The sequence below is a fragment of the Gossypium hirsutum genome, chromosome D12 (genome assembly GCF_007990345.1).
Source record: "Gossypium hirsutum isolate 1008001.06 chromosome D12, Gossypium_hirsutum_v2.1, whole genome shotgun sequence".
In the NCBI taxonomy this organism is placed as follows: Eukaryota; Viridiplantae; Streptophyta; class Magnoliopsida; order Malvales; family Malvaceae; genus Gossypium; species Gossypium hirsutum.
This window is the reverse complement of record NC_053448.1, coordinates 2,111,068-2,180,574: the sequence shown is the minus strand read 5'-3', so window position 1 is coordinate 2,180,574 and position 69,507 is coordinate 2,111,068. Positions and strand designations below refer to the sequence as shown.

The window sequence follows — 69,507 nt, the reverse complement described above, 5'->3', positions numbered from 1 at the left end:
AATTCGATCAGTTCCCTGGGGCATCGGTATTCTCCAAAATTAATTTTTGTTTTAATTACCATCAACTCAAGGTTAAGGATACTGATGTGTACAAGACTGCTTTCAGGACTCGTTATAGGTATTACGAGTTCCTATTTATACCTTTCGGTTTGACGAACGCTCCGACTGCATTTATGAACTTGATGAATCGGATCTTTCAGTCGTATCTGGAAAAATTTCTTGTAGTTTATTGACGACATTCTAATTTATTCAAAGATTGAGAATGAGCACGAGAAACATCTTCGAATAGTTCTACAGGTACTCTGTAAAAATCAATTGTATGCTAAGTTTAGCAAGTTTAATTTCTGGTTGTTGGAGGTTACTTTTCTGGGGCACGTTGTGACTGCCGAGAAGATCCAGGTTGATTCCAAGAAGATCGAGGCTGTGATTTAGTGGAAACAACTAAAGAATGTGTCTGAGCTTCAAAGTTTCTTGGGTTTGGCAGGTTACTACTGGAGGTTTATCGAGGGGTTTTCTCTGATTGTGTCTCTCCTGACTAAACTGTTGCATAAGAACACCTCATTTGTGTGGTTTGATGAATAGCAGTTGAGCTTCGACAAGCTCAAGCTCGTTTTGACACAAGCTCCTATTTTAGTTCAGTCTGAATCTAGTAAAGAGTTTGTGGTTTACAACGATGCTTTGCATGTCAGTTTGGGGCGTGTTCTGATGCAAGATGGTAAGGTCGTAGCTTATGTGTCTCAACAGCTTAAGTCACACGAGAGTAACTATCTTGCTTACAATCTCGAACTGGTCGTAATTGTCTTTGCATTGAAAATCTAGAGGCACTATCTGTATAGTGAGAGGTGTATCATTTACATCGATCACAAGAGCCTTAAATATCTGTTATCTCAGAAGGAGTTAAACCTTAGGCAGCGTAGATGGGTTGAATTGCTTAAGGATTATGAATACACAATAGAGTATCATCCTAACAAAGCCAATGTGGTGGCTAATGCTCTTAGTCGTAGAGCGATGACCGATTTGAGAATGTTGTCCACCCGTATGAGTTTGTTCGATGATGAGAGCCTGCTAGCTGAACTACAAGTTAAACCAACTTAGGTTGATTAAATTTGAGCTAAACAACTAGGTGATGAGTCTCTAGTTTAGCATTTGCGTTAGATTGAATCGAGTGAAACATCTAATTTTGGTTTAAATAGTGACAAATTTTTATGTTTTAGGGGTCAAATTTGTGTGCCTAACGACGTTGAGTAGAGGTAATCAATGCTATAGGAGGCGCATAGTAGTCCTTATGCTATGCATCCTGGTGGGAATAAAATGTACCGGATCTCTGAGAACTCTACTGGTGGCTTGGTTTGAAATGAGAAGTGACTATCTTTGTGCCTCACTGTCTGACGTGTCAAAAGGTTAAGGCCGAGCATCAGTTACATTCTGGTTTGCTTCAACAGTTAAGATTCCCCTGTGGAAGTGGGAGCATGTAACGGTGGACTTCGTTAGTGGTTTGTCTTTGACACACACTGAGAAGGATTCAGTTTGGGTCATCGTTGATCGATGGACCAAGTCTGCTCATTTCTTACCTCTCAGAACAAATTACTTACTATAAAAGCTAGCTAAGTTGTATGTTTCTGAAATTGTAAGATTGCACGGAGTTCTCATCTTGATCATCTCAGATAGAGATCTGTGTTTTACTTCTCGATTCTAGAAGAAGCTACACGAGTCATTGGGCATCCGATTGGATTTCAGCATTGTATATCATCCTCAGACCGATGGACAGTCTGAGTAACTTATACAGATTCTGGAGGGTATGTTACGGAGCTGCGTGATCAATTTTCGAGGTACCTGGAATGATTATCTGCCACTAGATGAGTTTGCATATAACAAAAACTTTCAGTCTAGTATTCAGATGGCATCTTATGAGGCTTTGTATGATCGTAAGTGTCGTACTCCTCAGTGTTGGACCGAGTTAGGCGAGCGTTAGACTTTAGGTCCCGAGCTAATTTTTAAGACCAAAAATACAATTAAACTGATCCGAGATTGCCTTAAGCTTGTTTCTGACCAACAAAATTGTATGTCGATTTAAAGAGAAAAGATATTGAGTATTCTGTAGGTGATCAGATGTTTCTAAAAGTTTCCCAATGGAAAAAGGTCATCCAGTTCGGATGGAAAGGTAAGTTGAGCCCGAGGTTCATTGGACCTTATTGTGTTCTGAAACGTGTCGGGCCTATTGCTTATCAGCTGGAGTTACCTCCTGAGCTGGATCGGATTCATAATATGTTCCACGTCTCGATGTTAAGACGATATCGGTCTAACCCTTCTCATATTGTTCCTGTTGAGGAGATTGAAGTGAGATATAAATTGACCTTCAAGGAGGAGCTTGTTCAGATTTTGAAGCAAGACGTTAAAGTATTGTGAAGGAAAACTATATGTTTGGTTAAGGTCCTGTGGCAGAATCATGAATTAAGGAAACCACTTGGGAACCTGAGGATTCGATTCGTCAGTAATACCCGCACCTGTTTGAGTGAGGTAAATTTTGATGTTGAAATTTCTTTTAGGGGGAGAGAGTTGTAACGCCCCAAAAATTTGGACTTTTGCTTGTCAAATTATGTCAATAAATAGGTGTCTGCTTTAGTGGTTAAGTGTTGTGTTGAGTATGCGAGGTTTTGGGTTCGAATCCTATTTTTTTAAAATTTTTATTATTCTTTTGTTTGAACTCTAGTTTGTAAGCTCTCGACTTAAGTTTATTTTTTTGTTGATCTATGTCAAGAATAAGTCTGTTGATTCAATTGTTAAGCATCTATCTACTCTATAGGCTTGTGTTCGAGTCTCTACATATGCAATATAGAAATATATATTTTTACACCATTCCGTAAAATTGTTTTGCAATTAGTTAAATGATTCTTTTCCCTCTTCTTTCCTATTCCACGTTATTTCTTCATTTTTTTCTTTTCCCTTATTTTTATTTATTTACTTTTGCTTCCTATCATTTCTTTTATGGTTGCTCATTGATTTATTCTCGTGCTCGTTAATTTCCATTGTTGTTGTTAGTAAGGGTGCGTATTTCGTTATCTTAGATTCGTGATATTTGTTGTTGAACTTTTGTTATGTTTATTGTTGTTGAACTTGTCTATTTTGTGCAAAGGTATTGTTGTTTCGAGTTTGGGTTTTGTACTGAAACTTTTCGACGGAACTCAATTTTGTGTTTGACTTAGTGATTGTTGAAAGTAATTGTGTATTTGATTTATGTTGGCTCAATTTTAGGTTTTGGAGTCTCTGCTGCTGTTTTTACTCCAATCTCGTAATAGGTGGGTACAAGAAACCCTTTTTTCTTCGAGTTTTGACTGTAAAAAAATTAGGCTGTCGACGCTACATAGCCGTGTGCCAGGCCGCGTGGTAGACCGTGTAACTCACTAGTTATGAATTAGAGACACACAAGCTAGGGACACGGGCGTTTCTCCCAACCGTGTTACTCATTCTTTATGAATTAGAGCCACACGGGCTAGGGACACGGACGTGTATCCAAACCATGTAGCTCACCATTTTGGTGTAGGGGTCACATGGACCAGTGACACATGTGTGTGCCAAGCCGTGTGAACCATCATTTGGGGCCACACGAGTGTGTGCTAGGTCGTGTAGACCACATGAGCCAGACACCCAAGCTGTTTGAATCCACACGGGCGTGTGGACTACGTCACTGGGATTTTTCTTAGGACCGTATGTGTCGTTTGAAGTGAACGTGGGCCTTCCGTAGGGTCCGCATGATTTGACTTAAACTGTAGAAATTGTTATTCCGTGATCTGAGACTGGTTAGTTGATTATAAGTGTGTTCATTGAACGCGATGTCTGATAATGTTATTAATCTGTATTGTCTGACTTAAAACTATGTCTGTATAGCTGTATATGCATGCTTGATATCTGTCATTTGTAATCTGCAATTGCATTGGGTGATTATTGTTTAATGAGGACGTGATCTGTACTGATTCAGTGGCTAAACCACAAATTGTATTTGAATTTGGCGTATATCGCAATTTGATTTGGCAGTAAGACTGCAATTAGGGAAACGTGTCATACTGACACTATGTGGTGTGTAGGGTTGGATGGATATTAAATACCCTTTATGGTGGGTAGGGTTGGTTGGAGATGGTGTGTAGCGCATGGGGATAGGAAAACTACATCTGTTTTTGATTTGTTCTGCACCTGAAATTATAATTATCTGTTTTATGTCTGATCTGTTAAAATTGTACGAAATGTTCATTGAATCTGGTTTTGAAATTGAATTTGAGAATTTACTGATATATTCATAATTGTGATTGAATTTATAATTTTTACGTACATTAAATTATCAACTCACTCTGTTTATTGACTGAATTACAGGCAATTGACCAACTTGATCGGGTCGGCGTGTCGGGAGTTCGATCGTTCTTCTTATTGGCTTTTATGTTTTCAGTAATTTCGTATAAATGAATTTCCTAAGATTTTTGTTATCTGGACTAAGTTTCTGGAGTTTTTATGAATGTTTTTTTATATGGTTTCGAACTACTATTAAATTGTGTTTGAAAGATTGGATTTCCGAGAATATTTAATGTAGCTCACCAGACTTGGCTTGTCGCCTAGGCTAGATATAGGGTGTTACAAACTTAAACATAAGAATTTTATTAGTATACTAAAAATAAAAATGTTAATAAATAAAATAAAATAAATATTGAATTACATTTTATATTCATCTTGAAATACACTAACATTGTAATTTAAAATAGGGTAAATATACTTTTTTGATAACTATATATATTTTTAATTTAAATTGGTACCTATTTTAGCTTCCATTTCATCATATCAGAACAAGACATGGGTATCAAAAAAGTATATTTAACCACCACACCCACAATGCGGGGGAAAGAAAATATTTTATGCTAAAAATATTTTAAAATAAAAATAGGTGAAATGGTAATGAATTTGTATTTCAATACTATTGAACACATGTTTTATCCTTGGATTTATAATTTATAATTGTTTTATTTAAAGATGATATAAAAGCATAGAAAGACAAAAGTGATATTATAATGATATTAATTATAATTTAAAAGAGAGATATATCTGTAACTTCATAACTGAGTTGGTGACCACACCAACTCAATAAAGTGCTTAACTACTTATATAGTACTAGATTTTGTCACACTTGTGATGCGGGTGAAAGAAAATATTTTATGCTAAAAGCATTTTCTTTTAAATTTTATTCAATAATGAATATTGGTGGAGTGGTAATAAACTTGTTTGATCCTTAAATTTTCAATTTGTAATTGTTTTACTTAAAGATTATATAAAAGTATAAAAAAAAGTTACATTGTAATAATATTACTTATAATTTAAAAGAAGAAGTATTTTTGTAATTTCATAATTGAGTTGGTGACCTGATTAAGGGTGACACCAACTCAACAAAGTGCTTAAATATAAGAATTAGGTTAGATAAGTATAGATAACCAATCGATGGAGGTAATAAAGTATCCATAAAAAATGCTTGGGTTGAGTGTTTAAGTTAAAGTTTTATTGGAATAAATGGCATAAGTTCTCCCATTAGAGGTGTAATCGAGCCAAGCCAAACCCGAAGACTACCAAGCTAGAGCTCGATCGAACATCTATTTTTAAGCTCGAGCTCGATTAAGCTCGTTTACCAAGTTTTGTACTTAAGATCGAACTCGACTCAATAATTAAACTCATGGTTAAAATATATATTAAGGGAAATGACATAATTTAATAATATAAGAAGATGAAAAGCTCGATAAGGCTCGCAAACCGTTCAAGTCAAGTTTTACTAAGCTCAAATTCGGCTTAGTCGATAACTTGAGCTCAGTTCGATCATTACTAAATTGAATTCGAATTTTTTCGAGTCGAACTCAAATAGCTTGCGAGCACACTTTATATTCATCTTGAAATGCATTTTCATTATAATTTAAACTATTAAAATTTATAAACAACCAATTTCTTATTATACTAATAGTTTAAATATTGAATTACACCTTGCATTAAATCTTAATTTAAAATTTTATATTAATTTATAAATAAATATCTTATTGGTTTAAATTATTTCTTACTTGAACATAAGGAAGTATTATTATATTAAAACTAAATAAAAAAATTAAATAGATAATGTACGATAAAATATGGAATTATACTTTATAAATATACTCCATTTTAATTTAAACTATTGCTTTTATTATTATATTACAACTAAATATAAAACAAAAATAGGTGAAGTTGAATAAATATTGAAGTTTATTTTGAATTGTAATTTATACTATCATTTTTAATATTATATTAAAATTAAAAAAATGGTAGATTAAGTTGGATAAATATTGAATTACACTTTTATTATTATCTATAATTAAAATTTATAAATAAAAAAATATCTTATTAAAACATATATTTTTGATGCAATGCTTAGAACTACCCTTAATCTCCCCTCAACCCTTAAATAGGAGGATAAACACACTTCAGTGTGCTTGAACCTACATCTTCCAATACTAACAGCAATGCCAATGCAAAGCGAATTAAGCGTAGGTTAACCTATTAAAAAACATTTTAATTATTTTATATTACATGAAATAAAAATATATTATTAAAATATAAAAATAAATGATCATGCATCTTTGATTAAATACTGAGGTAAGAAATTAATAACAGTAAGATACATACAAATATAATAAGACATACACAAAGGGCAGAGGATGCATGTGGAAGACACAATCATCGCCCACAAGTTTCTGCCTTTGCACGCCTCTTTCGAGCTTAGTCAAATGGGAAACGTACTGAAAAAACAGTCGTACTAATCAGCCACAAGCTTACAATTTTTACATTTAATTAAATTAAGCACTGGTTGGTTATCAGTTTTTATATATATGCACCCACAATTCTATAAAAACATCAAATTTTATAAAATAATAACTTAATCCCTAGACTGGTATTACGTATACATCTCTCCAAGTTTTTTATTATATAGGATGAAGTGTAAATTGTTTATTAGGATGGTTTGATCAGGCAGACGCATGTGATGAGGATTCTCATGTCCAATAGGGAGATACGATGACATGTTTCTTCGTAGAAACCAAAAACGTCGGAATTTAAGTACAACGCAAAGTACTAAGTTTTCATGCATGCCTTCAAGTATGGGATTTGCCAAAATCTCGATCATATCTATTAATTTCAGCTTTGACTATTCGTAATCCCAACAGTGCAACACGGTTGATCAGATCAAGTTACCATCTTTCGTAGTCTTGATGCAGTATATATATTTGAATTGAATTATTTTATTCTTTTAATTGCGATTTCCTTTTCTATGATATATGCTTTATTAGTCAATGTTAGATCTGTCCAAAAGAGGTATCGGACAAAAGTTTTGCAATTTAATACTAACATTATTTTAAATAATAATATGGGCTATCATGGGCAGAGTAGTCAAGAAAAAGAAACATAGTTTATAGGCGAGGATGTGAAATAATAATAATACGGAAAGCAACAAAATGAATCCTTAATCCCTAGACAGGTATGTATATAAATTATATATATTACATCCATCATGTGGAGTTGGAATAGTTTAAAGGGTGTTCACATTCATCTCACAAAAGAAGAAGAAAATTTATCCCAATTAAATAATGGGAAAGGATAAACGTCGGGCAGCTAACTTGGATTAATTATTGATTTCATAAATATACGAGCATCTTTTATTTTAATCACTTTTGCTAGTTGTAAATGCAAAAAAGCAAAAAAAAAATGCTGATTTTGCTCTAAACTTGGATTATTTTTTTGCTAATGTTAAACTTCATTTATTGTAAATTTAGCATTAATTTAGATGGGATCATTATTCTTGAAATATATAGGAAAATATAAATTTGAGCAAACTCCTTGGATTTAATCTCAAAGATTTCAACAAGGAGAACCTCTTTCTTCAAAATAACTATCATTGACAAGATGGGGAATAAATTGTAATGACAGAGAGCTAGGCTACTGCCCCTTGGAGGCAAGCTAACACTCATCAAGTCCACTTTGACGAGCCTTCCTATATACCACCTGTCATGTTTCAAAGCCACTTAAGGGCTTTGCTCAACAGTTAACCGAATTATAAGGAACTTCTGGTGGAACCAGACTGAAAATAATAATAGCTTGCACTTCGTTAATTGAAATCAAATCTGTCAACCATTCCCAAAAGGTGGTCTAAGGATCAAATCCTGCAAGCTATTCAACCAAGCCCTACTTGCAAAGCAAGCTTGGAGGATCTTGAAAGGTGACAGTTCCCTTCTAAAGAATACACTGGCACCTAAATATGCAAGAATGAATACTTTCTTAGAGCAAAGCAAAAGCCTTCAGACAACTGGGCATGGAAAAGTATTTTGCAATGAAGAGAGTTGTTGTTAAAAGGCTTACACTGGCGACTTCGAGATGGTAATAATCTTTTCTTGTCAGATAGGTGATATTCTTCATAAGAGTTACCGCAGTAAATGAATCAAGTTTGAATAAACGTATTTTTGTTCATGTTCGTTTGTTTATTTTTAAGTTTGTTCGTGTTCAATTTGTTTTCTTTAAGAATTTTAAATTTTTTTTATCATATTCGTTTATTTAAAATTGTGTGTGTTTATATTCATTCGTTTAAGTTAAACAAGCATATTTGTGAACATTATTATTTTTAGATATGAAAAAAACATACAAACCATAATAATTTTATTAATATATACTAATGAAACAATAAACGAGATTTAAACGAACATAAACGAGTTTTTTCATGAACATAAATGAACAGAACAAGCTTTGTTTGTGTTTGGTTCGATTAACAAACAAGCCTTAAAATCTTATTTATTTAGCTTGATAAACGAGTATAAACGGACAAAAATTAAATTGTTCATCGAACCCTTTGTTCACTTATAGCCATATATAATAGCTTCTCTCAAAGCACCTATCAAATTTAGCTAAAACCTTATATGGTGATATTCTTCACAACGCGACGATTGTCTTCACTGAGTTCTAGTGGCTAGAAGTTTTAGTAAAGCATGTCAGGCAATATAAGATGCGGAATATGATTCATTTACTCCACTAGGACAAGTGGGAGAATGTTAGGATCCCCCTCAATGTAGTAATTTCATTATATTAGATAAATTACTAAAATGATCAAATTGATTATTCATAGAAATAAACAAATGTTATTCATTATCTCTATACTATACTGTCCTCAATAATTTTTACAAGTAATGTAATATCCAAACCTGACCTAGACGTTATGACCAAAATTTGAAGGTTACATTAACCACTGAAATGGCTAAGTACAAATGTTCGGTTGTAAAATCACTATTTTGTTAAATTCTCAGAAAACTTAGTGTGGTTGCATAAAGTTAAAAACATCGGTTTGTTAGGTCATCCATTGTTAAGTTCAATTTATTAAAATGTCGTGTCATTTGAAATAAAGCTCAGTTTTATGTCGAAAAATCCCATTTAAAACCTTTGTATTAAAAATATTGCATTTGATTTTTGTAGAAAAAGTCAAATTTTTATTGTTTATTGGGTCGATTTTTAAATTCGTCCAGTTTCCGTCAAAGCTTATACATGCAAAAATCTTCAATAAAAATATCATATACTATAGTCCATACTTAAATAAAAAACTATAGTCCCAAGTTAAAATAATACCAAAAATAAATAGAGTAATTAAAAAACTTTAATGCCTGAAAATCCATAATGAGACCTCCGAATGTCAAATCCGAGCCTAGTCTTGAGGGTTATTTGTAAGGAGTAAACTAGGGTGGGTGTGAGCTTAAAAAGCCCAGTGTGAGTCTAAACAATATAAATATTTAATTAATAAATTAAACATACAATTATTACACAATTCAACCAATTTGTCACGGCATTACTTGTTGGATCTAGTGCCCCAAGTGTAGTATTTTCGTCTAACTACACTTGTAATTTTTTCGAATAGATTGATTAATAAAATTATTCATGAATTAAATTAATATACTTTGTATTTTGCCCTAAAATGGTTTTTGCACGCAAAGTAAAATAGAAACAAATGTTACTCATTAATTGTCTAAATGTTTAACTAATACTAAACGATATTATGTGGTCTGATCGTAGTATGGAAAGACAACTTGTATTAGTAGACGAACTTAAACATGTCTATAGTCTAATCGAAAATGAGCAAACCCTAAACTCTAAAACCATAGATCCTATGATTTCTTGCTTAGCTCTATAAAAACACAAATTGAAACCACACATTAAATGTTTAATTCATAAGAAATCAGAATGTTTACCTTTAATTCGAAGATCTCCATGAAATTTGATCAATTGAGCAAAAATGAGCTAAGTGTTAATAGAAATTTGAAGGAGAAAGAATGAATCTCATTTGAAATTAGAAAAGGAAGAGGTGTTTGGATGCTAAGAAAATCAAAAGGAAGAAGGGAATTTTGAGGTAAAACTCTTGATTTTAGATCTAACAAAGTTTTGAAATGGTTGAAAGTGTGGAGGGAAGGGACTGTGGGTGGTCTTATATAGCCAATCAATTTTTAAAAATTGGGCTTTTGACCCTACCACATATAGTTTCCTCCCTTTTCCAAATTGGTCCTTAGTTTCCAATTGAAGCAAATCTCAAAATTATTTTCAAATTTTCAGATCTAACAGAGTTTTGAAATGGTTGAAAGTGTGGAGGGAAGGGATTGTGGGTGGTCTTATATAGCCAACCAATTTTTAAAATTTGGGCTTTTGACCCTTTGACCACCTATAGTTTCCTCCTTTCTCCAAATTGGTCCTTAGTTTCCAATTGAAGTCAATTTCAAAATTATTTTCAAATCCGATCTCATTTTTAAAATTCATTTTAACCAAATTAATTCTCGATCACCTAATTTCAAATTTTTAACCTAAAATATTCAATTATAATTATTTAATTATCTCGCCTAATTACGGTTTCTGATTTGCTAACCCGATCCTACTTATCCGATTCTAGTAACCCAATTTTTTGGGGTGTTACAACTATTTGTTAATTTGACTTTTTCATGAAGAATGATGTAATGGTTACCATGAGATAAAATAGGATCCTATTGGGTGAATAACTTTAACCTAAAAAGGCTAAGGATATCCTATGAGTATAACACACTTATGAGAAAGTCATTGGACAAGCACTTATTAAATTGCTTTCATAATGGTATATAATAAGGGAGATTTCAATCATGATACTTTAGTGGAATGACTCAATGATTAAATAATGTGTAATTAATAGATAAAATGTAACACCCTATACCTGTCTCGATCACTTGGCCCGAGTAACAGGATGCTACATCAAACATCAAACTCACACATATTCACACAATCTCAAAAACATGCAACCATCGTCATTCTCCAATATTTAAAGGAGTATTGGGTCTTAAACACCTTAGGCAACATTTAAAATGACTTATCAAACGTTTATCGACATTAATAACAAGCTAATCATGCATGGGGACCATCTAACAAAAACTCTCAAAGAAAACACGTAGATATCGATACTCAATCTCAGGTATTGATATTTTTGAAGATAGGTATCGATACTATTAGAAAAATCGATACTTTTTTAGCATTCTTTTTATTCGCAAAATAATGAAACCAAAAAAACTATTGATACAAAGCAAAAAGTATTTATATTTTCACCCCAAGTATTGATACTCGAATAAGGGTATCAATACCAATTTAAGCTACTGACTTCCTGCACATTCGTTTCAACATGGAGGTATCAATACATATTCCCCAAATATCGATACCTCTGTACTAATCAACAAAAATTACAACAAAACAAGGCATTTAACATATTCAATCACATGCCACCTCAACATGCAACCAAAACTTCAGTATTCAACATCAAAATGTCCATATTTGCAGTTCATAGTAATGTCAATAATTCAAGCCAAGACAACCCAATAACATAATATCAAACATCCATCAATTCCTAAGAGTCTAAAATCGTATCAACCATTTAAGACATAATAATAATCAGCCAAAATGTCTACCACATTGCCTTATTTCCACAGTTCAAAGAAAAATATGAGTTTCACCTACTCAAAATCTAAGCCTAACTTGGATCACTTCCTTGGATTTTCACACAGCTCACACCGCAACACTAACTATCTGCAATGTTTAGAAAGAGTGGATGAGCTAAAACAAGCTCAGCGAATAATCAAAAAAATCACAAAATAAACATGATTTCATACATTAAATGAGGACATCTAAAGAACAACTTCATACATATTTAACCAAAGTGACATACTATAATATTCATGCATCAACTGTCAACTCATCTTACTTTGAAATCACATAATTAGACATACATCACATATCATAATATTTCATTCAATGTTAAATTGGCACTTGAGGCTATGAAATATAAAAGTGGGCTCTATCACCACACATTGGATACATGGATCTCCAACACACCAATGACTCAATGGGTCGAACATATCCCAAAAGCGTAGCATTTAGTTAACACTCTTCAACATACCAACATATCCTGGTAAATAGAGTTAAGCTCACTGTAATGTCCCGAATTTTGGGCCTAGGAGAAATGGGCTTTGAGTATCGGAACAATTGGATTTTAGTTGTGAGAGGAAATTTCACTAGCTGCATGTTTAGTCTAGTGGCTAAGTGATTTAGGAAGAGTTGGGAGTGTTGGAGAAGTCTTGGGTTCAAACCAGAGCTCTAGCAAAAATTTTAGTTTTTCCTTAAAAGGGAGTTGGCGTTAGTTGGAAGGCCTTATAAATTTGTTTGGTTAAAATATGACACAAGGAAGTGAGTGGTCTAGTGGTAAGGTGTCATTAAGGTTGCAAGGGAGCATGGGTTCAAGTCTTGGCACTTGTAATTCATTTTGATTTTCTTTAAATGAACTTAGTCTATGGCTCATAGGCTTATATTTAGTTGTACTTGTTTTGTTACATAATGAGTTAGTTGGTAAGGTGGCTAGTGGCGTGGATTAAGTTACAAGGGAGTTTGAGTTCAAAACCTCTTGCATGTGAAATGTGACTATTTTGCTAATTTGGGATGGTTTTGGAGGATTGATGGAAGGATCCCACATCGGGAAGCTAGCATGAGAGTAGGCGAGAAGCTGGCTTTAAATAGAGCGATCTATGAAGAGAGCAAGCATACCTTGGTTGGCGTTTGGGCATAAGAGTGTTTGGAGCACGGATTAACTCCAGATTCCTATCAGGTGTTTATTTCGCACTATTCTAGTTGTAGAGCAAAAAATGCAGAAATACCGATCACATGGCAATGGTAACCACATGAGTGTGCGAGCGCAGGTGTAGGAGCTTCGACGCGATAGTTGAGGTTATGATGAGTGTTCTTGTGGGTTTAGGTTGTTTAGGCCACGATGGGCCGAAAGGGGACAATGGGCCTGTGGGCCCAATCGGATAAGTTGTATGATTATGTAGTAAATATTGAATTGGATTATGTGAAACTTATATCTATGCTAATTTTGGGCTAAATGGGCCATACGAGGGTGTGGGCCCATTTGGGCCGAGAATGGGCCTTAGGCCATTTCGCATCGTTATCTCTGTTTAGAATGTGGGCTCATTTGGGTCGAGAATGGGCCTTAGGCCAATTGGCACCGTTATCTCTGTTTAGAATACTTTAGTTTACAAAATTACTGAAATACCCTCGACTTGTAAAATTATCGAAGTACCCTCGATTTGCAAAATTACTAAAATACCCTCAGTTTGTGAAATTAACAAAGTACCCTGAATTTGCAAAATTACTGAAATACCTTTAGTTTGGAAAATTACCGAAATACCTTTATAAGGTAAAATGATCGTTTTACATACCAGTCATTCGAATTTGACTGACTTGATTATGATCGAATGACTGGTATGTTTTTAATATGTGTGTAAATGACTGTTACTTTGCATGGCCATATTGCATACACGTGTGATGGTTGAGTATGACATTCACAGCATATTGCATGGGGTTGGGATTCTGTTATGGAGGAAGTGCTGTTACTGGTGGCTTTGCGACATATACTGTTCTGGCAGCTTTGCTGCGTTATTATTACTGGCATCTTTGTTGCAATATTGGTGTGTAGGGTTAGGTGGGTCGACTTTGTCCCCACATGGTGTGTAGGGTTGGTATGGGTGGTGTGTTGGGCTGGATTGGGGTGGGTTGCATACTTGCATCACATTGATACTGTTTTGGGCTTAGGCCCACACTGATTTTATATAAGGCTAAGATTGCACTGTACTGATATGGCATTGGGCTAAGGCCCACCTTGTTCTGTATTGGGCTAAAGCCCACATTGTTCTGTTCTGTTACTGATCTGGGCTAGGCCCAGCTATTAATGATGTTGAGAATGGGCTAGGCCCAATTGATTCTGTTATGGGCTGTGACCTAAATGATATTGTAGTGGGTTTTGGCCAACGTATGCTCTGAATTGGATAGTACCGTTACTGATAAAAGGGCATTGGCCCTGACTGTTTCTATTTTTTTTTCTGTTTCTGTATACTGACTGTTTTTTAGTAAGGGGATTACACATTGAGTTTTCATAAACTCATCCCGTTTATTAATTGTGTAGGTAATCCTTAGCATTAGGAGGATCGGTGTTGCGAGGGACTCAGAGATGGCCACACAACTCCTATTGTTTTCGATTTTCTTTTAAGTTACCTACTTATAAGTACTTATATTTTGATTTGGTTTGTAATAAAGCCTCTGTTAATTTCTGGTTTTAAAATTGGGATTGTCAGTTTATTACATTTTCTATCCGTTGAAAGAAGATTGCGGTTTTCCAAAACAATAATTATTTTCGAAACACTACGCTTTCACAACTTAACTTTTAGATATCACGTTTTTGTAAATCATTTGCTTTAAATTAAGCTTCCGCAACAACAAGGTTTTGAAGGTAATAACTTTTCTTTTAAAAGGAATAACTTTTTAAATCACGATAGCTTGTGGTAAAAAGTTTTGAAATTTCAAGAAGGGTTTTTAATGAAAACATGGTTTTCGAAAAACACTTCAATGTAACACGCTAGATTTGGGCCTGACTCCTAGGCCGGGTTTGAGGTGTTGCACTCATATTCCCTTATCGCTCCAAAATTGTCTCGGGCCTCAAAGCCCCAAAAACATAACACAATGGTGAGTACTCACATTATCCTATGGCATACCAACTATATCTAACAGTCTCAAAAGGTCACAGGCCAAAATATCTACAATAAAATATGTATATACTTACCATTTTCTGCACACTTTCACTGCATATTTACATCTTTAACACAACATCATCACTGTCATTTGACATGTTTAACATGCCTACAATTAACACATTCACAATAGTTATCACAAACATATATCTCATATCACACTAACACATTAAAATACATAATCCATATTGCATAATCACATATCTCACAAAATTAACGAAGGGAATAGAAAAGCTTACACTCGGAACTTAGAGTAGTGGCTTAAGCTACTCCTAGGCTCTCATTTAACACTATGAATCGTGTCTACAAGCAACGATTCCAAACACTCACCTTTTGCGCTTTCGCCTAGTCGCCGAAAGCCTAAACTAACGTTTCCTTTTCTTTTGCCTTGCTCGTCGAAGGCTCCAACGGTTCCAAATCTTCACCAAAATTAACCAGACCTAAACAATCAAAACGCAGATCTAGGTTTCTTCCTCTTGGAACTAAAATTTTTGAATTGCAAATTCGAAACCCAAATATCTTATTATTGACTCATTTCATTTGCCTCAAATTGATTCCAATCATCTAATTACTTATCTAAAAATAATTCCCAATCTTTAAACGACTCCAAACTACTCAGAATCACAGTTCCGAAATTTTGACATACAATGACCATCTTTCATGAAAACTCAATAAAACTTTATAATCTTTTAACGAAACTTTAAGAAGAGTTTAGAAACCTTCCAATCACATCAAAACGAGTTGAAAAGCACTTTGAAACATCGATTTCATTCAAAATCCCAAATTTCACCATTAACGACCCAAATTTCAACATTTATTCAAAACTTTTGATTCAATGGATAAAAACTCAATTTAAAAGGCTAGATATCATAAAAAACTAATAGGAAAACGAAACATTACCTTCATTGGGAGAAAATCAGATGTTTGGTGTAAATCTAAGAAAACCCACAAGTTGCACAATGGTAAAATCAATGATGCTTTTTTATGCTTTTCTTGAAATTCTAGGGAGGTTTAACGCTTGGTAGTTAATGGAAACCAAAAGAATTGAAATAAGTGAATGTTGCTTGGGGTTTTCAAGGGATGGAAAAAACAATTGAGGAGAAGAGATTTTCGTGAGTCTCCGGTAGGTGGGGAGAAAAATAGGCAATTTTTAAAAATTTAGGATATTTAGCTTTGTGGTACTCCTAACTTCAACTCAATTTTCAAAACAATCCGCTTTTTAAATCAAAGGTCTTTTCTACATTATTTTCAAAAATTGATTTAATTTTCTAAAATCCATAGTCGAATATATTTTTGGGTTACCATACTTCTAAATTTCCGAACTCACTCGGAGCCAAAATCCCCTAACTACCCTCAAAACTTCTAGGCCCAATTTCGGTGTGTGGCATAAAGAGTCAAAACTCAATTACAAATTATTTGAGCTCTTATTATATATGTCAAAGCGGTCTCTCTACTAGCTTGACATAACCCAAACAGATTGTATATAAAATCGATTATTTGAAATGAATGAAAATGACGATTAAGAGAAATAAGTCGCATCACTATCTGCAGCGAATTCATTTTCTCGCTAAGTAGAAAAAGATGACTTAAAGATTAAATTAATTTTTTTGAATAATTATTTAATTGATTGAAATTAATTTATTAAAATTTGATGTGAGAATTAATAAAATAGTTGTGATAGTTTTATTGAATGGGAAATTAAATGTATTTCTTCATAAATTTTAATGCGATTAGAATTGGGTTGAAAAAGTAATTTAATTGAATAAATAAATAAATAAATTTAAATAAATAATATTTTGGGAAATAGAAAAATAGTTATTAGGTAGGTTAAAATTATATGTATTGGTTAAAAGTTCAGAAAACACATATAATTATATCCAGCACACGAGACGAGCCCAACAGACCTATCTCATTCAAGAAAGGCAACAAACCATAATGCAGAATAAGGTGTGCCTCCACCCTCTTAGTATTCCAGATAAAGGAATATTGTATTATTTTGTTGGTCGCCCACCAATTGACCGTGCGACATCTTGGTTGTCACCAACCCTCTAACCATTTGAGCTGAGATCCTCCAGGCAGATCTAAAGATATTCCTCGCAGTCAGGACCGCCTCCAGAGCCAGCACGCGACCAACGCGCAACCTCTAAAATTACGTGAAAATCTCATTAGTGATAAGACTCTTTTGAAATGCACGCATGTCTTCACTAGGGGAAGACCACCTGGTAGGGAACCCAAAATCTTAGCCAAGGATGCTGCGGACTTGGATATACTTCCCCCGTTTCAGTCAAATATTCTTACACTGATTTCGTATGATCGTCCTCGCCTTCCAACGAGGGGAAAAGTAGTAGAACTCCGCTGACCCCCCACATTAGTCCCCTTCAACTGATACAGGTGCTGGAAGACAAAGAGCATCGGCACTTCACCGCGCTGGCAGCTATTGAGAGAGTACGCCATTGCTAGCCACTAGGAAAAACTAGAGAGTTGGCCAGGAGCGAACCGGTAATCCTTGAGGAGGTTACAAAAGAAGAGATGCAGGGGGAGGTGGAATCTCGCCTCTATGTCATGCAACGGGAGAAGGAAACTATCATCCGTTGCCTCGCACACACGATGCGACCTTGAAAGAATGGAAAATTCATAGGCAAAGTGGGGAGGCTTGATTCCCCACATAGCTAGAGCCCGTTCCATTTTCTTCGGCGTGGTGGTGCAGATGTAGGGCTTCTCAGTTACAACGACTGGAGTTGGATGGACCGAGACAATATGGTTGTGGGATCCTTTCATCTTCACCATGATTTGAGTAAAAAAAAAAACAGAAATGGAAACTAAGAAGCAAAAAGGATTTGTGAAAATTACCTCAATTCCAATTTGTAGAAAATACCAAACAGTGAAGAAACCTAAACCCTCGAAGATCCCCTTTTAATGAGAGTTTCCTTAAACCGTTCGGATGGCTAAAAATGAACCAACGACCCAAATGTGAGTAAGAAGAAACGATTCGTCTCTCAACGGTCAGATGTGCGCACCCAATATTTGGATTCACTTATGGCAAGGCAACTTTTATGCACCACGGCCCGCGGCGTACCTTGTAAGCTATGTTCGAAATAGACCTAAGGCCCACCATTTTATAACATCCCTTAGGCCCATTAAGGGGGGAGTGGATTGTTAGGATTTGGTAACCGCCAGCCCAAATGACCTAATAGGATCCGTATCTCTGACCCGGATAGACCCGACCAGGAAGAAGAATGTTTGCCTACAGAGATAGTTTGCTAGGGACCTCGTTGGGATGCTAGATGTTGGCAAAAATAGCTCGCGAGGAGAGCTCGCCTAAGCCTTGCAAGAATGAGATCGTGAGCTATGTCCATAGAAGGGATCGCGAGCCTTACAAAGGACCCCCGCTCGTCACTAGCGGGCACGAGGCTCACTGGAGGAGTCAATCTTAAGATAAAAAAGGACCGCGTGCTCCGCAGACACGCGTCCAATAAGCCAAGGGATGCCCAGGGAATGTCAGTACCAGAGACAGGGAATGCCAGTGCCATCAACCCTAGGACCGAGACAAAATCGCGGGCCCTATTGTGAGCTGTAATAGTAACAGAAGGAACATGTATAATATCATACGAGAAAAATATTACTCAACACAAATATATAACTCAATAAATGGAAGATCTAATTGAAGGAAAACCCAACATTTTGTCAATAGAGAAATCAAACAGAAGAAGTTCACGCATTTGCTGAGTAGCAATATTACCATTGAAGCATCCCCATGAAATCATGTTCAAACAGGGAAATAAATGAGAAGATTACCCGGTAGGTAACCAGTTTCTTGGTGTCAGAGTTCGAATTAGTTTCAATTGCATGAACTGAAGCACGTCTGTTAAGAAGCAAAGAAATGTAATTTAAAGTTATAAACTGGGATACCATTAATATGATAAGTCAAAACAAAAGAGTAAAGGTAAGAGAAGTAAACAAAAGAAACAGCAAAATCCTAACTATTCAACATGTTAATAATAATAAAAAAAGTACCACGCAAGAGTATCAAGGCAAATCAATGCAAACTTAATAAAAGCTAGGAAACCCATAGTTCAACATGTTAATAAAAAAAAAAAGATTAGCATGCAAGAGCATCAATGCAAACTTGATAAAAGCTTGGAAACCCATCTTGAATTCGAACCGCCCTTCTGATTAGTTTATCTTCTGAAACTGGCATAAATGGTGGAGGCTAGACCTTAGAAAACCTCTTTTAATTGCTTTTATTTTTTGTTAACTCATTTTAACGACCTGGGGTTGATTTAGAAGTGGGAGACTAGATTCAAAATGAAAACCTAACTTAATCTATAGCTAGGGATGTTTCATAAATATCCTGGATTGGATGGAAACTGTTATACTTAATTCATTGCTTAAGGGATAGCCGGAATATAATGTTAATATTATATGAATTATTATTATTAGATACATTTTCAGAAAAATGGATTCAGATTAAGAAATTAAAATTGTTTCTACTAAAGTTTTGAAGTCTTGTGAAGCACTTGTACTTGGTTCTGTTGCTTTCAAAACAAGCTCTTTTAGTGTTCTAATCCTTTCTCTCATTTGCTTCCCGTGTTCATGTCCCAAAACGATCTTCAAGCTCTTGAGTACCCCACTCTTAGTGAACACATGCCCCTCAACTCTTAACACCAATTCCCTTAGGCCCATTAAGGGGGGAGTGGATTGTTAGGATTTGGTAACCGCCAGCCCAAATGACCTAATAGGATCCGTATCTCTGACCCGGATAGACCCGACCAGGAAGAAGAATGTTTGCCTACAGAGATAGTTTGCTAGGGACCTCGTTGGGATGCTAGATGTTGGCAAAAATAGCTCGCGAGGAGAGCTCGCCTAAGCCTTGCAAGAATGAGATCGTGAGCTATGTCCATAGAAGGGATCGCGAGCCTTACAAAGGACCCCCGCTCGTCACTAGCGGGCACGAGGCTCACTGGAGGAGTCAATCTTAAGATAAAAAAGGACCGCGTGCTCCGCAGACACGCGTCCAATAAGCCAAGGGATGCCCAGGGAATGTCAGTACCAGAGACAGGGAATGCCAGTGCCATCAACCCTAGGACCGAGACAAAATCGCGGGCCCTATTGTGAGCTGTAATAGTAACAGAAGGAACATGTATAATATCATACGAGAAAAATATTACTCAACACAAATATATAACTCAATAAATGGAAGATCTAATTGAAGGAAAACCCAACATTTTGTCAATAGAGAAATCAAACAGAAGAAGTTCACGCATTTGCTGAGTAGCAATATTACCATTGAAGCATCCCCATGAAATCATGTTCAAACAGGGAAATAAATGAGAAGATTACCCGGTAGGTAACCAGTTTCTTGGTGTCAGAGTTCGAATTAGTTTCAATTGCATGAACTGAAGCACGTCTGTTAAGAAGCAAAGAAATGTAATTTAAAGTTATAAACTGGGATACCATTAATATGATAAGTCAAAACAAAAGAGTAAAGGTAAGAGAAGTAAACAAAAGAAACAGCAAAATCCTAACTATTCAACATGTTAATAATAATAAAAAAGTACCACGCAAGAGTATCAAGGCAAATCAATGCAAACTTAATAAAAGCTAGGAAACCCATAGTTCAACATGTTAATAAAAAAAAAAAGATTAGCATGCAAGAGCATCAATGCAAACTTGATAAAAGCTTGGAAACCCATCTTGAATTCGAACCGCCCTTCTGATTAGTTTATCTTCTGAAACTGGCATAAATGGTGGAGGCTAGACCTTAGAAAACCTCTTTTAATTGCTTTTATTTTTTGTTAACTCATTTTAACGACCTGGGGTTGATTTAGAAGTGGGAGACTAGATTCAAAATGAAAACCTAACTTAATCTATAGCTAGGGATGTTTCATAAATATCCTGGATTGGATGGAAACTGTTATACTTAATTCATTGCTTAAGGGATAGCCGGAATATAATGTTAATATTATATGAATTATTATTATTAGATACATTTTCAGAAAAATGGATTCAGATTAAGAAATTAAAATTGTTTCTACTAAAGTTTTGAAGTCTTGTGAAGCACTTGTACTTGGTTCTGTTGCTTTCAAAACAAGCTCTTTTAGTGTTCTAATCCTTTCTCTCATTTGCTTCCCGTGTTCATGTCCCAAAACGATCTTCAAGCTCTTGAGTACCCCACTCTTAGTGAACACATGCCCCTCAACTCTTAACACCAATTCCCCATATTTCCTCCACCACACGTCCATTCATCCAGGGATCCCCAAACATCGGTCTGCAGATCATTGGGACTCCATTTGCGACGCTTTCAAAAACACGCCTGTTGAAACGAGTTTCCCTTGCTTGCTTATCCTTTTAATAAACCCATTCGGTAAATGATGCTTATGGTCATCCTTGAGACACCAAAGATATGGAATGCCCCTCTCTTCAACTGCCTCCGCTAAGGCTTTTAACTCCAACCCTGCTGGCGTTGCCGCTGTCCCAAAGCTAATATACTCAACAGACTTGGAACTTTGCTTGTCTAACTATGATAGACACTCTGTCGCATCTGAATCCGATGGTGGTAATGGAGGCAAGGGAAGTTCTTGCGTTAAGAAACCAACATTCAGCAAAGCTGGAAACATGGATTTGAGATCATCAAAGAGTGCTGTGGGATAAAGTTCTTGGCAGAAATTCATAACAATGGCGGTAGATCGAGGTAAAACACACCCGATTTTACTCAATATGTAAGAAAAGAACGTTTCTTTCGAATGTCTAACGTGCATTGGAGATAACCCTGGAATAACTTCCAAAGTTTGGTTGGAATTTGCCACCATTTTCGTCACCACCACCATGTCCGAAAAGCTTGCATGTCCTCGGCCATATCTGCGGAAAATGTCAAAAACATATCCGTGACGAAGCAGCTAGCACCTCCTGCCAGCTTACATGACTGCAACATCTAAGCCCTTTTGAAAGTTTGCAGGAGTTGCTTTAAGGAAAAGGTCCAATCTCTCCACTGGGTTTCCACTAAAAACATCATTCGCGGGCACACCATCCTCCACATTGTAAGCTCTGATATTATTCGGAACATCAAGTTTAAAAGTGGAAAAAATGGAATCATTAGACTTCGCTGTGGCTAGGAAAGAAAACTGCACATTCGGAGCTGCACGAGCTAACCTGCACGCCAGTCTTAGGATGGTTAGATCGTGACTGCCAAATGGGAAGGCCACGATGGCAACATGTTCTTTTAAGCTTTGGGTCGGTAGCATTTAGGAACCCTATTTTTGACTGACGGAGATAAACAACTGGGCAGTTGCTGAGAAATAGGAATTTGGAGATTGAATAGCAAAAGCTTTAAAATAAAAATAAAGGGCTAAAATCCAAATCCATGGATAGTACAAGATCTTTTAGCACATTTTAACCTTTATTTATTTATAATATAAATACCAAAATTAGAACTTCATATTGATTTCCCGAAGCATTGGAGAACGCATAGCTAAAATGAATACCACAGTAATAAATTAATTAATATAATTCCCAAGCCACAATTACATAGTCTGCTTCAATTTCAATCATACGAACAAAGCTTCAAGATCTCTTTTATCTCTAGTAAACACAAAGCATTAGAAAAGAAAAAGAAAAATAAAGAGTCAGTTCCAAAACCTAGCTTGATAGCATTTTCATATAAAATCCTGTAAATCTTTTCATCAATCGATCAATCATTAAAATTCAATGGCTGAAGAAGCGGCTGCATCGACGCCGCCTCAATCATCCGCGGCTCCTTTGGGATCTTCCGTTATACCGATTGTGAACAAGCTACAAGACATCTTCGCGCAGCTGGGTAGCCAGTCCACCATAGAGTTGCCGCAGGTGGCGGTGGTCGGAAGCCAGAGTAGTGGCAAGTCCAGCGTACTTGAGTCACTCGTTGGCCGTGACTTCTTGCCTCGCGGTTCTGATATCTGCACGCGCCGCCCTCTCGTCCTTCAGCTCCTCCAGACCAAGCGTAAACCTGATGGTTCTGAGGAGGAGTATGGCGAGTTCCTTCACTTGCCTGGAAAGCGCTTCTATGACTTTTCTGAGATTCGCAGGGAGATTCAGGTTCTTTATTGCTTACCTTTTATGATTGAGAAATTCAAAAGTTACTCATTTATACAATTCAAAAATTTGGGGTTTTAATATGTATTTTTGTTAAGTTGACATTTTTAAATTTTCCTTTGCAAACTGGTTGCTTAAGGAGTATTAGAATTGCTATATATATAATACTGAAGCGAGAAAGATATTATTAGATTCTATGTTGAATAACAAAGATGCAGTAGCTGGTGGTACTGAAATTTGTAATTAGGGAAATTGGGAGCTTGCCAGAAGGAATTATTTGGCTTTAGGCTTTGCACTGATGGTTACAATGAGTAGAAAAGTGAATCACTTAATCTAGCTGTTCTTGGTTAAGGATCGTAAGTAGAATTTTTCTCTCACCCTTTGGGTATCTGAAAAACTCTAGCCTTTTTATTGTTTTCTAGTTAATAATAGTTTTATCAAATCAAGGAACAATATATATAATTTGTGGTGTTGAGTGTTTCTTTTTTCTCTGTTAATGTAAAATATCCTTAAATAAATATCTATTGACTGCAGGCTGAGACAAATAGGGAGGCTGGAGGAAACAAAGGTGCGTCAGACAAGCAAATTCGACTTAAGATTTTCTCCCCAAATGTTCTTGATATCACTCTTGTGGATCTTCCTGGAATCACAAAGGTTCCTGTGGGTGACCAGCCCTCAGACATTGAAGCTCGAATTAGAACAATGATCATGTCGTATATTAAACAGCCAAGCTGTCTGATTCTTGCTGTTACTCCTGCAAATTCAGACTTGGCAAACTCTGATGCACTTCAAATTGCTGGAAATGCTGATCCCGATGGTAATTTCTACTATCAAAATCTCACTTCAGCATTGAGTTGCTATTTATTTAGTTGAACAATCTTTCTAATTTTTGGTGTTCGGCAGGTTATAGAACCATTGGTGTTATTACAAAGGTGCATCTTTCAACGTGAAAATCTCCTTTCTAATTATGACAAACTTATGTTTAAGCTGTTTTTGGTTTCTGATTAGTTGGATATAATGGACCGAGGTACTGATGCTCGTAACCTGTTGCTTGGAAAAGTGGTTCCTCTTCGACTTGGTTATGTAGGTGTTGTAAATCGAAGTCAGGAGGTAACCATGGAACCTAACAGAAATAAAGATATTAATTCATCAATCTGTATTTTATAAAACTTTTCTTAATAAATTATTTCTTGTACATTGTTAATGTGGAAGGTTTCTCATTTTTACAGTTATTTTCTTCAAATTTATGCCATAGTTATTAATTCAAGATGCTCTAAAGGCAAATTTGTCTTTCTTCATATTTCTTCTTTGGATTAAGACATATGTCAATCTTTTTAGTCATTTTTCATTTTGAGATCTTCCTGTCCATTTAAATGTCCTGTCATTTTGTTTCTTGTGGTTGTATGTTACTTAACTGCCCATTTCAGATGGTGTGTGATATCCTCAAAGCTTTTACAGTTTTAGGCAACATGAAGTATATATAGCTTAGAGCAAAATGGAGCTTGAATTTGATAAACCTAGATGATTAGACAAAGACATCAAAACATAATCACTAAAACGTTTCAGAGGTGCTAAACCAAATGCATGGCGGATTTTTACAGCATAACATATCAATAAATATTATGCAAGAACTTTGATTTGGGTAACTCTACTGCCTCAAAAACCTAATTATTTCTTTCCCTCCTCAAAAGTAACTGTAAGAAATATTAATGGTTAGTGAGTTATCATGTTTTTGCTTCTATATGACTTCTTTAATGGTTACTCGGACCACGTACAAGAACTTTCATATGGGTAATTCTACTTCCTGAACCCATTTATTTCTTCCCTTTACCGAAGCAACTAAACGCAATTTTAATGGTTAATAAGTTATCATTTTTGCTCTTACTTGTACTTCATATACTGATTATCAGGTACCTTATTTTACTAGTGCTGACAACTTGATTGCACTTCTAATATTGTCTTCTAAACAGGATATTTTACTCAACTGGAGTATCAAGGATGCCCTTGTTGCAGAGGAGAAGTTCTTCCGCAGTCGTCCGGTATGGCTGCACCAACCTTTAGTTTCATTGTTTGATACAGTTTCCATCTACAATTGGCTTATTCGTTTTTGATGGTACACAGGTATATACTAGTCTAGCTGATCGTTGTGGTGTTCCTCAATTGGCAAAGAAGTTGAACCAGGTAAAATATTTGCTAGTTGAAGTTTCCAGAACTTTTATGGGGTATAATTGAAAAAAATCTAAATGTCAATGCTTTTTTCTAGTGTTCGTACTTTCTATTGATGTTTACTTAACCCTGTCATCCTATTAATTTTCCTCTGTGCTATGCATTTGGTAGAAAAATCTCCCATTTACTTCTGACCAGATTGTAAACTTGCATCATTCTACTCTTATCTAGAGCAATTTTCTGTAGGCTTGGTTATGTTTGGAGTGTTTCTTCTTTCCTTTTCCCTTTTATCTTAATCAAATCACCCTCATGCTTATAGCATCTGTTGAAGGCCTTGTGCAAGTAGTTGGGGACTGACTTGCGATCCTACTAGTTGAGCCTTGTGACCTAGTTGTGCTGTATTTCTTTTATCTAATTGATGAGTCTTTCTATGCTGTTTCTAATGTAGATTTTAGTACAACATATAAAGGCAATACTTCCTGGCCTGAAATCACGCATTAGTTCTGCACTGGTTTCTGTGGCAAAGGAGCATGCAAGCTATGGAGAAATTACAGAATCAAAGGCATGTATATTTGTTTGCCTACCACGACCCTTGTTGAGTCGTAACTGAAATAATTTTCTTACGACAAAATTATGGTTTTATAATCTATAGGCTGGCCAGGGAGCTCTTCTCCTGAATATTCTTTCGAAGTACTGTGAAGGTAAATTTTTTGTTTGGCTGTCTGTAAAATTAATATTCTGAAACACCTATCATTTACAATCTACTAAATTGGTAATGATACCATAATGGTTTGTTGGAACCAGCATTCTCATCAATGGTAGAGGGGAAAAATGAAGAAATGTCTACATGTGAGCTGTCTGGTGGAGCAAGAATTCATTACATTTTCCAATCAATTTTTGTCAAGAGCTTAGAGGTGCGTAGACTGTAGACTGATATTTGTGCTTTGATATTTGCCTAGTTAGTTGGATTCGCTTTCCATTTGAAGTTAAATGTGCATTCTATTATACATCTCCTTGTCTTTAGGGTGTTTCCTCACACCATCTTACAATAGTTAGTTGTTAATTACTATGCACGTAATTGTACAAAATATTGGTTATAAAATACTATCTTTTACGATTAATATTTTTATTCAATCTACTGATATGTGCATTTCACTACCCCATGAGTTATTTTGCGCAGTCTCTCTACTACGGCAGGATAAGAAAGTTAAATAATGGCAACCTTATCTATATAATTTGTTATCTGGTTTCATGATCTTAATTTCTCACCTTCCCTCCCTTTTTTAACAATACAATAAAACCTTTGACTTCCTGCATGAGCTACTGCTTTCTTTAAAACAGACATTAGGAGTCCTGCAGTGCAACTTTATAAATTGGTGATGCATAACATGTCTTTGTAAGAGGGTTTTTATGTAAATATTTTCTATGTTAATTGATTTGTTTCACAGGAGGTTGATCCATGTGAAGACTTGACCAACGATGGCATTCGAACTGCCATTGAGAATGCGAATGGTCCTCGATCTGCACTATTTGTTCCAGAAGTAGGTTATAGTGTCTTCTAATTCAAATGTCTAATCTAAGATTTTTTTTTTTATACAGATCTACATTGCTGTTTTCCAAATTGTTCCCTGGGGTTATTTCATGTTAATCTCAGTGAATATTGGTTATAATTCTAGTTTTTATGTATAGGTTCCGTTTGAAGTGCTTGTTCGAAGGCAAATAGCACGTTTGCTAGATCCAAGCCTTCAATGTGCAAGGTTCATATATGATGAGTTAATAAAGGTGATTCTTCCAGATTATTATTGTAGTCCCTCATCTTTATTGCTTCACAATCTAGATTTATAATAGAATTGTCCTCTTTCCAGATTAGCCATCGCTGCATGGTGAATGAACTGCAGCGATTTCCTGTTCTGAGAAGACATATGGACCAAGTTATTGGGAACTTTCTCCGACAAGGCCTCGAACCATCTGAGACAATGATAGGACATCTTATTGAAATGGAGGTATTTCTGCTAATTTTATTTTTATATATTATTTTATGTATCTATTCTTAATCCTGTTACAAGAGATGAAGTTGATACAGTTGAGTGCAATACTTGTTACATTCATATGTTCTTTTCAAAGATCTGTAGTGATTTGTGCTATATGCCATTTAATTTTGCAGATGGATTACATAAATACTTCTCACCCAAGTTTTATTGGTGGGAGCAAGGCTGTAGAACTTGCCAATCAGCAGATAAAGAATTCCAGAGTTCCTTTACCTATCAGATCAAAGGTAGGTTTCTACTTATGGTAATTTCTCTGGTATTATTTCTGTTCTTTTTCAAATACCAATCCCAATTCCTTTTCATTTTTTCCTGTGTTTCTTTGTTGACTTAATCAGGATGGTTCAGAGCCTGATAAGGCACTTACTTCTGAAAGAAGTAATAAATCTCGGGCTATTCTTGCAAGACAAGTTAATGGAATCGTTGCTGATCAGGCATGAAAATTTGTGTTTCTGCTGCCCAATATATGCATTTCCTTCCCTGCCTGTTTTTCGTTTTTTCCAGTAACTTTTTCTCCTTCATCTGTCTGTTTTCTACGTAAATAACTTGAGAAGCCTTTTACTCATTTTTTGTGCAGGGAGTCCGTCCTGTTGCAGATGGTGAAAAACTTCCATCTACTGGTACTGCATTTTAGGCTGTCGTTTTGAATTTGTTGTTGCAATATCTGATGTTCTTTATGATAGTTATGTAGGATGGCCAAATATTGAGGATTCTCTCTCCCTTTTTTCCTTTTGAAAGGGATCTGGCTGATTTTCCAATGTGAATTTTGTGTTTATAGTTCTCACCCTATTTTGATTAATTAGCAAGCAGCATAAGAGTAAAATGAGTGTGGGTCTTTTCAGGAAGCACAAGTATTTCAACTTGGGGTATTCCATCAATATTTGGTGGCAGTGATAACCGCACATCAGTGAAAGAGAGCTCAACAAACAACAAGCCATATAGTGAACCTGTTCATGATGCTGAACATTCCTTTTCCATGATCCATCTCAGAGAGGTGCGTACACATCAGATAAATTCATCAAGGATCCAGTGCTAAATTAAAAAAAGAATGTTATTCTGATCTTGACAAGCATGTTTTTTACTCTTTTCAGCCCCCAACTGTATTGAGGCCTTCAGAAGACCGTTCAGAAACTCAAGCTATTGAAATTGCTATTACCAAACTGCTCTTAAGATCATACTATGACATTGTTAGGAAGAACATAGAGGACTCTGTGCCCAAAGCAATTATGCATTTCTTGGTAAGTTTAAACTGAGTAGATTTGCTAATTGTGTATTTTTTGGTCTCTTTCTGCTATCTATCCATGTTCACATTCAAGCTCCTGATGACTGAAATCCAAAAACACATTATGGGTCTGGCCAAAAGAAAGAAGGCATTATGGTATTCAAGTTAGAAGATTGTAAGTCTTTCTAGTGAAATTAAGTTCAAATTTTCACCTTATCAGTTCAGCATCTGTGTGGCTTGATGTAAACAATATTTGGTGCTAAGTATGTTGATTTCTATTCTCAACTATTTTGATCTGTAGAGGAGCATATATCATGTAATTTGAACTAGGATACCATTTCTTTTGTCTGTGGTTGATGTATTTTAGTTATGTTAGAACAGTGATGAAATACATGATTGTGTGAATGTATCCAGCTTGACTTCTATAACATGGAGCTAGCTAGTTGGTTGAAATTTGTTCATTTATTTCTTATTTGGAACCTGAAACTGTTGTAACTTTGTAAATATAACCGTATAAGCCATGTCTTTCTAATGATAGTTTATGGTGCAATATTGCATTGCTAAGCTGAAGCATTACATGAGTAGTGATCTCTGATATCAATGTCTAGGTAAACCATACAAAACGTGAACTTCACAATGTCTTTATCGAAAAGCTCTACAGGTGATATAAAGCTTTCTGCCATTTGACTTGATTTCAATTATTTATCTCTGTGATAATCTCTTTGTTTACCTTCGAGTGTCCTGTATGTCTTATCATCCAAAACAGAGAAAACTTGTTTGAAGAAATGTTACAAGAACCTGATGAGATCGCTTCTAAGAGAAAACGTACTCGAGAAACACTTCGAGTTCTCCAACTGGCATTCAGGGTGGGTTCTCTTAACTGCATATCTACATATGTTGATTATTAGAGCAATCACTAGACTTTTAATCTGTTTGTGAAGAGGACATGACCCAAATGTCTTTTTCCTTGTCTGCATTCACGTTAATGCGTACTATTGCTTAATTTTTAATTTCTTACTAAATTACAACATTAAGTGCAGCTGCAGCCACATTTATTTATTTATTTAAATCGTTTTGAATAGACATTGGATGAATTGCCATTGGAAGCTGAAACAGTTGAGAGGGGATATAGTCTGGGTTCTGATCCAACAGGGCTGCCGGAGATTCATGGACTGCCAACATCATCAATGTATTCTTTAAGTAGTAGTTCAAATGATTCTTATACAGTTTCTTCCAAAAACCCAAAACCTCGCAAGTCAGCTCACTCGGGCAAACTACAGTCACACTTGTTTGCCAATGCAGATTCAAATGGAAATGGGCGCCATTACATGCCAGGCCTCTATCCCACAGTTTATCTGTAAGCCATTTGAACGTGAAACTGTGCAGGTTGGTCCAAGTTTCTTTTATCAAATATGGAGGCGTTATATTCATTTGATTGCTTAGTCTAATTTTTCTCCCTCAAGATCTTCAGAACTCCTCCAACCAAAGCTGGCATATCGGTAAGTTGGTGTTATTTCCTAGCTTTTATGCATTTTATTTTGACTCCATATATTTCCTTGTTCTACTGCCATAATATAGGGTTATTTGCATTGTTTATCACTCCGGGAAGAATAATGGGAGCGAGGAACTTGCTCTTTTTTTTGTCAGAAATGATAGTTTTCTGTTCCTATAACCATTCTTTTCGCAATCTCTTTTCGCTCCCCTATTTGTTAACATCAGGCAGTAAACACAGCCGACTATTTGGGTGATAATGCATTTGGATCAAGAATGTTAGCCATGGAGTCTGTGTCCGTTGGCCTGGTTGTTTTTTGGATTTGCCTGTAAAGAAACGGATAATTGCAATTTTGGATTCCATAATTTCGGCAGAAGTTGAAGAATAATAATCATAAAAGCTATGAAAATTACTGTTGTTTCATTGTAAAAGTTTTAGATTTTGCTGTCATCCAACTTGTGCATGATCTGAAGACTGAAATTTGCCCCCCATTTTTATGGTTGTGGATTTATTTTTATGAAGTCCGGTGAAAATTTTCAATATGTAATTATAAGGGAGGGATAAGTTTATTTTCTATCCCATTTTTTAGATGTGATGAATGGGTTTGATCTTTTATAATGGGAAAAAAACGACTGAATTCTTTTTTAAGTTATTTTTCTTTCATTTTTGGTTAGAAAGAGGAACATGATATATTAAATTATGGAAACAATAGCCTAAGCTGGCTCATTACAAACATGATAAAAGCATTAAACCTAGTACTATCCGAGGAAGCTGGGGCTTGAAATTGCTTCCTAATGTAGCCAAAGCAATAGCGTTCCAGTTCTCCGTGAAGATATATTTAAGCTTTTTATTGGGGATGAATAAAAATATTTAAAGAATTTAAAAATAAATAAAATATCTTTATTTAATACTAAATAAAAAAATTTAGTAGTTGATATTCACCTCATACTACGATTTCTAACGTTATCTATATTAGTAAATAATACAAAATGGAATTTTCATTTTGATTTATATTTTCCCCCTCCTTTAAAGTAGTTATTTTCCATTTAGAAATTTTATTGCATTTTCACTGTAATTTTCATCAAATGAATATAGTTTGATTCTAATACATGTCGATTGAATTTGAAATTCTGTTTATACAAATGTATTAATTATACTTGCAAATTATAATTGTACCTTAAAAAAAATTGCAAACAATCATTTCCAATTACCTTCAGTTTTTTACCCTATATTTCAAATAATAAGTACAATAATTTCATTTATTCAAATTAAAAAATTATAAAAACAAGTAGGCAAAAAAAGGAGCTAATAAGTATAATAAAAACCTTGGTAAATTGCAATGGAGTGCCCTAAACTGCAGTATTTTAGGTGAGCGTCTAGTTCTTATAATGCTGAATATCGTTAGAGTTGAAAATGTTGCAAATTGGACAAGAATGGTTAACCAAAATGTTGAATCAGCTAGTGCCTGGACTCTGGGTAACCGATATGTAGAGCAGCATGGGGAAGGCAAGAAAAGACCCATAACAGCTACTGTAGCAGGGGTTTTACCTGACCGGTTTAAACACGATACGAAATCACAACCAACACATATACAACACATCCAGTGCATGTATTGCGAAACGTACAAAAGTGTACAGACAAAACACACGACGCAACAGAACAATCAGGAGGCAGAATTGAGAATAATAAGAAAGTAGCTAAGCAGACATTCTTTAGGAATTGCAGCCTCAAGACTTGGGACATTCAGTGGTGAAATGAAAGTGCCTCTTTTCCCAGCTGCTTGTGTTCAAGCTTATCTTAATATTTCCACTTTTTTACAAGGAAAGGAAAGGAATTTGTCAAAACAAGCTCTGGTTTCGACGCATATTAAAGGAAGAAATCATTTCTAATCTTCCTACAGACACCATGTAGGCTGTATTTCGCAATTCTGCAGTTACATAATGATCGGCAATGAACCATATATACAGTTGTCAAACGAACTCAATTATTACAACAAAGTTCGACCTGTGCCCCTTAAACATCAAGTTACATAGCACTCACCACAGCAGAAGGATCTTGTTAATCATCTTTCAGCAGTGACAGTGGAGTTATCCCCATTAGATGAAGATACAACATCTGGAGTTACAGTTACAGCCTCTGACTCGTTAGCTTCAGCATCACTCTGATAAACACCCAAGGAGTAACAATGTAATCAGATTCAAGGGGCATTCAGGATTTTATCACAATGAAAAAAGGTAATAAATAACAATCATCAATACTGTTATTCTGAGCTAGCAAAACCTGCTCAGCAGTCTTTACAGTTGGATCCGGGATTGCTACTGTAGAAACCTTTGAAAGGTCTCTCAAAACACCCTGCAAATGAGAACTTCCCAAGTGAATGACCAAAGAATTACAAGCAATTATTGAAGATTATAAGAATCATGAATCATCCTCCGCAAGTTACTAGAATGCAGAAGACATGATGTATTGCTTAAAGGATATGTTTACTTCTGAGTCATCAAACAAATTAAGTTTAAGTGGTGCCAGAAACAAATCAACTGGAAGTATAGAACTGAATATTAAGGTTATAATCTTGCCAAACTCTTAATATACACCTCCCTGACAATCAGAAGAACTAATCATAAATTTGTGTGATTAAATATCATTAGAATTGCAAAGAACGCATTATCAACAAAGAGTTAGAAGATTGTCAATCATCTTATAGTACTCTCTCTTGAGTTCACAATCTACATGCAATTCAATGGGGAATAGACTTATGAACAACTCTGTCCTGGTTTAGACAAACCTTATTTGCCCACTTGAGTCCACATGCATTGCAAAGAGTCCTTGGACCAGCAGGTCCACGACGCATCATAGGAGTTTTCTTAGAGCTGATTCCACAGTGTGTACATCTACACAGAAAAAACATGCAAAATATAAAGGAGAGAATCTATAGGAACATAACAAATGATAGCTGAAGTGAAAACTACAACTTCAACTGAGGGGTGATATCAATCCAATGATAATTTCTTTTAAAAACAACATCATTTGATCATTGGGAGAAGCTACTCACAAAACTTCTTGAATATTCTCATCTTGCCCAGAACCTGGTGTTCCACTCCATCCTGAAGAGGCTGAGGCTACTTCTTCAGAAATTGCCTTGGATGATGTGAATTGACCCTTCTTACGTTGCATCCTAACAAACCACACCTAGTATGTTAGCAAGCGACTTGAAGAACAATCTTGTCTTGAAGAAAGAAGAATGTGGAAAAAGAGGTGAAACCAATTGTTGAAATACCTGAGGGCCACTTCTTTCCGCACAGTATAGCGGATTTTCTTCTCAAAGCACCGCTCTTTTCTCTTCTCCCAGAACCGGTTTAAAGAAGCAGCTCTCTGTGGCTGAATTGACCTCCCAGGAAAGTCACTTAAGCCCTAGGAGAATGCCATTAAAGATGTTAAAAAAAAGAAAAGGAACAAAAACAGAATCCTCTTAAAAGAACTAATCACAAGATAGATAGGATGATTGATCTAACGCGCACCGTTTGAGTAACAGACACTGTCCCCATTGCAGGAATGCCTGAAGGGATTTCATATCCACCTAGAAGTAACAACACCGCCTGTACCTGAAAATATCAAGCACCACAAATCATGACTTCCCTTTTCTTACTTCATATTTGAAACTTTAAGCCCTAATAGCATCCACTTCAATTGAGGAGAAAAGAGAGGATCTTTCTTGCATAACCCACGACATTATTTAGAAACAAAGCAATTCAGTAATTGACTGTATAAACGAGAATATAGATGCAAAAACCAATGAGTCATCAGCTAAATTAGCATTAAAACAGGATAGGCCACCACATAATTCACCAAACTAACAAAAAAATCATTAAATCCATCCAATCAGCCTAAAACCAGATGCAACAAGTGAACAATTTTAATAAAAAATTCAACATTTAAAAAACAAACATACGAATCAAATTCAAAACTAAAAGGCCCAGATGAAAAGGAAAACGAACCTTGTCAGGAGAAACGGAATCAAAGACATAAACCTCCCCTTGAAACGATAGAGTGAGCTGATCAGCGCCACCATTACCAGGAGCAGAGGTTGAATCAGATCCTTGACCATAAACGTGGGCATGAGAAGCTTCGTCCATGCCATTATTCATAACCGCAACAACGGCACCGTTTTCTTGAAATCCAATCTGAGGGTTATCCACGGACTCTTCCCCTCCTCCTCCGGCTCCGCCTGGAACGTCATCGTCTTCTTCTTCGTCAATGTTCCGTTGCATGTTCGCGGCACCTGAACCGTACATTGGCGTTCGCTGGTGATTCGAATTCGCCATTCGTTTAACATTACAAGTTACCACAAAATCTCCCCCAAAAGGGGAAAAATAAAAACAAGAAATGCAACAGAATATTATATAATTAAATATATAGAGAAACTCAGGAAGAGAAATTAAAACTAAGGTTAAAGAATTAAAAAAAACAATAATTTATAATGAAACAAAATTTAAAGTGAAATTCTGGGCTTAATAAATAATTAATTAAGGTGAAGCGATTGAGACGGAATGGAAGCAGGTTGGGGAGGATGGAAGGAGATGAGAGGCTTGAGATAAGGCCCTTGATTCATGATCAAATTTACCGTTTTATGCCACTCACTAACAAAAAGGATTTGGGACGGTGATTGGTGGTGTGCTTCTTACCCTAGGACAACATTAAGGGTTTCGATAGAGAAACCAATGGGTATATGAAAAAGTTTCAAAGTCACACGTGTTTTTATCATAGAATTTTTTGTTGAATAGATGTTTTAGATCTTAATAATCAATTATTTGTAATCGAGCCGCCTAAAATATTGGGAAAACTCTAAAATTTTACTATTCAACTATATCAACTCCGACAGCCATGACTACGTTAGAAAGCAACGACCTCCAACAGCTCTCCGACTGTCTCTTCACTAAGTGCAAACAATCACCAGCACCCTGTACCTTCGGCAAACAATCACTTAGCCATAAAATTTGCAGCAATATTATAAGCTTTCGGCACCTTCTCTAGCTTGACAGTCCAGTGTCACTAAAGCATCCCCATAATCTATCGAACAAGCGAGCATACATGTTCCCCTCTCGATCCTCGGCATAGTAATTGTAAGGCCTCAATATTATCACTCTCCATAACCACCTATCAGAATCCCTAAGCCCAAGGCACTTTTAATCCATCTAACACCGCCCACAGCTCCGAGTGGAGCACCGACGTGATTCCAATCTTCTTGGAGAACCCGACATCCCAGCTCCCATAATAGTTTCGGAACAGCCCCCAGTCATCGCCTGACAAGTTCTTCCCGACACAACCCCATCAACATTCGTCTTCACCCATCCTAGCTCCAGACAGCGCCATCGTAAATTTCCAGTCCCCGTTCGCCTCCGACTCTCCAAAACAATAGCAACATAGATCCCAGCATCCTGTAAGCATCCTAGCTGCTTGCAAACCTCGTAATCGAGCTATCAATTCTCTTTTTCGCCTACCAATACTACCAAAAACTTTCTCATTCTAATCCGACGCATCAACCACAAACTATTAGACCAGTTCAACAAGTGAGCAATTGTCATCCCAACACATCTTAACCAACGTATCAAGCCACTGTGAAATAACCAACCAGAAAAAAGAAACTTAAACGTCTTAGTCTCACTAGGTCGACTAGAGTCATTCAACACAAAGAGGAGAGGCCAATGATCAAATTTAATGTGCTGGAGATGATACACAGAAGAAAACTGATATCGTCGTTCCCATGATGCATTATAAAGAACTCGGTCGAGCAGCTCGTGAACCTGACCTTGACACCATGTAAATTTAAGTCCCTTGAACCCCAAATCCTTAAGATTGTTGTCAAATAGAAAGGTTTGAAAGCGTTTGCAAGTTGCCATACGACTCACCAACCCACCATGTTTCTCATCTGTATGCAACAAAGCATTAAAATCACCCAAAAGTACCCATGGTTCAACTATACCCTGTGCTACTGCATTCAGTCCCGTCCACAGGGATCTCTATTTCCAGTTATTCGAACTACCATAAACTGCAGTACATAAAACTCATTGCTGCAACGAATTCGAAACTACTGCAAAATGCACAAACTGGCTATGATTACATAGAACCTCGACGCGCACTGATTCATCCCAATGAATCCAAATCCCACTAGAAAAACCTTTAGCTTCCACTATATGAGACCAATTAAAGCTGGATTTCTTAATCACCTTTGTTGAAGTATAGAAGTAACGTGAAATAAACTTCTTTCTTGATTGATTTGGAGAGAAGATACATGCCCATTTAATAGAGAAAGTTCATAACTGTTTCTAAACAGTTTAACTAACTATACTAACTGTCAACTGCTAAACTAACAGTTCTTGATACTCATAACATTTCCCGTGCTGTCCTAACTTCCTTTCTTTTGACTGACTTGTTCTTCATTTGGAGCCACCCACAGCTGCTGTTGTTAAACATAAGTGCAGCCAATGGTTTTGTTAACACATCAGCAACCTGATTCAGACTCGACACATGTCCAACTTGAATTATTCCTGCTGCTACTTTCTCTCTTACAAAGAATATGTCTAGTTCCACATGCTTGAATTTTGAGTGCATGACTAGGTTACCGGCAAAAGTAACTGCAGCGGAGCTATCACACAGACCAAAGATTTCCTCTGAGTAAGGACACATAGCTCAGTTAACAAGGACTGAAGCCAGACTATTTCCGTAGTGGCGTTTGCCAAACTCCTGTATTCTGCTTCGGCTGTAGAGCGGGAGACAACAGATTGCTTCCTAGAGCTCTACGAAACCAGATTTCCTCTCCAAAAAACACAGTAACCCGACGTGGATCTTCGATCATCGATGTCAGATACCCAGCTGGAATCCGAGTAACCTTCAAGCACAAACCTAGATGTACGATGGAAATGAAGACCATAATCTAAGGTGCCTTGTAAATACCTCAAAATCCTTTTTACAACTTTAAAGTGTGTATCGAGTGGTTTGTGCATGAACTGACAGACTTTGTTTACAGAAAATGCAATGTCTGGTCTGATAATCACTATGTACTGGAGAGTACCTACGATGCTCCTGAAGAAACTCCCATCTTCAACCATGCTTCCTTCACGAGCGGACAAACGACAAGTGGAGACTATTGGTATGGGAGAGCAATTTGACTTTTCCATCGATGTTTTCTTAAGAAGATCCAGTATGTATTTCTTCTGACTTAGCATGAGTCCATTTGCGGTGGGAGTTACTTCAATACCTAGAAAGTAGTTTAACCTCTCCAAATCTTTTAGAGAAAACTAGTGGTTGAGACGTGTAATAAAATGATCTACAGCTCTTGAATCAGAACCAGTAACCACGATGTCATCAACATAGACGATGACATACATCAAATAATTCCCAAATTTATGAATAAAGAGGGAATTGTCTGCCATTGAAGCTTCAAACTGATTTCCAAATAAGAACTCCCTTAACTTGTGGAACCAAGCTCGAGGGGCTTGCTTGAGCCCGCACAAGGCTTTCCTCAACCTGCATACCAGCTGCTGGCCATTACCGCATTGTTGTTCAAAACCTGGTGGTTGCACCATATATATTTCTTCACTTAAATCACCATTTAAGAATGCATTATTAATATCAATCTGACGGAGAGACCATTTCAAAGACATGGCAAGTGTCAAGACCACTCAAATTGTAGTAGCTTTCACAACAGGGCTAAACGTCTCGTCGAAGTCAATGTCAGCTTCTTGAAGATATCCCTTAACTACTAAACGGCCCTTGTACCGTGCAACCGAGCCATCAGCATTCCTTTTAACCTTGAATATCCATTTGCATCCGACCGCCCTTCTACCTTCAGGTAATAGTACAAGGTCCCAGGTGTTATTTGAAATCAAAGCCCGATACTCAGCTTGTGCAGCTGCTGTCCACTCAGAACTCTGAAAGGCTTCTTCTATAGAGATTGGCTCCCTAGTAGTCACAACTGAAGTAAGCACCTTAGGCCTGTAGATGCCAGACTTAGATCGGGTTTGTATAGGATGAAAATTCTCAGTAGCCCGGACTGGAGAATCAGATTGAACTATAGGCAAGGACTCACATTGTTCATCACAAGAGTCAGATGGCTGAGCTGATATATTTGGAATAGGGTGACTTGGTGTAAAATCAGGCACAAGGTTCAAGTTGTCAGAACTAGTCACCATAATATTCGAGGGAACTGTAGGTACAACAAGAGGAATGTACGATTGTTGACGAGGTTGCTGATGACAATTAACCAAAGTCTTGAAAAGAGGGCGTTGCTGAAATAAAAAATGAGTCTCATCAAAAACCACATGTCGAGACACAAATATACGACCAGTGTCATCAAGACATATATACCCTTTATGATTAGCCTCAATACCAAGAAACACACAGCACTTAGACCTAAATTTTAGCTTGTGTTTATTGTATGGTTGCAAATAAAGGAAGCAGGCACAACCAAAAATGCTCAAGCAGGAGTAGTCAGGCAGACTTTTATGCAACATTTCATAAGGACTGGCACCTTAAAAATAAGACGAGGGTAACCTATTGACTATATGTACAGCATAGGAAAAAGTAGAGGACCAAAATTTCAAAGGAAGAGATGCATGTGCTAGAAGTGTCAACCCTATGTTAACCACTTGTCGATGTCTCCTCTCAACCACACCATTTTGCTCCGAGGTATGATGACACGTAAGTCTATGTTGAATGTCACATTTAAACAACTCAGCAGATAGGGACTGATATTCACCCCCCAATCTGTTTGAAGCATATTTATGCAGAACCCAAACTGATCTTGAACCAGTCGTTGAAAATGAAGAAAACAGTTCAATACCTCAGACTTAGCCTTGATAAAATACAACTACGTATATCGGCTGTACATATCTACAAAGGACACATAGTAAGAAAATTCATTTGATTTCTCATGAGCTGGTCCTCAAACGTCAGATACAACAAGCTCAAATGGGACGAAATACACTGTTGTAGACGTGCTAAACGAAAGTTTATGAGATTTGCCTAATTGGCAAGTAGAACAAACACTCGGCAGATAATTATTTTTGAAGGAAATATTACAACTTCGTAAAACTTTAGAGAGAACACTGTTGCATGGATGCCCGAGCCATTGATGCCACAACAAAGGCACTGAGATACGCGAAGTATTACACATACTCATAGAATTGACCCTTGGTGCAGCAGGTGACTTGAAAGAATCAGCTGTAGACACGTCAAACCTATAGAGGCCTTTATGTATGTGGCCCACCAGGAGCACCTTCCCTGTCTGAATGTCCTTCACAAAGCACAGATAGGGGTGAAATTTGAAATACACCAAATTGTCATTAGCAAATTGACCCACAAACAATAAATTTTCGCAAACAGTAGGTACATGAAGTACATTTCTAAGATAAAACAGTCTAGATCCAGAAACCATCGATGAGGAGCCTACATGAGATATCGAGACTCGTTCACCATTTCCTATAGAGACCCTATCCATACATGTGTAAGGCGAAGGGGACGAGAGATTGTCCACGTCTGGAGTGACATGGTTCATGGCACCAGAATCCGGATACCAAGCCTAAACAGAAGAACCTGTAGCAGAAGATCGAGAGGCCTGTGCAGGAGCTTGAGAATGAAAGTTACAACAGGAAGAAGAGCTTTGTTCATAAGAATGATAGTTAACAGTTTTTGAGTCATTAGTGTCCACACCAGAGAAGTTTTCATTAAACCGATGATAGCAAGTTTGAACAACATGCCCAACCTTACCACACAACTGACACTGTGGTCTGGAACGTGTCCACCCCCTGCTATTACTGCGACTTCGACCACGAAACCAGCCTCTACCATGTTCCCTAGGACATTGTCTAAAACTTGAACCATAACTATTTGAACCATCGGTAGATTTGGAAGAATGAGAATTCTTGGAATAAGAGGTTACATTTGCTTGCATAGGAACTTCAGTCAAAATATCCAACTGTCGAGCTTCACAGTCAAGAAGTAACTCAGTCAATAGATCTAGAGACATCGGTGTAGCTGAAGCAATCCCACGAACAGACTCAAATTCTGACAAGAGTCCAGCTAAGATAATGCTGATCTGTTCTTGCTCAGATACAGCACTTCCAGCAGCAATGAGGCTATCACTCAGCCGTTTCACCTTTGACAAATATTCTTTAATTGAAAGACTGGCTTTCTTGAAGGAATATAGATTATGTCACATTCTTGAAATCTTAATGCTAGACTTCACACCAAATCGCTTTTCAATAGCGGACCAAATGTCAAAACTACTCTTGGTGGACGTGAGATGAACTGGAACCTCATCTGACACTGTAGACAATAGCCAAGACGCAAGAAATTTGTCTTGTTTCTTGTGAGCAAGAAACAACGGGTTATCAACCAACTAACCATCAACACCAGGAACAAGGAGGGAATGAACCGAAACAGTACCTTATACAAAACCTTCAAGATCATAGCCTTCAATAATGAGCAAGATTTGATATTTCCAAAGAAGAAAATTACTCTCGGTGAGCTTGATAGTGTCATGCTTAGAAAAGGAATGGATTGTGTGCGACACAGCACTTCCAGAACCTCGTGAAGGATCTACCCAAAAAGTAGAAGAGTGACGAGGAGTATCATCCCCAAGTACAGGATCAGAAGCCATGAAGAAGAGAAAAAAAATTATGAACCTGTTGCTCGTGATACCATGTTGAAGTATAGAAGTAACGTGAAATAAACTTCTTTCTTGATTGATTTGGAGAGAGGATACATGCCCATTTAATAGAGAAAGTTCATAACCGTTTCTTAACCGTTTAACTAACAATACTAACTGTCAACTGCTAAACTAACAGTCATTGATACTCATAACAACCTTGTTCGCTCTCAAACCACTAACTCTAGTTTCAAGCAACACTACTACCGCTAGATGGTGAATCTTCAGATACTCCTGTAGCATACGGTTAAATTGGGGATGTCTAGCCCCTTTACAATTCCAACTAAGAATATTAAACTCCATAACAAGCACACTGAGAAAAGAGATAAGCAACAACTTGATAATTCTTACTATCCCTCTGACGGCCCTAATCCCAGCTGTTAAACACCGTCTCAGGTAAAATCACCATCGGTACTATCACATTCCCCAGTAGTCTCCAATCGCTCAACAATACCTTCCATAGTCGAACGTACAAGAACTAAAGCAACACCTCCTCGCATGCACACCCTACAACAAGGGATCTCTTTCTGGTCATCCCGCCATTTGACTATGTTAACATCATTCTCAGAACATTCAACCAATGTCACATCCTCCTCCCCTATTTTATCTTCCATAGATCCTTCCTCCCGCTGAACATTCTGGTCTAAATTCTCGTCAACCACAATAATCGTATGACATTGAGGATTCAAGGTGGAAGTAACCCTTTTAGTAGAGAACCGAATCGACTCCCCATCCATCTGGCCATTGGATACCAAGGAGCAAGTCGTAATACATTTGTCATTTCGGCTCCCAAAGATAGAGGTAGTACGAAGCTCGCATGGCCATTACTCCCCTCACTATTATGTCTAGGCTCAGAAGCCACTGCTCGCTTACCCTTTTCCTTAGCTAAAAATCAGCATTCAGTTACACTTTTGCTGCCCATGCTTTACGGTGATATCCCCACCGGTCTATCATCTCCCAATCCCTACACAAATTGCGCCAGATGCGCACATTCATCATCCACCTCCACATCCAAAAGAACACTGGACTTTAATCCGATCCTCACACCACCCCAATCTTTAATGCCTGACGTACCACGTTGCTTACTTATCCATTGTGGTCGACTCGAAGTCCTTATCCTCAATTTTCTTAGCAACATTAATCGGTTTCTCCTTCTCTATCTCCACCACCTCATCTGGAACCACCCAGTCTTTGTTCTTAGGACATACCTCCTTCATGTGGCCATAGCATCTGCAACAATAACATATATTCAACAATGACTCGTACTCAACTCAATGCAATTGATCCTCAATATGAATTTTAGATCAATACACATCGCCATCCAGACAAACTGTCCTCTGCTTTCACTCTTTGTGTTATCATCAATCTTTATGATTCACCCAACTAGTTCGCCAATCACTTTTAATAGGATCCCCTTATATAAATTACCTAATAGCCCTGAAAACTGAATCCAAGCCATCACCTCTGTCAGAAGAGCTACGGATCAAACCCCATCCGCCATGGTTGCACCGTTAAATATTTCCTAAAGATAACCCACGGCCCTCTGGCCAGCTAATCCTCATTCGCTTGAAATCGCACCAAGAAGTATTCATTATCGAAATCCATCAACCGAAAGTGCCGAGATGGCTTCCATAGGGCATAAAATTTATTGTGAAATGCACTATAACCAATTCGTCGACCTAGTAGTTTAATAATAATCGACCTACTCATACTCTCCTCTATTAACTGATGAACCCGCGACGAGAATTTGATCGACGACACATATTCATAGTCTCAGTAACCACATCCCTATCCTTGAGTGTGATATCATCATCTTCAATTACCCTCTCATTTGGTAGTCTCATTCATCCACTACTCCCCAACGGAGCATTAGTCCCCCCGCTGTCGACGCTAGCCCATCGGCGATAGAAGAGCTCTCTTCATCTCGAAACCTGACTTTCTTGGTGGCCCTAGCAATAGCAGTTGCTGCCACCCCATTCCCTAGGTCTTGCGGCCAGTTTTCCACTTTTCCTCCGTCTAAACTTCTACTATTTAAGTTCAGTTAAATTTAATATTGATTTCATTTTTTATAATTACCGAACTAATAAATTTGTTACACTGAAAATGTCATTGTGTTCGAATGTGACGTCAAATTAGTATGAAGTTTGAAAAATATTTCAAACTTGATGAGTTGAAATTAAAAATTAGCACTAAAATCGCAGCTCAGTACGGAAAGATATTATCCACAATCTTTTATAGATTTTCAATATCATCAAATCCGTCATGTATAACCGGCTTAAGCTTATTGATGATGAAAGATGTCCAGACAAATTACCAGTTAATTGCAAATCTAAAAATATGGCAGTAGAGTTGTACGTGGAGTTGGATGATGCTGAGCAGGGAAATGTGGTAGCTAAAGTTCCAAGTTCACCCAAACTACCTGTGAATATTTTCCCACTAGTGTCGAGATTTTGCAAGCTTTACACGGATATATCATCAGCATCTCTAGAGGGACGATCTTCAGTTTAATGTACCTTTGGATAACCCCTCCATTGATTTCTGGCAACATTCAATACCCTATATTCGACATTAATTGAGGAGTAGGTCATAGAATGGCAATTCATGGTAATACGCATCAAAACAACAAACCCGATCCGTATCTAGATGAGGACATGCAACCTTTGGCATTTATGTTATCGAGATTCGGTTTACGTGCGATAGTGCAGGACATCAGGTTGTGGACGTTGTGGGTTAAAAGCTTGTCAATTTTGTCTCAAATCATAGAGCCTATTGCCTTTCACAATTAACCATGACTGTTGACATTGTAATAACAGCACATTTTGCTGTCACTGAACCATGATTCCTATAGATGAGTGAAAAGGCTGGAGATTAAGCAGCCTTTGGAGATAGTTTTAGAGAACTTACATCATTTGAAGATTTTATTTTGTGATGTGATCTTCAGGCTAAAAGTATTAACAACGCGAAACAAGAGTGAACTTTAGAGAAACAGAGCAATGAATCTGTTTAAAACAACGAAAGTGATTAAACTTCATACCCAGGGTTTACTTTCTGTTGAACATCTCCATAACTTTCCAACTCATCTATATCTTCCAAACTACCCAAAAACAGAGGCAATCTTTGATGCAGTTTCACCGGTTGGATCGAAAGTATCCTACTTTTACCATCCGAACCTTTGCCTCCAGCTTGCTCTGCAAGATAACTTAGAGGGTTTGCCTCGTAAACCAGCCGCAGATGGTCCCTTGGATTCATTGCTATTCCACCGTACAACACGGTCCTATGGAAATCAGCAACCAACGAACATATATACCGAGCTGAATATTTCTTAGGGAATTTGCCTTTGCCTTGTCTTACTGTATCAATGTATTGCCTTAGACCTTCAGGCCAATCGAAATACCTTGCATCATTGACAGAATATATTTGACCTGGAATCATCAAGTAGGCCGAGCTTGAATTATTAATGGGATAAAAAAAACAATATTAATTTCATACTTTCATATGATAAAAAGTTCCCATTTAATCAAACTGTTAATGAAGACCATCAGTAAGAAAATCCAAATAGGATACCATTGAATTTGTGAAGCAAATATCAGATATCTCAATGAATTCCATGAGCATAACATTTTAACCCTCAAAATTCCAGTACATTTACCTCGAGGCGGAATTCTAATGCTTGGATGTGTGAGAATAAAGTCTCCCGTTGAATGATCTAAGGTAAATGCATGTGTTCCTGAGCCAAAGCTAGCGCATAGGATTGTGGCAGATGAATAGAGGACATAGCCAGCAGCTACAAGCTTTCTTCCGCTCTGTAGCGAATTCAGCAATGCCTTCTCTTCCGTCGGTTGATTATCTAGCTCTGTGAGCCGGTTATATACCCCAAAGATTGTTCCAGTGGGAATAGAAGCATCTATATTTCGAGAACCATCAAGGGGATCCAATACAACCACAAAGGGACCATCATCATTGATCCAAGTTGGAGCATCATCTTCTTCTGAAGCCATCACTGAAACTTTTCCTGAATTTCTAAGAGATGACAATATGATTTCATTCTGCAGGAAAAAAAAACCAAAATTTTAGCATATCAGAAAACTTTAATTCTTTTTTCCCTACTCAATTCCTTTTACTCTAGTTTAAAAAAAAATTGAAAGGGGCATTGAAAACCTAAAGTTCGACTGATTTACATCTTTAAAATTAATCTGTTTCTGTATCAACTCAACCTCTTTTCTTGCTCTAATAATTTGCAATGATGCAATCATTCATACTATTAAGAATTCATGTAAATTATAATCGCAGCCAAACTATTTAAGAGTTATATGCCCAACAATATACCAGGGCACCATGAAAATACTACTTAAAGGGAAAAAAGAGCAATATTTTCATGAAATTCAATGACGAAATTAGCATAGTTAAACATACTGCCACAATATCAAGCGGCTTTGGCTTATCCCTATCAGAAGCAGCGGCCCCGGATGTGGCACCAGTGAGAGCTGAATGTTTCCCGAGAGCAGAATTAAAGGGAGAAGCCACAAGAGCAGCAATTCTCTTGCAAGCAAACTGTATATGATAAAGCAAAACAAGTAAATCATCTCCTACATCTAGTCCTCCTTTCCCAACATAGTCCATCAGTGAAGAGAACCCATTTGCACCATCACCAGCAGCAGCAGCAGCAGTCATGCCCATCTGAGACTTAGCCAAAAACCCAGAAAAAGAAGCCATTTTTGGTGGGGGGTAAAAGCTCAACCTGTGGGTAGGACAGAAGTGGGGTTTTGGAGGGAAAGGATGGGAAGTTAGATGGAGAAGTGGAGATGGGTAGGAGATGGTGGGAGACAATAATTGTTGCATATTAGTATAAGAGGTTGTTTTAATGTGTTGGAAGAGTAAAGCGGTGAAAAGAACTGGTAATGGGAAATGGAATCATGGGATCATATCAGAACCTGAAGATTGAGGATTGAATGTTTCAAAGGAATTTAAGGTGGGATTTGGCTTGGTTTTGGGTGGATATAGCGTAGCAGTGTGAGAACGTGATTAGGAAACAGTGTAGTGATACGGAAAAACGTCTGTTATGAAGGCTCGGTTCTCTAGCTGTTTTCTTCTTTAAGGTACTATTCCATTTTTTTTTCTAAAAATATCCCAATATCATTTAAATAAAGGTAAACTATCAAAACAGTCACTTTTGTTTTTTTTAAATTACATTTTAGTCACTGAGCCGTTAATTATTGTTAACGGTGTAATGTTAAGCTGACATGACACGTTAAATCATCATTTCAAACAAAAATTTTAGATTAAAGTATACAATTGGTCTTCATATTTTTTCGTTTTAAGTTTTTTTTTTCTTTTAAGTGTTCTTTTTAGAGTGAATTGGGGCAAATTGTGCCTCAAAATAGGGCCACAGTGTGGACCACATGACCCCCTTACACGACCATGTTCCTCTTGAAACCCTAGGATATTCGATTATTACATGGCCTATGACCCTTCAGACAACCTTCCACACGGTCGTGTCTCTCTTAAAGCCTAATTTTGCATGTCCCACAGGGCCATAGCCTAGCTACACGACCGTGTAACCCCTCCACACGACTTAAGGTATTGCACACAGCCTAACCATACGGGCGTATGCCCCTGTTTTAAAATTTTGCCCAGAATTTTCGTAAATTGTTCAATTTAAACCCTGCATGATCCCCAATTTGTTTTAGTGATTTATTTCATTTAATTGAGTCCTTGGTATTATGAATAATGTTGGAATCTATGATTTAATTGGCTAAATTACTATTGTATATGCATGACTTAAGGACTATTACATGCCTACTGTGACTAAATAACTGATGAATTGTTATTGTTACTTGTACTACTATACACCGATTACATGATCAACACGCTTATTGCTATTGCTAAACTGAATACATGATAAACATGACTAATGCTACTGATGAATTAGAAACATGATGAGCATGTTTACTGTTTTACATTATACTATTGCAAGCATGACATACTGTATTGCATGGGGTGGGACGATTGTATGGTGGAAGTACTGACAGTTTAATAATTTGCAAACACTGGTGGTTTATCCATAATTTATACCAGCAGCTTTAATCTGCAACTAAGTTGTGTATTCACAAGTACTGGCAGCGTATTAACTTGCAAACACTGGTGGTATCCATAATTCATACTGGCATCTTTTATCTGCAAACTCGTTGTGTAATCACAACTGCTAGCAGTATATTAACCTGCAACACTGGTGGCTCAGCCACAAACTGGAGTGTTACGGCTGGAAGAGTTCTAGGGAACTCTTACTGAGGAGTGTAGTGGAGTATGGGTAGGATTATTCCCATTAAATTGAAATCGCATTTGTATTGACATTCTTAAAGCATGCTGAATGAATTGTTTAAATACTATTATCCTATATGAATGTTAATGTATGATAACTGTTAAATTGTATGCTTAGTTATTGTTCTGCACTAGTTCACTTGTGATAGGACTCATACTGAGCTTCATAGCTCACCCCTTTCTTTTTATTTCCATCTCTATAGATAACCCACCAAATTAGGACATGAACAAGGCATCCAGAGGGTCTTGGCTCGGTTTTATTTATTAAAATGTTTTAGATCCATTAATTGATATTTTTATTATTTAGAGACTATAATTTTGTTTTGAACTGTGGCATGGGACATAGGATTTGGAATTTTTTTTATATAGCTTGCACTACATTTAATTTGATTTAGGATATCAACTTATGAATATTAATTAGTTAGGCATGAACTCCGATTTTTATTAAAAACATAGTAAATATCACTTTTCCACTGCTAATTATAATTAGAATTTTGAGTAATAAATAAATTGGTAATTAACTAAGTTTTCTTCTAAAATAATCAAATGCTTTAAATTGACTATTTTAAAAACTCAATCATTGGACTTTAGATTCGTGTTTAATCCATATTGGGCTTACTTTTAATGTTTAATTTTAATTATATATAATATCAATATTGTATTTATTTGAGTGTATTGGCATAGCCAATACACCCCTAATCAGTGGGCCTCACTTAATCCCCTTTAATCCTTTGTTTGGTTCAAGGTATTGCTATTATGGGTCTAATCCATTACTGACCTAATCCCCAAAATCCACCGATTCCTAATCCCTTCCTTTTGTTCAGTTTAGGTGCTGCTTCAAGTTTTATACCCTGTTTACCCTCCCGATCGACGCTTCCCCTTTCTGTCTTCTGTTCCTTCCTTGTTTCTGCCGATTTGCTCCCTCTGTCCCTCTGCCCATAATACTCTCCAGCAATATACACACCGACGCACAAGGAAAGCACTGTTGGTAAGCCTTTGTTTCTTCTACCCTGAACTTTTCTCCAGAAACAAGCCATGACAGCACAATAATTAGCCATATCATTCATTCACCCAAGTTTCTTCTTCCTTCCTCTCTCTCCTTCTCCTTTTCTGGGAAGTTGAAGCTTTTGACAATGGCCGTACAATCAAGAAAATGGATGATATTAGTAGCAACCATATGGATACAAGCTTTTACAGGGACCAACTTCGATTTCTCATCATATTCTTCCACATTGAAATCAGTTCTTGGGATATCTCAACTGTAGCTTAACTATTTGTCCATTGCTTCAGATATGGGGAAAGCATTTGGCTAGTGTTCTGGGGTGTTTTTACTGTATTTCCCGTTGTGGGTTGTAATGTTCATGGCTGCTTTCTTTGGGTTTTTTGGCTATGCTCTTCAATGGCTTGTTATCAAACAAATCATTTCCCTGCCTTATTTCCTAGTTAGTTCTCCATCTTTATAGACTCTTTCATGGTATTAGTAATTTTTCCTTGTTTAGATTGCCTGGTTTCGCTTCTTCCTGGGATTTCTAATCTGTTCTATTTTTTTTACTGAATTTTGCAGTTTTTTTCCTTCCATTTTCTTTAAATTATTTATTCTATTTTCAAAATTTGCTGCTTTTGTAAGTTTATTTTTTTTTATCTTCGTTTCCATGGGTAGGTTGGTGGGGTTAGTGGAATAATTATATACTGAACCTCAATCCATACAAAATCAAACATTAGAACACAATGTAACATAGTTTACCAAATGAAATGTAAAGCTAACAAGCTTTTAATCCAATTATGCAATTAAAATTAGCATCTAACAGGGCTCTGTTTGTAAAATAATAATAATAATAATGAAATTTGGTGGCTGGTTGTTGAAGTAGTAATGAATACTTCTCTAACCATTTCAGGACCTTTTCTCACCAAACTTTTTACCATAAATCCTTCATTATTTGCCACTTTCAACTAATTTCTGATTATTATTTTTTTGTTTATAATAAAGGCTATGTTTTCTGAACTTAGGAGTGATTTCGAATGTGTCTGATATGACTTTATTCAATGTTTTCTTTTATGTTTTTCCATAACTTTGTAGGATTATATTATAAGAAAAATGAAGAGTCAGTAAGGGGAATATGGGATTTTCTGTTGAACCACTCTGCTTGTTATCAGATCAACTAATGTTTGGTATCTAAAGATTAGTTAGTCCTGATCTGATGTGGTTGAAAACCACCTATGACTTTTGTTTGGATTATTTCTTGGCAGAGAAGTAGGCAAACCTTCCATTCCAACTTACTTTTCTTGCATTGGCAGCAAGGGCTCATCTCTTGAACTCCAGGAGTCGCCCTCGACTTGATACAATTTATTCAAACATGCAATAATAGCCATTTGCTTTTCTGCATCACAAATAATATTTTCTGTGCCTTTGTATAGATAGCCATTTGGATCAGTTGCATGCTAGCTTTGCTTTTTGCTGTTTTTGTATTCTTTCTCCCTATATGACTATGTTGAGTCATTTGATTATAGTTATTGGAGATTTGAATCTCGGTCGTAAGTCACCATCTATTGAAACAACTATAAACTTGCATCTTACTGAGATCTGACTATCCCTCACCCCTTCCCTCTCTTCTGTAGCATGTAGCAACATTTATTCTAGTTTTCCTGTCCACTAAAAAACGTTGAAAGATCAAACAGATTTGTGGTATTGGTCTGATCAATTCTGCTTCTACATCAATTGCTCTTAACGTAATGCATTGCATGCATCATCTATTTACAATTGTAACATCCATGTTTTGTTATTTAAAGATGCTCTGTGTGGGAATGTGGGGGCTACTTGTTGTTCAGGAATAGGTACCAATTTGATCAAGTTACTGAGGATGCCATGGTTGATAGACTGAGCAGTTTCTCCCTTGACGATAACAACTTTGAAGCGGTGAAGCAGCTTTGTTGCAGCATTGCCAGTAAATTTGATGTTTGATCTAAAAGGTTTTAAATGCATGTTTATATATTTTGGAATTATGTTGCCAATGGAATCTTGTTTTTCTCCTATTGCCTATTGGGAACTCTGGCTTGTAATAGGGGGTTGACTTGTTTGTTTATGAGGATGACTGGATCAAATGCTATATTTGGAAGTTGTTTTGCTGATCAGGATGGCTTTTATTTTGCTGATAAATGGAGAAATCAGTTGAAGTATTTGAAGGATATAAGAAAAGAGCTTTACATTACTACTTGTTCAATATCATTAATATAGCATTTGGAAAAGCTTGCACGAAAACTAATTCGCAACCTTGATTTCAAAGTAATGTTGTATTTTATCATACTAAATTTATCTTTATTCCTTCTAAATATATGAATTATTTATATGTTGATTTATCTTATATATCATTTACTATTATTTTATTTATAATATTTTAATGGTATACTATAAATTATTAGCATTTTAATCGTATACTATAAATTCTTCATTACTATATTTATCTCTATGCTATTAATTAGTCACGAAATATTAATTATACATCATATATTATTAGGTTATAGTTACAAGAGAGTTCGTTGATTTTTGTTAGGTAAATACACATTCAAACTTTAGATTAAATTATATATTTTTATTAAATTATATTTAATTATTATTATTTTAAATTATATTTTATAGTATTATATATTATGATTTTAGTAAATTCATATAAGAATATATTTAATATTAAGAATTTTATTAAATTATATATTTTTATTAAATTTTATTTAATAATAATTATGTTAAATTATATTTTATAGTATTATATATTATGATTTTAGTATTTTAATATTAAGAATATCTAATATTAAGAATTTTATTAAATTATATATTTTTATTAAATTATATTTAATAAAAATTATGTTAAGATATGATTACATTATTTATTATTTATATTAATAATCTTATTTTAAAATTTAATAACAATAACAATAATTATCAACCTAAAAAAAATTCTGCTAAGGGTATTCTAGTCATTTTAGCTTTTTTTCTTATGCTATTACATCTCCATTTCATTCAACCAAACACAAGAATACTATTACGTCTCTATTCCATTACATTCAACCAACCAATTAATTTGCTATTACGCCTCTATTCCTATACAGCGAATCAAACGTGCCCTAAGTTTTATGTTTTAAGTATTTATTTATTTCGAATTTTAAGATATTTTTAAGTCTTTTAAGTTGTTTAGAAGTTTTTTACGTTTCCTACTTGACAAGAAATTTTAGTTCAACTAAGACCACGTCTTGTTTTGCCAATTTATGTAGTCTATATAAAGGCATTCATTCATTATAAATTAAATTTTTCTTTGAAATTAAGACAAGTACTCGAGTGGAGTTATTCTTTTGAAATATTCAATTCTTGTTTATTTTCAAAAAAAAATTTTACTTAATTTTATTCAAAATTTTGGGAAAAGTTCTTAAAACTTCAAGTTGTCAATAATTCTTTCTTAGACGGTTAATTAGAGCCAATAATTGAGTTTGTTGGAATAATTTTATCTCGAATGGTCCAATTGGACATCTTATCCATTTATCCATCTCAATCAGTTTCATCTTTCCCTAACTTAGAGGCAGATCCTTATGGTGGCCTAAGGGAGTCCCTCCAAAATTTTGGGAAATTTTGATTTCTCCCTTGAATTTTTTTAAAATTTTAATTAGGTCCCAAAATTTTTGGAAATTTTAATTTTTTCCCTTAAAGTTTTGGAAATTTTAATTAGGTCTCAAATTTTTCAAAATTCTCATTAATCTCCCAAAAAATTTAAAAATTTCAATTAAACCCCCCATTTTTAAAAAAAAATCTCATTGAACTTCTAAAATTTTTGAAAATTTTATTAAACCCCCAAAACTTAGTCTCAGGATCAACCACTGCCATAACTCATCATTTATTTCAGTTTTTGGTTATTTTATTACTTGATTTGTTTTTCTTGACTTATTTACATTCAATCTTCAGTTTTTTTTCAGATCAAGAAAGCAATTCCAAGCAATTTCTTTCAAGTTGATTTTCAAGGAAAATTCGATCAAACTTCTTCGAGTCTAGAAACAACTTGGATTCTTGAACTTTAGGAGTACTCTCCTCTATCTCTCTCTTTCCAATTTTCTAATTAGTTTTTCCCTGCACATGCAATTTGAATGTAAAACAACAGACAATCCTCATTCCACAGTTGGCCACCACTTGATTGCTATATATATTCTTCCTCATCCTTTCCCTCCACAAAAATTGAACCCTAAATCCTTTCGAATCAATCAAACTCAACATCAGCCTAAGTTTCTTCTTTTATGTTGTTTATGTTTCTAGAAAAAATAATTTTGTTACTATAGCAGTATCCTATTGTTGAAATTATGGTTAGAATAATGTTTTTAGTTTGAAGTATTTTAAAAAAAATTGGTGGCTATTCTAAAAGGCCAAAATAACTGTTGAAAAAATTGCATTTTTTGGGAACTTTGAGGCATATTCTCAATAGATAAAGGTGGAGAGTTGAATCATAAGATTATAGTTTCTTATTCTACTCCATGTGACCTTTACAACGATATATCATATGCTCAAAATGGTTGAATGATGAATGAGAAATTGATGCTCAAAGTAAGCTACTTAGGAATATTTGTTGAGGAAAAGAAAAGCTTAGATCTCACATTGGTTAAATATCAAGTGTGAGATGTGTTTATATATGGGAACCTTCTTAAAAGATGATTGAATGACTAAGCTTGAAACTTTGTCTTGTGCACAAAGGGGGTGTAGGTTTTAACTTGATGGGGTTGGGAGCACCCATATGATGTAGGTGATGCAAAAATATTTTGATCGGTTGGGCCCGTAATTAGCCTACAAATATTTTGTGTTTAGTCCAACACGAAATTTAATTTTCCCTACAAAGTATATTGATATAAAAGGATAGTTGCATTACTTATAGCTTTCTTGTTCGTAGACAAAGCCGGTTCAGAATTGTCTTTCATTCCAAGGCATAACTTGTATCCATGCGTTTCATATTCACCTGGAGTTCGCTCCCAGAAATATAGTCATCCCTACCCCCTCACATCAATCCCACGAGCCTCTTATCCATTCTTATTCGATCACGGCGATGGGCAAGGCAAAATAGAAAAACTCACATTAGGTTCAGACTTGAACTGATGACTTCCACCACATCAAGGTGGCACTCTACCGCTAAGTTATATCCCTTCCCTGCCCCCGTCAAGATATAGAACTGACTAATCTTAAGTCAAAGGATTGAGAAACTTAACAACGCCACTATTCTTGAACAACTTGGAGCCAGACTTTCCTTTCGCACTATTACAGATACGAAAATAATGGAAAAAGTTATTCAATTGTCAACTGCTCCTATCGGAAATAGGATTGACTACGGATTCGATCCATATACACATGATTTCATAAAACCGTACGATTCTCTCGATCTAAATCAAGCAGGTTTTACATGAAGAAGGTTTGTCTCACATGTTCTATTCGATACGAGTAGGAGATAATTTTAATCAATTTGATTTGATTTTAATCAAATTGATTCAATTGCTCCTTTAATGCAGATTTTGTCTACATTTCTCCAAGTACTGTAGGAGTGGCCAAATCTGTTTTAAGAAAACTGTTTTTCAACAGGCCTCAACGTTTAGTAAAAACTCTATTCTTCTTTTTGATTTTAACATTTGTTACAGTTTTGATTGTTTTTCGTATTTGACAAATTAAATATAAATCATTCTATTTATATTTTATTATATATATTTATATATATGTATTTTATTTGCTAACGTGTTTTGTCCAACTACAACTATTCTTTGGTGATAATGTTGAATGGCTATTATAAGATACCTATCCTGCCATTTAATTAATCTAGTCAAGCAAGTAATGGTATTGTGAACTCGAGCTAAATAAGGTCATTCACGCGAACCAAATATGGTGTCAATGTCTTACATTCATCTTATATAATAATCATATTTTATTTTTATATAAATTTAAATACAGTAACAATTTCATTATATAAATTTTAACATTTTTATAAAGAGAAAACTATCTCAATAATCACAATGTTTTAATTTTAGTCAAAGTTCAGTACTCACTGATATTAGTACTCGGTTAATCCATGATACCAACTTAGTCAGGGGTTTTATAAATAGTATAGATACATAAATCTAGTAAGAGAAAACATTTTATGTTAAAAGTTATCTTTTAAAAATTTAATCATGAATTATTATTGTTATAGTAGTAAAATATTTGTTTATAAATTTATTAAACATGCGTTCAACTCTTAAGTTTCTTAATTTTAGTTCTTTTATTTAAAAAATATGTAGAAGTATGAAAAAAAATCATCGAAATAATAATAGTAACCCTTTAATAAAAGAATATATTAATCATTTCCTACTGCAGGTACATATGTAGAAATGATCAAAAGAGCTGTGTGTGTTAGAGAATTAGGAGTTGCTTTCATAATGCATGTCTACTTAAGAGGTGGGTTCACTGCAAATACTAATTTGGCTCATTATTGCCGAGATAATGGTTTACTTCTTCACATCCATCATGCAATAACTAAGTTGGTACTCAGTTAATCCGTAACACCAACTCAATCATAGATTTTATTAATAGTATAAGTAATATATTAACTTTAATTAATATATAAGTTTTATATGCAAAAGACATTTAATTCAAGTTGAAGCTTAAGCTTGAATGTAGGAATCTATAAATAATTTTTTTTATCAAATTGGAAAGAATCAGCTGAGCTTAAAAAATATCTTAATTTAAAATTGTGCCCTAATAGATTTTTTCTGTTGAAATAAGACTTTTCATCCAAAGCAGCACAAAAAGTTGAAGCTTTTCCTACTATATTAAATTATTTATGCCGTATGTATCCTTCTAATAATCAAATGTAGCCAAGCATGACGGCTGAAACTAGTATAATCGATAAAAGTTGAAACTGAAGCTTGAAAATTATTTTGGATAGATCCCCACGTCTTATCCTTTGATACAACCTCTTTTGAAATACAGCAATAATTGAGATATTTTTCAAGCTCTTTTTGGAGCTTAGCATGGCTACCGTTTTCAAAATTCAATATAACTGAAGTTGCTCTACTGAAACTCCTTCACTTTGGTTTTGTAATTTCGAGGTCACCTGTTACTAAATTTCGAAAAATGGTGTCCCAAACCATTGATGTGTTGAAGAACGAGCTGCCTCTAGAGCAGGAGCTTGTGGTTTTGCCTGAAGATGTTGTCACTGGCCTTGTTCTTGTCGATATCATCAATGGCTTCTGCACTGTCGGTGCTGGAAACCTGGTAAAGTGCCTGACCTTTGAACTATTGATATATATTTTGTTACAAGTAATCGATCCCATATTCTGGGATTCGAATTCACATATGTTAGATGCTAACTTTAAAAAAACAATAGTTGAATCAACTCGATTAAGTTGTGATGTAATAAACGATTCCTTAAACTACACACGCATGTATATGTCGAAGAGGATGTATGCAGGATCTGCTTTGTGCATTGAATCAGGAAAAGTTTATAGCACTAATATTATGGGTTTTAGGCCCCAAGAGAACCCAACAGACAAATATCAGGAATGATCAGCGAATCAGTGAGGCTGGCAAGACTTTTCTGCGACAAGAAATTGCCTGTTATGGCGTTTCTTGATTCTCATCATCCTGACAAGCCCGAGGATCCTTATCCTCCTCACTGCATTCAAGGCACCGATGAATCTAATTTGGTTCCAGGTACCTACATATATATATATTTACTTCTCCCTTTTTAGCTTTATATAACGAATTTCTAAATCAAGATTCTGCAAAACAAATAAATAAAATGCAGCTTTGCAATGGATACAAAACGAAACAAACGTGACAATCAGGCGGAAAGATTGCTATGATGGGTATCTGGGTTCCATGGAAGCTGATGGTTCAAATGTTTTTGCGGATTGGGTGAAGAACAATCACATTGAAGCTGTAAGAACTCGTTTGAAGATTTTAGTAGCATATACTAGTGTCAAGAATGGTTTTACATTGCAGCCTCGAACTTGTTTTCAGTGGCAAAACAAATCAGAACCCTAGTGTGGAGCTTGTTTAATCAATTGTTGGATATGATGAGTTTATATAAACCATGATTATGATGGTTGCAGATATTGGTAGTAGGGGTGTGCACAGATATATGTGTGCTGGATTTCGTGTGTTCGACATTATCAGTGAGGAATCGAGGATTTCTGGCTCCGCTCAAGGATGTTATCGTGTATTCGCGTGCCTGCGCAACCTTTGATGTTCCTCTTCACATCGCCACAAACACAAAAGGAGCTCTGCCTCACCCTCAGGTATTTCGTTTCGTAAAATGTCCCATATTGTTACATGGAAACAAGAGATGCCCACACCATATGCATCAAGAATAACTTGAATGCTGCTGCTTTTAATGTTGCAGGAATTGATGCACCATATAGGGCTTTACATGGCAAAAGAAAGGGGAGCCAAGATTGCAAATGAAGTCTTGTTTGGTGCTTTAAAATAAGTTCATAAGCTAGTAGGAGGCCTGAAATAGCGTATCTTGAATTTAGAAGCTCGAGTTTCTTTTGGATAGAGATCAAGTATGTATGAACTGTTAAGTTGAACATTTACTCTTACATAGTGGGCCTTCAAAATTATAATGCCGTGTATTTGTTGTTAATAAGCACAATTATCTCTCTTTCTCACTTTATCTCTCTGCTTCTAAAAAGGCTTTGAAAAGTCTGTTTAAGTAGTAGATATATATATATGTATGTATATATTTTTAATTGTGGATAAGCTTAGATGATGAGACTTGGAAGATTTTATAGAAACAGAAAAAAGAGGGAAAAAGAGAGTCGGTGAGCTTGTCGACATTCATTCCACTTCATTTTATATTTTTTCACCAAACGCAGACACCAAGATTCCTTTTTCTTCATCTTAATAAAAATGGAAGCTGGTGGAGTGATGAGAAATTGCTGACTCATTGAAAACAGAAAAGGGCACAAATACTTACAAACACAAACACAGCGAACTTGTTCTTGTGGATGATTCAATATGATAAATCAATACAGTTTCTATTTTCATCTCCATTTATTAGCTTCATACATTGAGCTGCAACTAGTACCTGGAACTTAAGAAGACAGGTACTTAAAAAGACTTCTTATGTAACAAGGGATCAGAGATGACTTGGGGTTCAAAGTCTGGTTTCAGATAACTGGCAAGCGTATCTGCATATAACTCATATCTTGCAGTCATTCGGAACCCCCATTTGTCTTTCAGTTGCCTACAGAGGTTAAGATCCATATCTGAGATCATCAGTCCATCCTTATAACGGGAGAGTGATGGTGTGCAGGAAGCATCAGGTGCTGAAAAATGACTAGATCCATAGAAATGGCCAAAATCTGGATGTGGTGGCTTTCCATCCCCAGAGGTGAATGGGTTGGGGAAAATCTCAGTCCCTACACGATTGATTGACCCAACAAAGTAACTATTTGCTATTGCAGCGTTACGTGCCTGTAATATAAAGGAATAATATGTCAAACGACTTGTAGAAGACAGTTCAGTGGTAGGCAGGCATTAACTGATATAATGCTAACATCTGTATCAAAATGTCATTTGCACTTGTAATATTAGATAAATGACTCTCTTCTAAATCAGTATCACATCCAATCTTTAGATAGTTAAGTATTATATGAAATGGGGGTAAAGAATAACCTCAATGGGCCACATCGGTTCACTAAGTTCACCAACCGTGGCTGATGGGTTGAAAACGATCTCAGCACCATTCAAACCAAAAGCTAGCCAATTCAAAGGATGGTGCCTTCCGTAACATATATTAACAGCAATCTTCCCATAAGCAGTCTCAAATACAGGATGCCCGGTATTTCCTTCCATATAATACGTGCTCTCATTGAAGTCCCCAACTCTAGGAATATGGTTCTGCCAGAAGCCAGTCAATTAAGCAAAATCAATAAAAATTCCAAGAAACATAAACCCAAACCCAGATACACTACGGCATTTACCTTACGGTGCTTGCCTATTATGTTGCCATGATTTCCAATTATAACAGCAGTATTCCAGAGAGTCTCTCCATGATTTATATCCCTCTCAAGAATTGAGCTTATAATGACAATGTTATACTTGAGTGCAAATTCCTGAAGAAATTGTGTAGATTCCCCGTTAACAGGTTCTGCAAATTCACACCACCTCTTTTCTCGTGTACAGAAGGCAAATGGCATCATCCATGCTTCCTGAACTTGCATCATAGACTCATTAATTTGCTTTTCAGAATATTATGCATCGATCAATAAAATTGACCATACCTGCAAGCATAGTATGTTGACTCCTGAAGCACCAGCAGCATCAATTATTGGTCCCAATTTCTCAAAGATAGCTTTTTTCTGGTCTGAAATGGGAGCAGTGGTTGGGAGAGCAATGCAGTTCTGAATAAGACCGACCCTTACTACCCGGGGTTCTCTTAACAACTCTTTGTCAGCAGAAAATTTGAAAGCCTGGAATGATTTGAAATGGAAAAGCACATATAACTGCCTTCTACAATATACTTGTATTAATAACAAAAATCTAAGGAGATAATAGCTACAAGTATGCTCAGGTCAGGTCGGTGAGAGAATAATTTTGTAATGAGAAAAGGGATGTTTCTCAACCACTTAGATAAGAGTGGATTGAATGAAAATCAACATATTTCAAGGAGATCCTGGTAGTACTAAAATTATACATTAGAACTATTATAACCAAATGTTCAAATGTATGAACTAGAAACTGGAAAAGGGGGAAAATGGAGGAAGAAAAATATTCCATACAAATATCAGAACATATGACATAGATTAACTAACCCTGCCTAAAGATTAACATAATCTTCAGTTGCAGTCAAAATGCATGGTAGTGCCTTGTATATCTAACGTGTCCAAAACATATATTGTTCCTTCACTTTGATTGTTTTATAAGAGTATTACGATTTCAGCCAGGCCAACCTTGTGGTTATTGTTTTCCAATATTGATGAGCTAAGATGATGGATCTCTATATCAACAAATCGTTAAAATGCAGTAATGTTGGATAAATAAATAGGCACCTGAAGATCAAAATCATGTTTTGAAGAGAGGGCTTTAGCTGATTCAGGTGGAACAATAGTTTCAAGTGCTTTTCCGCAATTCAGCCCCAGAAGCAACCAGCTGACTTCCTGTTTATAAACCATAACAAAATTCCAAAAGATTGTTACTTTCATCAGCAATAAGATCAGTAGATTTTGACTTTTAATAGGCAAAACATGTTACTTGTTAATGAGATAAACTGTTTACAAATTCTAGGATCGACTGCAATGATCATTTCAGTGGCAAAAACTGACCAACATGACAATAACCAATCAATTCATAATAGAAAATTTGAACTGGGGTTTCCTTTTTCATGATTAAATTTGCTTTTACAATATATATATATAAGCAAGAAAAATAACAGGAAAGATTGGAATTTTTTGCCCAGTGCATGGCCAGATTAAGAAAAACAAAAATACCCAATTAAATCAACAAAGTGAAGGCAGATAAATTACAACCCGGAAAGCGGGAAAAAAGAAAAAGAAAAGACCTGGTAGAGTTGAGGCTTGAGATTTGCGCTCAAGAGGTGGTGAAGCGAATTATACCCACAAATTGATCCATCTTTGAAACTTTGCTTTTCTTCTGTGCTTCCATTTTCGTTCCCAATTCCATCAGTTTTCTCCATTTTCTGATTCCCTCAATTATTGCTCCGAAATCAAAACATAGAAAAAAGGTTGAACCTTCTTTTCTTTTAATGATAGTAGCTAACGTATCACTCTGACTCACTCACTGATAATCTTTTTAATTAAATATGAACAGTCAATTACTGATCGTTCGATAAGATGAAATCTAACGGTCAGAACTGTTTTTAGTCTGTGGACCGCATCTCGACGAAATAAAAAATGGATACACAGTTATCAGAAAACAAGATGGATACACAAGCATAACCGTCACGAATCTGTAGTTCCATTCGACAACCGACAAGTGCCAGTGAAAGTTAACCGCCGGCCCAAAGGTGAAATTATCCCGCCCTCGCCAACCAACCGCTAAAATCCGCAACCGGAACTACAATATCCGGTAACCTACACTGACGCGATTAATTTATTAATAAATTTACATTTTGATTATTTAATTCTAAAATGTTATGAAATTATTAGATTATTCCAAAATTTTCATGTAAGTAATTAAAGTATTCAATTTTTTTTATTTAAGTCATTCAACTATTAAGTTTTTTCTAAGTTCGGCTAGCGAACTTCAAGCACGATTTTACAATTGGCATGGTGAATTAATATACATTAACAAGTAAAAGAACATACCGTATATTCAAGTTGTTTGTATTTTAGTTTATGGATTTATGACATTCAAAGTTATTTAAAGAAAATGACTGAACTGTAGAAGAGAAGGGGAAATAGAGCTTTCGATTAGTGCAAGTGGTGCGAAAAAAAAAGTCATACATCAACAATTAACAGCTTAATAACTTAAATGAAAACTTTTGAATAGTTCAATGGCCAAAACATAAATTTACTAATAGTTTAGTGACTTTAAGTATAGTTTACCCTATGATATTTTGGCTTTGGGCTTTGCACTTATGACCAAAACATAAACCCCATGTCTCGAGACCTCAAAACATCGAAACTAAATTAAAAATGTTCTATCTCAGGTATTGAGACTTGAGACTAAAGTATCGAGACCTGAAAACATCGAAACTGAGGTTCTAAAAAAAAGGAGGCAAGTATTGAGACCTATCCTTAAGGTATTAAGATAAGGCCCTCCATTTTGACACTTTGAGTTAAGACTTGCATCTTGACTCCGTAATTGACCACGTATATCCCCAGGTCATTACTTGTGGGCCCATTTGACCTCTTTCACGTGTATTTCACTTGGACAATATGGATAATTATGATTTTTTTCAACACTTGTGTGTTTAGCTTCAATGAAGCAAGTGAGGATAGTCTGAGTTGCTCCAGCAACAAAGGGTGACATCTTGCTTTTAGACCCACCGGCCAAGTAAAGTGTCGGGTGCCATAGTAATAATAACTTCCAAAGTTTTGATTTGGCTAAGTTTGATTAGTATTTTGGGTTAGACTTGAGTTTGACCAGTAGGAATGTTGGTTTCTAAGTTTGCCATCAGGAAAATATTGCAATGAAAGTGGCCCACACTTACTGTACTAATTGTTGATATAAGAATCAAGTAAGGTGGATATGATATTGGTCTTGTCTTGAGTTTTACCAGTGAGGATATTGCTTAAAGTAAGGCGGAGAGCTGTTGTGTGTGGTAGCCTGGCTATGGTAATTGATAGAGTCGAGGGGAAGGAGGAGGGAGAAAGGAAGAAAAGAGAGAAGAGAGGAAAATGGATCATTTTCTAGGCAAGAAGTAAGGGTTTATATACCCTTCTCTATGATCTTAAGGTGCCATGTGTCATCTTCCCCTAGGTGGGCCAAAGACGAGTTGATCAATTGGTTAGCCATCATAGTTTTAGGTAAGGCTAGGGGTGTGCAAATTTTGGGTAAAACCGAATTAATTCGGTTAACCGATTGAATTCGGTTAATCGGTCAGTTAATCGAATTAATTCGGTCAGGGCCCGGTTAATAATTTTTTGGAAGTTTGGTTAACGGTTAATTCGGTTCCAAATCGGTCAGCTAACCGAATTAATCGAATTTAATAAATAATATTATAATATATAAGTATTCGGTCGGTTCGGTTAATTTTTTGGAAATATAAATTAATCGGTCGGTTAAGTCGGTTAATTTTTTATATGTTTTATACTTGTTTTAACCAAAAATAAAAAAAAATATAAATTTGGGTTAATTCAGTTAACCAACCGAATTAACCGAAAAAGTTTGGTTCGGTTAAATTTTTTTTGAAAAAATTTCGGTTCGGTTAACAGTTAAGAGTTTAAAAGGGTTGGTTAATTCGGTTAATGTTAGTTCGGGTTGGTTAACCGATTGAACACCCCTAGGTAAGGCGACGATTGAACACACTATTAATCACTTTAGATAGGACATAATAGTTGGCATTAGAAGTGTCGGTTATTGAGCGAGACCCACATATAAGACACTCTTAATTTTTATTTTATATAAAATATATAAATATTTTTAATTTTTCATGAAATAAAATGGAACATTTTATAATAAATTAATGAGAATAACGAGTATACAAATTTATTTTAATGCAAAATTTAAAAATCGATTAACTACACCGATTTTATTTTTATTTTTTTGAGCAATACAATTCGGTTCAATTATTTTTACCATTTGATTTTTTTAAACTAAAATAATAAATGGTAATGCAATTTTGTTCCAAAATCATTTCGAGCGGAACCATTATCAACGCTAACACAAGTGCTAAAGTAATTTTTATGCAGCAAATAAGAACAATCTTTCTAAGTATAAATGACTGGTTTCAAATAATCTTGAATTTTTAAACCAGCCAACACTCAGATTTGGTTGGTTCTTTCTCCCGTATGAATTTGGGTTTTTGGAGTACATTATGATCCTATTTCCGCTGGTTCTTGTCTGATGCATTTTGGTTTTCAGTGAATTGAGTTAGCCCTCGTCTCAACGCTCTCAGATTAACCCCATTATCAACATATATGCTCGTCACTCCCATCTTGGAAGCCTGCCATTATCATTACAGATTCTAGTAAATGATATAAAGAATATAATTCAAACCTCATTTCCCCAATAGCCATATCTATGTTACTCATACTCATTTGAATATGTAGTGTTTCAGAGAGAGAAAAAAGAAGAAGAGTTCAAGCAAAATAGACCATGACAGAGAAAGGGTAGAGAAGGTCCAAATACCCAATACCATAGAATACCAGCAAGTGACCAAATATAAAAAAGAAGAGGCAAGCAGAGAATATAGGAGAAACCATTCTTACAGCTTCTATGTTCGAATCCTCATCATCAAAAAAGAGCATTGAGTTGAAGGGAATCCCAGTCCTTGACTGAATTCTCCTGAAATGATCTGTCTTGTTCTTGCAGCTGAAAAAAATTTCCTGAATGATCCAAACCAGAATAATTGAAATGTGAAACAAACAGTTATCAATAAGCAGCAAAAGAGCAACTTTGCATATGGGTCAGCTTGTTATAAATAAGGTTACCCATGAATGAATTGACAAGGATAATCTTTTAGCTACATCACTCTACATTAGCCTGTAAACACTGCAGCTCAAAACACAACCTTGCTTATAAACAAGTAGAAGGGGAGTTCTAACAGTCTCACCTTTGTAACAAACATAGATTTGATGCTCAATTTGTCAAGAAACGTGTTTGCTGTATCTGCAGTCGGAGATCTTGAAGCAATAGCTAAATTAATCCTCTTGTCCTGGAGTGCATATAATATGCCTTTAGCATGGGGGTACAAAGATGGCGTTTCACGTTTGGAGAGGCGCTGACTGAAAAATTTAAGCATCAGCAGGAAAACATGCCAATCCAAACATCCACAACAACAAAAACAACATAAAATGTCATTTCTTCTCATGCCTTGTCTGGGTTGTAAAATAAAGAGCAAGGCACATAAACTAAGGACACTTACAATAGGCAGTCATATTGTTTCTACAACTAACATGAAAACCCAAGTATTTTGGTTGGTTTTAAGTATTAGTAAATGGTGATAAAATAATAAAAAAAAGCAGAATTTTGAAAATTGACTCTGTTCCATTAAAAAATAGATAAACAGTAAGCTCTGATTAAAGGGTTGCTATAATATATACTAAAACTAAGATCAAAGCACTAAAATGAATAGAATTAAGACAAAAATTTGTGGGTATTCTCATTTGAAAACAGAAATTATATAGAAGAAGAAGAAAGAAAGAAACCAGTAGAAAGGCCAGAGGGTGTAATCAAGATCGAAAACCACCAAACGAGGAAGAAGTTGGAACATCCCAATAAGCTGCAAGGCCTCTTCTTTCACCCTCTCTTCTCCCATCCTTGGAGGAGGAGTCGCCTTTGGATTTGGAGAGTCGAGAGGCGGTCGATTCAATATGGACCAATCTTTCTTGTACTTGTATTTTTTCTTATTACCGATTCGCTAACGACAGGGTCTTTTTATTCGACCTTTTCGGCCATGGGTAAAATGCTGAAGTCAAAACAATGATATTTCGAAATTCACAAATCCCAACTTTCATTCGGATTTCCAGCTCTCTTAGAATTATTTGATTGCAGTGTTAAGAATACCCAAAATGTTTTAAAATTTGAATGGGATTATCAATTAGTTGATAAGAGATTTTACCTTGTACAATTATAAATTCTGCACTTTTGTAAGTTCATTAAGCAACACATTATCTTCTTTGACTTTGATTTTTTACAGTTTAACTTCGTAATTTTAAAGAAAAGATTTTCTTGGGGGTAAGTATTTGATATTCGAGTGTACCTTTTTAATATTTACTTTTATTTCTATACTATATTTGTATACCACCAAAATGTACTCCTAAAAAAAATATAAATTCAAATTTTAAAAATATCATTATTAAAAGGGATAGCCACAAACTTCAAATTCTGACCGTAAATTAGACGTGATATTAAAAAAAAAAATCACACTTGGTTCAAGAAGAACTAGGGATGTAGCCAAAGGGGTAGGAGCCTTGGCCCCTTGCTAAATGAGAAAATCACTTTATAGTCTCTTCCTAAAATTACTTAAGATCAGCAGGTGGTGCACGGAAGATAACAAGGTCCATAATTAGTAACTTCCCCAAATTAGCCAACTTGTCCGCACAAAGTATTTGCCTCTCGTTCGACGTGCCGAAAACTTAGCTGCCAATCCTAGTCACAAGCTTTCTATATCTGTCTTAGCTTTGCAAAATCATTGTTACTTGTCACACCACTACAATTGTCTCAATGAGTAAGGCATTGTCATTCTCAACAACAATTTTCCTGTACCCCTGGTTCCATGCTAGCTGTAAGAATTCCTCTAGCCTCTGCCTGAAACACTGATACATCCCCCAAGTGTCGAGCATATCCCAACGCCCATTCTCCTCTTGCGTTTTAGAATAAACCAGCAATACCTGCATTCCATTTACTTCTGTCTACAGCAACATCAGTATTGAGTTTCATCCAACCCTCCTCAGGTGCTTCCCAATTTGCATTAGCAGACATCCCCATATGAATTGCACCCCCCGCCCCCTTAGCTGAGCATTATATATACTTCTCACCCATAAGAGATTGGTACGAATCAGCTCCTCTGTGCTACTATGAGAGCCTTGTAAATTAAAATTATTTTGTTGTTTCCATGGTAGTTAAATAATGATCGAATAGTATATACTCCACTTTATACCAACAAAACTGAGATGGAAGGCTTCTTGAATATTCTTGACAATCCACTCATTTAATGTTAGTTGAAAAAACCAGCATCGAACATTACTCGTTAGCAATGAATTACACACATTTTTAGCGTAGACACAATCATGGAGAACATGAAGGATTGCCTCCAGCAACTCTACACAACAATTGCAACATGCATCGTCCGTGATCCCTCGTCCAGCACGTTCACCATTTGTCAAAAGGCAATCTCGATAAGCCAGCCATAAGAAACTATGAACACGTTGAGGTGTTTGGCATCTCCAAATGAGTTGCCAAACTAGGTTAGAATATCCCCAGTTTGTGCCAACGATCCCCTCATACGTTCGAGCCACTGAGAATCCACCAGCATCGCTCTAATTCCATGCCAACCTGTCAATACTTGTACCGTCCGAGGGTGACATTATACCTGCAATTTTATTCAGCAAGAACTGTGGTATTAAACCGAAGAGCTTCTCCCAGTCCCACTCACCTGATCTTGTAGCCATGCCTCTAACAACTGCAATATCCTCCAAAGGCCTAGCTCCACTATACTAGTGTTTAATGACCCAAAACCAACCATCCATGTATCCAACAAAAACTAGTCAACCTCTCATCCCCAAGTGACCAATGCACCCCTTGTAACACTTTCGGCCAAATAAGTGCAAGTGTCACGGGCCACGGATCAAAACCCGTTACCATTGCACACAGGATACCCTATAGAGGCCAACTTATTAAATGAGGCTCATTTAACCTGCTTAAACTAGCTTGATTTGTGGAATCCATGAAGAAGCACATCAATTTGTACTGTTGATTTTGGGAGAGCTCAACTATAAAAGGATGTCTCCCCCTTCATTTGTATTCATCTCATTGTATATAGTTATTCTTGGGTTAATAATATATTGAGAGCATTTATTCAAACATTTGGTGTGCATTGTTTTCCTATGACTTTTTAGTTCTCGTGTTGCTCTTTTTGTTTCAAGTTCCTTCCGCTATATTTCTAATGCCTTAGAGAATTTCTGAGAGAATTATAATCTTTTGAGGGTTAGGCTGACTTAGGCGCATTTGAAACAAAGAAATCGCCTAAAGTCACATAGATTACAAGACTAAAGTTCTAACCCCGTGACACAAGTGAATGCCACATATATGAACAAGAGCCTCAATATATAAAATTATTATATGCACCTTGCACATTATATATGGACAACATGACTTGCACCAATAGATCATCAACATTATATTTTCAATTTTAGTTTCCCCATAAAGGAAGTTATCTTTCCCCGTTAAAAGGTTGCAACTTTTCATTTTATTTTCGGTTTTTGATAAAAACTCACTCTCTTAGCATTTAAAAGTTTGAGAATAACGAAGAAAATCATTTGGTCAAAAGCTAGAAAGGTTTAGTCGTTAGATTCAAAATTTGACAAGACTTGCTAGCTCGAAAATACAAGTTCTAAATTTAGTGGGATTTATTACATATCACATCCAAAAATCCAATTTTAAGAAAATGTTTTAAAGTTTTGCTACACCATAAAACTGTTTTCATAAACAATTTTTTCAACAAATTGATTATTCCTCTATCTATTAAGGTTACACACAAAAAAATAGCCTCCCGTTACCTATTAAAGTTACACACAAAAATTTATAACCTCCACAACTTAAAGTTTGTATAACAAAGGGAAAATGTCGAGGAGGAATCAATTTATTGCGGCAATTCTTTTTCGTCAAATCTAATGGTCAATTCTAATTTAGCATCAAATAATTTTTTATATTTTTAAAAATTATATTATTTTAAAGATCTTAAAATAATTATTTATGCAATATTAAGTTTTTAGTTTGGATAATATTAAGATTTTGAAATTTTTACTCATGAACTATCATCATCTTTCTATATTGAGAAAACTAGTTTGAATATCCAATGCCATGCATGAGCTGATTAGATGTATCAATCAAAATAATTTTTAATTTTTATAATGATGTTTTAAATAGATATTAGTTTTTTAAATAATTAAAATGTTCATATAAATAATATTTAAAAATTTTAATGTACAAAACATATTTAAAAATATTTTAAATTTTAAACATAGTAATTAAAAATATTTCCAATATAATGACAATGTTAAAATAACTGTTTTTAACTTTCAAATTTATTAAAATGTTTATGGAAATATGTAAAAGTAATCCAAAAAATTGTTTTTAAAAGAAATAACATTGTTTATGTGTTAAAAACATTTAACTTTAAAAAAAAAACAAATACTTTGAATTTTGTAAAGAGTAATAAATAATTTAACATATTATAACTTAAGTTATAGTTTCCATATATTTAAAATAATTATTTTTACTAAAAAAACTAATAATTTATTAAAATTATATTTATACAAAGGCAGATTTTTAATGGTTCACAGATTTAGTTGTGTGTATCAATTAAATTTTATAGCATTTTAACAATACTAATATTCAGAAAGTAATAACAAACTAATATAAATATTTAATTTTTAAGAGTATGGTTTTGTATTATGATAAATATATAAATTAAAAAATTATTATTTAAAATAAAGATGAATTAATATAAACCCATATCAATTCGTTTAATTCAATGACATTAATCGTGTTTTGACAATTTTATATTCACCGTAGTATTTTTAATTTAGGGTTAACAACACTCATGATCACTTTTGTTTACCTTAGGTTACATTTTAGTCACTTATGTTTGAAATGTTACGTTTTTGTCACTTATGTTATCGTGTTGTAACATTTTAGTCACTAAGCTATTAATTGTCACTAACGGTGTAACGGTAAGTTGATGTGGCACGTTAAATCATCATTTCAAACAAAAATTTTAGGGTAAATTATACAATTGATCCCCATATTTTTTATTTTGAGCAATTTAATTTTTTTAATGTTCTTTAATTTTTTTCTTTATTTTCCATTATCTTATGTTTCTCCCTCTATTTTCTTACCTTCTCCATTTCTTTTAACATATCAAGAAGTCGAATTGGCAGTGAAGAAATAAGTAGGAAGTCAAAAACCATCATTGCCTATAACCAAAACCCATAAACCCATACCATGCTGTTTTCTTCACCGCCAATTCGACTTCTTGATATGTTGAAAGAAATGGAGAAGGTAGGAAAATAGAGGGAGAAGCAGAAGAGAATGGAAAATAATGAAAAAAAAAGAAAATTAAAAGAACATAAAAGAAAAAATTAAATTGCTCAAAATGAAAAAAAATATGGGGACCAATTGTATAATTTAACCTAATTTTTTGTTTGAAATGATGATTTAATGCGCCACATTAGCTTACTGTTATACCGTTAACGACAATTAATGGCTCAATGACTAAAATGTTACAACACGATAACATAAGTGACTAAAACGTAACATTTCAAACATAAGTGACTAAAACGTAACCTGAAGTAAACAAAAGTGACCATGAGTGTAATTTACCCTTTAATTTAATATAGCAAATAACAACACGGGTTGATTGGCACAAGTCTAGTATTAATATTACACTATCAGCATTAATGGTACTTCGTATTTTAAAAGAATTGGCGAGAAGGCGGAAAATAGAACAGGAAAGTTTACAGCACAATTTCTCGAGATATAGCGTGGTCGTTCCTATCCTCCTCCACTATCGTTAGTAGCTCTTTCGGTGGATTATGCACGAGATATGTATTAATATTATCAATTAAAATAGTTAAATTTAATTATAATATTGGGTTTTAGAATTTAGGCATCATCGTTTTCTCTGTGTTTTCCCTACATTAAATTAAATATTATCAATGTAATGAATAAAATAAAATTGATGTAGAAAACATTAATACTAAAAATATGCATTTAAAATAAAAAGAATTATCACTTGTTATTTAAAATAAAAATAAAATTTTAAATTAATTAATAATTTTATATAATGAGAGATGATTATTAACAGAGATCATCCTTTGAATGCTTCATCTTTGCCCTACAAAGCAGAAACTTCCAAGGAAGAAAGCAGAATTGATAATATTAGTGTTTAGTTGCTGGTATCTTTATTTATAAAGATGCAAAGCTT

General features: G+C 35.5%; 8 protein-coding genes and 2 long non-coding RNA genes across 21 annotated transcripts; 3 read left to right on the top strand and 7 right to left on the bottom strand.

Annotated features, from left to right (window-relative positions):
- Window positions 1–15,329: 15,329 nt before the first annotated feature.
- On the bottom strand, window positions 15,330–16,252 carry LOC121224618 (uncharacterized). Its single transcript, XR_005922210.1, has 2 exons — window positions 16,068–16,252; window positions 15,330–15,607 (listed from the first exon to the last, which is right to left on the bottom strand). It is a non-coding gene; the product is annotated as an uncharacterized lncRNA (long non-coding RNA).
- A 5,433-nt stretch (window positions 16,253–21,685) lies between these two features.
- LOC107944949 (flavonol 3-O-glucosyltransferase F3GT2) lies at window positions 21,686–22,408 on the bottom strand. The gene is made up of 2 exons (XM_041107873.1): window positions 22,086–22,408; window positions 21,686–22,025 (listed from the first exon to the last, which is right to left on the bottom strand). The coding sequence occupies exons 1-2, from the start codon at window positions 22,406–22,408 to the stop codon at window positions 21,686–21,688; spliced, it is 663 nt and encodes a 220-aa protein (XP_040963807.1).
- A 203-nt stretch (window positions 22,409–22,611) lies between these two features.
- LOC107947384 (dynamin-related protein 3A) lies at window positions 22,612–30,735 on the top strand. 8 transcript variants are annotated; one of them, XM_016882045.2, is made up of 23 exons: window positions 22,612–23,237; window positions 23,769–24,051; window positions 24,138–24,166; window positions 24,243–24,344; window positions 25,205–25,273; window positions 25,356–25,415; window positions 25,849–25,962; window positions 26,053–26,101; window positions 26,205–26,314; window positions 26,849–26,941; window positions 27,090–27,182; window positions 27,266–27,403; window positions 27,565–27,675; window positions 27,784–27,879; window positions 28,023–28,065; window positions 28,288–28,439; window positions 28,537–28,683; window positions 29,276–29,328; window positions 29,434–29,533; window positions 29,750–29,856; window positions 29,970–30,053; window positions 30,131–30,166; window positions 30,387–30,735. In XM_016882045.2, the coding sequence occupies exons 1-23, from the start codon at window positions 22,872–22,874 to the stop codon at window positions 30,391–30,393; spliced, it is 2,442 nt and encodes an 813-aa protein (XP_016737534.1). In that variant the 5' UTR covers window positions 22,612–22,871; the 3' UTR covers window positions 30,394–30,735. The 8 variants fall into 8 exon arrangements, 4 of the variants coding, with proteins under 4 accessions (XP_016737534.1, XP_040964124.1, XP_016737533.1 ...); XR_005922209.1 differs by having other exon boundaries at window positions 29,970–30,166; XR_001697097.2 differs by having other exon boundaries at window positions 29,750–30,053.
- A 663-nt stretch (window positions 30,736–31,398) lies between these two features.
- On the bottom strand, window positions 31,399–38,824 carry LOC107947383 (GATA transcription factor 24). 4 transcript variants are annotated; one of them, XM_041108186.1, is made up of 8 exons: window positions 34,155–38,824; window positions 33,678–33,761; window positions 33,437–33,570; window positions 33,212–33,334; window positions 32,945–33,050; window positions 32,440–32,511; window positions 32,200–32,320; window positions 31,399–31,707 (listed from the first exon to the last, which is right to left on the bottom strand). In XM_041108186.1, the coding sequence occupies exons 1-7, from the start codon at window positions 34,479–34,481 to the stop codon at window positions 32,222–32,224; spliced, it is 945 nt and encodes a 314-aa protein (XP_040964120.1). In that variant the 5' UTR covers window positions 34,482–38,824; the 3' UTR covers window positions 31,399–31,707; window positions 32,200–32,221. The 4 variants fall into 4 exon arrangements, with proteins under 4 accessions (XP_040964120.1, XP_040964119.1, XP_040964121.1 ...); XM_041108185.1 differs by lacking the exon at window positions 31,399–31,707 and adding an exon at window positions 31,910–32,086; XM_041108187.1 differs by lacking the exon at window positions 31,399–31,707 and having other exon boundaries at window positions 31,910–32,320; window positions 32,418–32,511.
- A 238-nt stretch (window positions 38,825–39,062) lies between these two features.
- On the bottom strand, window positions 39,063–40,365 carry LOC121224617 (uncharacterized). The gene is made up of 2 exons (XM_041108188.1): window positions 39,608–40,365; window positions 39,063–39,451 (listed from the first exon to the last, which is right to left on the bottom strand). The coding sequence occupies exon 1, from the start codon at window positions 40,181–40,183 to the stop codon at window positions 39,737–39,739; it is 447 nt and encodes a 148-aa protein (XP_040964122.1). The 5' UTR covers window positions 40,184–40,365; the 3' UTR covers window positions 39,063–39,451; window positions 39,608–39,736.
- Window positions 40,366–43,665: 3,300 nt separating this feature from the next.
- On the bottom strand, window positions 43,666–45,970 carry LOC107947382 (fructose-1,6-bisphosphatase class 1). Its single transcript, XM_016882040.2, has 3 exons — window positions 45,278–45,970; window positions 44,514–44,910; window positions 43,666–44,286 (listed from the first exon to the last, which is right to left on the bottom strand). Exons 1-3 carry the CDS (start codon window positions 45,701–45,703, stop codon window positions 43,886–43,888), a joined length of 1,224 nt encoding a protein of 407 aa, XP_016737529.1. The 5' UTR covers window positions 45,704–45,970; the 3' UTR covers window positions 43,666–43,885.
- Window positions 45,971–47,872: 1,902 nt separating this feature from the next.
- On the top strand, window positions 47,873–50,388 carry LOC107947381 (uncharacterized). 2 transcript variants are annotated; one of them, XR_001697096.2, is made up of 2 exons: window positions 47,873–48,624; window positions 50,009–50,388. It is a non-coding gene; the product is annotated as an uncharacterized lncRNA (long non-coding RNA). The 2 variants fall into 2 exon arrangements; XR_005922207.1 differs by having other exon boundaries at window positions 47,882–48,624; window positions 48,843–50,388.
- Window positions 50,389–54,939: 4,551 nt separating this feature from the next.
- Window positions 54,940–56,839, top strand: LOC107947380 (nicotinamidase 1). Its single transcript, XM_016882039.2, has 5 exons — window positions 54,940–55,442; window positions 55,697–55,880; window positions 55,975–56,108; window positions 56,282–56,467; window positions 56,572–56,839. The coding sequence occupies exons 1-5, from the start codon at window positions 55,302–55,304 to the stop codon at window positions 56,656–56,658; spliced, it is 732 nt and encodes a 243-aa protein (XP_016737528.1). The 5' UTR covers window positions 54,940–55,301; the 3' UTR covers window positions 56,659–56,839.
- A 257-nt stretch (window positions 56,840–57,096) lies between these two features.
- On the bottom strand, window positions 57,097–60,281 carry LOC107947379 (beta-ureidopropionase). Its single transcript, XM_041108184.1, has 6 exons — window positions 59,734–60,281; window positions 59,225–59,332; window positions 58,457–58,645; window positions 58,157–58,384; window positions 57,849–58,073; window positions 57,097–57,647 (listed from the first exon to the last, which is right to left on the bottom strand). Exons 1-6 carry the CDS (start codon window positions 59,866–59,868, stop codon window positions 57,282–57,284), a joined length of 1,251 nt encoding a protein of 416 aa, XP_040964118.1. The 5' UTR covers window positions 59,869–60,281; the 3' UTR covers window positions 57,097–57,281.
- A 2,236-nt stretch (window positions 60,282–62,517) lies between these two features.
- LOC107947378 (magnesium-dependent phosphatase 1) lies at window positions 62,518–64,382 on the bottom strand. The gene is made up of 4 exons (XM_016882037.2): window positions 64,007–64,382; window positions 63,412–63,583; window positions 63,068–63,184; window positions 62,518–62,802 (listed from the first exon to the last, which is right to left on the bottom strand). The coding sequence occupies exons 1-4, from the start codon at window positions 64,114–64,116 to the stop codon at window positions 62,680–62,682; spliced, it is 522 nt and encodes a 173-aa protein (XP_016737526.1). The 5' UTR covers window positions 64,117–64,382; the 3' UTR covers window positions 62,518–62,679.
- Window positions 64,383–69,507: the final 5,125 nt, after the last annotated feature.

Excerpts from the sequence above, each read along its gene's own strand:
- LOC107944949 (XM_041107873.1), bottom strand. The coding sequence starts at position 22,408 with ATGCTACCGACCCAAAGCTTAAAAGAACATGTTGCCATCGTGGCCTTC. Across the intron at positions 22,026-22,085 it reads GGCTTAGATGTTGCAGTCAT|ATATGGCCGAGGACATGCAA; the intron begins GTAAGCTGGCAG and ends CATTTTCCGCAG.
- LOC107947384 (XM_016882044.2), top strand. The coding sequence starts at position 22,872 with ATGGCTGAAGAAGCGGCTGCATCGACGCCGCCTCAATCATCCGCGGCT. Across the intron at positions 24,167-24,242 it reads CCATTGGTGTTATTACAAAG|TTGGATATAATGGACCGAGG; the intron begins GTGCATCTTTCA and ends GTTTCTGATTAG. Across the intron at positions 28,684-29,275 it reads AAGCAATTATGCATTTCTTG|GTAAACCATACAAAACGTGA; the intron begins GTAAGTTTAAAC and ends ATCAATGTCTAG.
- LOC107947383 (XM_041108186.1), bottom strand. The coding sequence starts at position 34,481 with ATGGCGAATTCGAATCACCAGCGAACGCCAATGTACGGTTCAGGTGCC. Across the intron at positions 33,762-34,154 it reads ATTCCGTTTCTCCTGACAAG|GTACAGGCGGTGTTGTTACT; the intron begins GTTCGTTTTCCT and ends TGATATTTTCAG. Across the intron at positions 33,051-33,211 it reads GAGAATATTCAAGAAGTTTT|ATGTACACACTGTGGAATCA; the intron begins GTGAGTAGCTTC and ends TTTTCTGTGTAG.
- LOC121224617 (XM_041108188.1), bottom strand. The coding sequence starts at position 40,183 with ATGTCTCTAGATCTATTGACTGAGTTACTTCTTGACTGTGAAGCTCGA.
- LOC107947382 (XM_016882040.2), bottom strand. The coding sequence starts at position 45,703 with ATGCAACAATTATTGTCTCCCACCATCTCCTACCCATCTCCACTTCTC. Across the intron at positions 44,911-45,277 it reads AGCCGCTTGATATTGTGGCA|AATGAAATCATATTGTCATC; the intron begins GTATGTTTAACT and ends TTTTTCCTGCAG. Across the intron at positions 44,287-44,513 it reads CATTAGAATTCCGCCTCGAG|GTCAAATATATTCTGTCAAT; the intron begins GTAAATGTACTG and ends TGATGATTCCAG.
- LOC107947380 (XM_016882039.2), top strand. The coding sequence starts at position 55,302 with ATGGTGTCCCAAACCATTGATGTGTTGAAGAACGAGCTGCCTCTAGAG. Across the intron at positions 56,109-56,281 it reads AGAACAATCACATTGAAGCT|ATATTGGTAGTAGGGGTGTG; the intron begins GTAAGAACTCGT and ends TGATGGTTGCAG. Across the intron at positions 56,468-56,571 it reads GAGCTCTGCCTCACCCTCAG|GAATTGATGCACCATATAGG; the intron begins GTATTTCGTTTC and ends TTAATGTTGCAG.
- LOC107947379 (XM_041108184.1), bottom strand. The coding sequence starts at position 59,868 with ATGGAGAAAACTGATGGAATTGGGAACGAAAATGGAAGCACAGAAGAA. Across the intron at positions 58,385-58,456 it reads TCAACATACTATGCTTGCAG|GAAGCATGGATGATGCCATT; the intron begins GTATGGTCAATT and ends ATGCAAGTTCAG. Across the intron at positions 57,648-57,848 it reads AACCGATGTGGCCCATTGAG|GCACGTAACGCTGCAATAGC; the intron begins GTTATTCTTTAC and ends TTTATATTACAG.
- LOC107947378 (XM_016882037.2), bottom strand. The coding sequence starts at position 64,116 with ATGGGAGAAGAGAGGGTGAAAGAAGAGGCCTTGCAGCTTATTGGGATG. Across the intron at positions 63,584-64,006 it reads ACCCTCTGGCCTTTCTACTG|TCAGCGCCTCTCCAAACGTG; the intron begins GTTTCTTTCTTT and ends TAAATTTTTCAG. Across the intron at positions 63,185-63,411 it reads AATCTATGTTTGTTACAAAG|GAAATTTTTTTCAGCTGCAA; the intron begins GTGAGACTGTTA and ends TGGATCATTCAG.